This window comes from Tiliqua scincoides, chromosome 1 (genome assembly GCF_035046505.1).
Source record: "Tiliqua scincoides isolate rTilSci1 chromosome 1, rTilSci1.hap2, whole genome shotgun sequence".
NCBI classification, from domain to species: Eukaryota; Metazoa; Chordata; class Lepidosauria; order Squamata; family Scincidae; genus Tiliqua; species Tiliqua scincoides.
The window spans coordinates 14,542,833-14,597,971 of record NC_089821.1 but is presented as its reverse complement, the minus strand read 5'-3'; the positions used below and the strand labels follow the sequence as shown (position 1 = coordinate 14,597,971).

The 55,139-nt window shown below is 43.4% G+C and overlaps 2 protein-coding genes across 3 annotated transcripts; one reads left to right on the top strand and one right to left on the bottom strand.

Annotated features, from left to right (window-relative positions):
- Positions 1-1,691: 1,691 nt before the first annotated feature.
- On the bottom strand, positions 1,692-46,852 carry RTF1 (RTF1 homolog, Paf1/RNA polymerase II complex component). Its single transcript, XM_066630764.1, is given in 19 exon segments — positions 1,692-4,257; positions 6,608-6,719; positions 7,026-7,121; positions 7,542-7,619; positions 8,723-8,780; positions 9,359-9,480; positions 10,145-10,222; positions 11,039-11,146; positions 11,237-11,324; positions 12,289-12,371; positions 12,839-13,016; positions 13,526-13,661; positions 19,081-19,192; positions 20,380-20,494; positions 21,920-22,121; positions 23,854-24,001; positions 27,766-27,876; positions 46,664-46,752; positions 46,755-46,852. Coding segments are annotated over 19 exon segments (2,115 nt in total). The 5' UTR covers positions 46,849-46,852; the 3' UTR covers positions 1,692-4,150.
- A 25-nt stretch (positions 46,853-46,877) lies between these two features.
- NDUFAF1 (NADH:ubiquinone oxidoreductase complex assembly factor 1) lies at positions 46,878-54,186 on the top strand. Of its 2 annotated transcripts, none has more exons than XM_066630754.1 (5): positions 46,878-47,203; positions 48,459-49,076; positions 50,810-50,995; positions 52,302-52,376; positions 53,589-54,186. In XM_066630754.1, exons 2-5 carry the CDS (start codon positions 48,567-48,569, stop codon positions 53,739-53,741), a joined length of 924 nt encoding a protein of 307 aa, XP_066486851.1. In that variant the 5' UTR covers positions 46,878-47,203; positions 48,459-48,566; the 3' UTR covers positions 53,742-54,186. The 2 variants fall into 2 exon arrangements, with proteins under 2 accessions (XP_066486851.1, XP_066486844.1); XM_066630747.1 differs by having other exon boundaries at positions 46,878-47,207.
- The last annotated feature ends 953 nt before the right edge of the window (positions 54,187-55,139 follow it).

Here is a 55,139-nt window from a genome sequence, read left to right as displayed (position 1 = left end):
CAGCAAGGCCTGAAGATCCTTCTGTTTAAACAAGCCTTCTGAGTTCATGGCCTTTTTAAATGGCCTGATTCCTTACGATTTGCTGCTATATGCTCTTTTTTACCTGACTTTTTATCTGACTACTGTTTTTATTATATCTGTTAATGTGTTATTATGTTTTTATCTGTTTGCTAATTCATGTTTTAATCTGTTTTTAACTGTTGTAAGCCGCCCTGGGTCCCTTTGGGGGGAAGGGCGGGGTATAAATAAAGTTATTATTATTATTAAGTTTGGCCCAGGTGACAATCAGGAAGTCAGGGTCAGGTTTGTACACAATTGCTTCAGTTTATACAGGCCAAGCTAAGAATAGAACTTATTTTCTTCATTTATCATACCTTAGCCATTGGGTTACAACTTGGAGAGTCACTTTCATTACACTTTGGATTCTCGGAGCCTTTGAATTTATTCAATTTTTCGGAACAACCTCATTCAAGCAGGCAAACCATGCACATAAATGTTTGCTTTCTCATCTCAACAGAGGTTGTGCATTTGGATACATATAAGACAATGCTTTTAATGGGCATATGCATTGTAGAATGTTTATACTTTTTAAAAGTGAGTCTTTACATTTTTAATGTTTGAAGCGAATAGGGGATTTCTGATCAACTCCATGACATAACAAACATGGAATGGAAATAAGTAAAAGAACAAATATTGGCATAGCAATATCGTTCTTACCAGTCATATATTGCATTGTTCCTGGTACTTTGGTAATACAAAAAACTATCTCAGCTTGACTGAACGAAGCATCTACTTTTCATCTTCAAACTGAGGCAGAAGTTCCCCTTATGAAGAGCCAAACGATTGTAATTTTTTTGTCTTCATCTTATCTGTCTTCAAACTTTTCATAATATGTTTGCTACCTTGAAAGTTTTATACTGAAAGGCAGAATTTGATCATTTCCCATTGTGTTTTTGAAACATACCTGATCTCTAAAAGCAGGGACAGGCCATGACTCAGGTTCAAGTCCTGAAAACACTTTTTCCCACTTGTAACTGAAGCCAGAATTGAGTCAAAAACTAGGGCACTGTAAAAACTTGGGCGTGTCAAAAACTTGGCACTGACTTGGGAGGGTTTACCCTAAAAAAGAAATAATGGACTCGATTTAAGACTCACTTGTGGGTGCTTGCTTGTGTGTGCTTGTTTTTCTCCCCCACTGCTTCTGTGATTTGACTTGTTTCTCAAAAAGACTTGAACCTGAGTAAAAATGACTTGAAAAACAGCTCTGGATGAGTCGCAACAACTGCCTGTTATGACTCATGGGAGACTTGAGTCAAGGCTGGTGAAGACTCGGAACTCGATGTGAGCCTTGGTGCTATAACTTTGGCAACTCCCTGGCTCCAAACATACTTTGCCATCTAATCTTAACATGCTGAGAACTGCTGGGAACTTAGAAATACCACAATCCTTAATCCATTTTTGCCTGGTCCACAAGTATACACATTTGGTCCTTGTTGCATATTTGAAATGTTGGACAGAAATGGTTTAAAATGAATTTAAACTCAACTGAAGCCAAAATGGATTTTTACAACTTTGACGTAACCAGAAGTGTCCTAAATGTAGACTGTTGTATTGCTCAAGAGACAAATACCCATGGAAAGACTGTTGTTTCCAGAGCACCTTAAAAAAGAAAAGGAGTGAACAGGAGCAGCTTTATTAAAACCAACCAAAGTTTATTTATAGAAGTCTATACATTTGTAACGAATGCTGCCGAGACATCAATGAATTAAAGCAAATAAACCCATCCCTCCCAATGAGCCTGTGTTGTCGTCACTCACTGTCACATGCACTTAAAGAGGAGAAAACATAACACCTTCATACACAATTAGTTCCATAGTTATTTGAGAAAAGTTACGCCCTCAATGCATTATTCTGTGGGAAAAACAGACGGTGTACAAGAACTCGGCATCCAGTACTTCGGTAAAAAGCAGAATTTCGTAAAGGGACACGTGAGGACAATTGCCTCGTTCACTTTTGCATTCTTAATACAATCCTTCCTTCCCTGTTTGATGTGATCAACTCCTTTAACCCAATTGGAAAGGAAAAACCGATGCATTATTGACAACTTAGGGATGTCCTCAGTATTTTGATTACGAAGCCCCAATGTCAGGAGGTGTACCTCTGCTACAAGGGTCTGTTGTGGACTGCCATGATATATAATTAGGTGGAGTCATAAGAAAATAGTTCCACCTTTGCTTGCTCCTCTTGCTCCTATGTCATAGCTTTGTAGAAATTAGTGGGCAATCAAAACCTCGCAGTAGTTTTGCAGTTCTATTTTTCTACATCAGAAGTGTTGGTGCGGGGGAGACTGGCTACTACAGATGATGTTGCTGGCAAAATCAAGTGGTATAGATGCATATCTACATAGTGTATCATGATGGCTCCCAAACAGCTATACACTGGCAGATTCTAGAAAACCACTTAAAAAAAGTTAGAAGCAAATATGTAAATAAGAATCCACACAAGAGCTCAAGAAAAGTTGCTAGAAAAAAAAGGCAGAAATAAAACCAGAATGATTACATATTTACACAATAGCCCGCAAAGCTATGGACCATCTAGTAAATAAAGCCACAAAGTTTACATGACTTGACAAAAACTGCTTTGGGAGAGGATTGTGTTTCCCCCCCTCTTTTCATCAGGATTTACACAGTTACGTGTCTCCCTAGTCTTAAATAAAGAATTAAGAAGAAACAGATTAAAGCATCGATAAGGATCCCACAGATCACAGCGACAAGATTCAAATTTCTATTCAGATGTAGGTAAACATTCGCTGGACTTGCTTAAAAATATTTCACATGTTAGGATTTCTTTTATCCGAAAGTCAGGAAAACATCCTAATGTAAAGAGGACTTTCCAGCACTGATGCTTGTGTGACCTGTCAGATCACTGGCATGTAGCAAGGTACATAGTTCTCAGTTCAGGATAACTCACTGTAATTCATTTTGAAGAACTCTTTGATAAATCATTTATTTACACTTCGATCTTTACACCTGAGTGATTATCAAGCAGTCATCTTGTTCCTATTCAGACATTCCATACATACAATCTTTGTGCTAGAATTTCACTGCACATGTTGTACCAGTTACATATAGGTCAAACAACTGCCCTCTTGTTTTTTTCTAGTCTCATTTCTACTGTATCTTTCCCATTCTGCAAAACAAGATAAAAAATTTAACAAGAGGCAAATAAAGATATCTGGCTTGGAAAATGAGGCAAAATGAAGACTGAATGATTATATTGCTGGGGGGGGGGGGAAGGGACACACCCAAGTAGCAGCCAAGGATGGTGAAGTGCCTGCATCCACCTGCAACAGAGAATTCAAGGGACATGTACTACTGCATTAGAAAGCAAGACACTTAGAGAGAAGTGGGGAAGGGATTGTTGTAAGTCTGAAGAAAGATGGGAAGTTACACAACTATTGTCAGCCAGACTTTTTGTTTAGTTAAAAAAAAATCACATTTACTAAATTGCCTCTGCTGTTTCGGATGCTCAAACATAGCTGGTAGAAATTCAAGACAGCTGTAAAGAACTGTGACAGACAGATACAAATAGTACTGCAGATTAAAAATGATAAAAAAACTATCAGGAAAAAATTCACACAACCCACCCACCCCCACAAAAATGTACACTGTCAACCTAAGCCAGTTTGTAGAGATGCCCTTCTCCAAAGCTAGGAGCCAGGGGGAAGAAGAAGAAAAAAGTGCAAGTGACCTTCAAGCCTCAAGAGGTCTTGTGCCACCATTCAACTTTCCTTGCCTGTGGTGGTGAGACAGCCAAGTGCTAAACACTGCTTTCACCACCAAAGATTCCAGCAGAAATCCAGACTCCAGGTTAACACTGAATACTCACAGCCAAACCTGCTGTGTTTAAAAAAAACCTAAAATTACCATGGATCCATATTTGTGGGTGGCAGGAGAAAAGGGCAAGAAGGGAGGTCTATACAGTAAAGAGTCAATGATTTATATTACAGATGGCTGGCAATTTCAAGGAGTCTCTTCCCAGCTCTTGTGCTGCTCCAAACCCAGAAGGGCAAACTGAAGAGGGAGGGAAGAAAATAAAGGTGGGGGGCATCATGTAGCATGCAGGATCAGAAGCAGCAGAGTGGGTATGCTCAAATAAGCCCCCGCCTTTTCTTGTAGTCCTCCAGGTTCAGTGATCGCCGAGGGGCACCATCTTTTGCTGGGGGAGCCTTGGAGGTGATGGCCAGTGTTTTCGACTCTGTTGGAAAACAAACACATACAGAAGGAGACATATAAAGTTCACATGCTCTTGGCCCACGCCTAGTTTGTTCCTACACTGGCCTCACATAAAAGTGATCAAACCAATGTTTGCTTTGTTAAGGTTTTTCTTAACAAAGCACTCGATTCTTGATGACAACTTCAGCAGAGATTCAGTGCTGGGCATCCATCCCACATTATCAGTAGAGTGCATTATTGGCCCACAGCTATTTCTGAGAAAAGGTGTTCTAATTAAGTTTCAGTGCACAAGGTGATATGCCCATCTATGAAAAAAAAAACCACAGCAATTTCACCAGTGTTTCTTGTTAAGAAACACAGTATCATATGTAGCAGTATTAGGTGACTTGTGTCAGACTGTATCTGGAGGACAGAAGGGGGAATTTTACAAAGAAAAATTGCTGTTAATTTTCCAGAAGAGACAAGCCTCAGTTACTGCACCATCCTCTACTGTACCACACACTTTCAGCAATAAGTCACCTCTGCTAACAGACAAGCTTCTGTAGTTTTGCAGCAGATATGAAGAGGTCACTCCAATGCGTGGGGGCTGGGGGATAAGAATAGGCTGGAGGCTGGGGGAAAAGAACTCCTGGGGCTGGGGGATAAGAATAGGCCCTCTGTTTGGCTGTACTTGTCCTAAGAGCTGACTAAACAGCCACCAGGTAGATGGGACGCGTTAGCCTGGGAAGGCAGCTCATCTGAGAGAAGGAAAACTGATCCCAAACCTCCACTGCCTTGTGGCTACATCCAGTTATGGAAAAGGCTTCAGGAGTCAACCTTGAGGCAAAATGGCTGAACACAGTCACGTTCTGGCAACTCCTGTGACGCAGCTGGAACCAACCGTATTGGCTTCTGCCTTTCCATTGGACCATTTCAGCAACGTGGAGAGGGGGGATTTGCTGCATGGGAAACAGTCTATCCTCCATATCTACTTTACCCAGGCTTTGCACACTGGAGAGGACACTCTGTTCCAGAACCACCATTCAGAGCGCGATACCATAGTCTTCTGAGACTGAAGGATGCCAACAACTCCAATGCATATGTACTTAAGTGTAAGTTTCACTGAACTTATCAGTAGGACTTATATTCTCACTTAGTGAAGAGTGTTTGGTCAGTAAATCTGCTCCTGGTTTCTAGTACTGTCAGGTCAATGACTGCAAGGACACAGGAATGACTAAAAAATACTTCTCACTTATGTTGAAGTTGTATAGAACTACATTCTACAAGTAAACTTGTTAGGCCCTTTCCCACAAAACGTCTGGCTATGGACCCAGCTGCAATTCATCAGTTGCTCTGTCCTAGACATTGTTCATTGGCATCCTTCAGTCTCAGAAGACTATGGTATCACGCTCTGAATAGTGGTTCTGGAACAAAGTGTCCTCTTCAGTGCGCGAAGCTTGGGTAAGGTAGATATGGAAGATAGACTGTTACCCATGCAGCAAACCCCCCCTCTCCATGTCACTGAAATGGCCCAATGGAAAGGCAGAGGCCAATACTGCTGGTTCCAGCGGCGTCTCAGGAGTTGCCAGAACATGACAGTGTTCAGCCATGAACTGCCTCAGGGACTCCGGCTCTGGATTTTGCTTCGAGGTTGACTCCTGAAGCCTTTTCCATAACTGGATGTAGCCGAGGCAGTGGAGGTTTGGGATCAGAGTTTTCCTTCTCTCAGATGAGCTGCCTTCCCAGGCTAACGAGTCCCATCTACCTGGTGGCTGTTTAGTCGCCTCTTATGACAAGTACAGCCAAATGGAGGGCCTATTCTTAATCCCCTGCCCCCAGGGGTTGTCCTAGACAAATCACCAAGCTTTAAGGAACTCCCATTACTTCTTTCATCATCTTCATAATGATTACTACGGCACCATCAGCTATGGGTACTCTACAGAGTAACAAATAGTGACAGGTTCCTGCCCCATACAGGCTGAGGACACAAGCTCCTAGTACTGCTGACCCTTCCTCTGAAGCAGCTGCAAAAGCAGGCTATAAGACCCTTGAGCTGGCAGGCAGGAGCTGCAAAGGGCACTGGTAAAATCAGCACCACTTCAGGGAAAACCAACAGCACTTTTTCTCCATGAGGAAATAATTTCCATATCTGACCAGCCACTGTATTTATTGCATTTTGAGCTTTCTTAACCCACAGTAATAACCAAGAGCGCAGTCCTGTTAGCAGGAGCTCATTATTTCAAGTAGAACTAGAAGTTACAGCAGTGATAAAATCAATGTACATAAAATTAGTTCCATCTTCCATTCACAGACTTCGCATTTTGGTTAAATTTGTCAGTTAGTGCAGGAAGCTGATTATCGCCACCTTTCCGTCCTCCAGAAGCACTACTTACCTGAGCTTGGAACCTGGAGATCAATCTTCACATCAAAATCGTGCACTTTGAAAAGATCCTCTGAGAGGTCACTGGCTGATTTTGAATTCATATCTTTGTCTTTTCCCTGACTCTGAAATAAAGAAAAAAAAAGAAAACTTTCAACATCAAATAGCACACAAAAAGTAGGCCGCAGAGTCTAAACCAAGAGAGGACCAACTTATTAGTTGCCTGGATGGCTATGGAATGGACCTCCATTTAGGAAACTCCATTTAGTTTCCTTCACATACTAAACAGACTCCAATATTTTTGGGCAGATAAGCTCTACAGAGTGAGGTCTATGTTTAAAATGCAACTGGTTATATTTCTGCAGGTTGCAATGAGTTGTATGACAACAAGATAAACGCAAATAGAACAGCAAAAGGCCGAGGATACTTGCCTTGTTCATATCCTTTGGAGCATCAGGCAATACACCAGATCCATATTTTGCATTCAGTTGGGCAAGGATAGCAGCTTGGACAGCAGGATCTCTGGACTGTAACAAAGGGAAGAAATTCAACATCAACTCAATCACTGCAGATCTTCTAGCTTTAAAATTCTATCACAATGAAGATGTACACACAACTGTAACTACATGCTGATCTGTGGAGTACAACTATAGCTGTTGTCATTCCAAATGTAATTAAGATTTTTAGTGATGGTTAAAAGGCAATTAGTATTCTGCTTTATCTATGCACAGCTGGATGTGCTTATCAGTAAGTATGTCATTCTGCTGAAGCAAAACATGAATAAGGTTCTTGTGTGCAGTGAACTATAGACTACAGCATTCTGTGATCGTAGTTCATATCTAGAATTAGTGTCACATGCCTGGATAGCTCTATTCCTACTGGTCACACCTTCACCATCTCCACATGTGAACCATCTACCCTGCTCTCAATCTCTACATTTTACTTACGTTAGAGACTATTGTGGGTTTGCACTGTCGCCTAGTAAAGGGGTCCATCTGCTGGTTTTTCATATTGTGACTTTCAGCCTGCAAAAAGAAATAAGAACTCTGCAGTCATCTTCTTTCACCTTTTTCAGTTCAATCTTACAAAGCACTGTAGCAAGAAAGGTCATTCCACATGATACTGGAAGGCTCAATTGCCAATATCTTCGCAAGTCAAAGAGTAGGCTCATACACAATTCTAATGTACAATTAGTACTTCTTAAATTCCAAGGATATTCATTCATACTTTCTTTATCTCTCACACACACACTCTCCCCCAACACATGCATGCACTTCCTACACACACGCATGCACAGTTCCTTCTGGTCTAGAGGGTAGAGCCTCCGTCTGCCTGAAGATAACATCCACAAGGTCGCCAGTTCGAGGCCACCAGCACCGTGCGACCTTGAAGCAGCAGACAAGCTGAAGCCGAGCTATTCCATCTGCTCTGAGCGTGGGAGGATGGAGGCCAGAATGTGAAGCCAGATCGGAATGAAACACCTGAATGTAGTGGTTCTTGAAAGAAAGAACCTTCTTTCAAATTGTAAAAATCCCTATTTAATAAGGGATTTAAATAAAGCCTGCCTATGTAAACCGCCTTGAATAAAGTCTTGAATAAAGACCAAGAAAGGCGGCATATAAATACCTGTTATTATTATTATTATATTCTGCTGGTGGATTGAGTACAAAGAACTGTGAGTAGAAGCTAGATCACTGTTCTGAGTGCAAGAACAAATAGGTTCTCCAACAGTTTTCCTGCTTCCATTAGTGCAGGAGAAGAGAAGGCAGCCTCCAGCAATTCTCATTTTATTCTTATGTTCCTGCATTTGCAGGTTTGCTCCATAGCAGGTGGGCTTCAAGTGTACCACTATTGCAATTCTAAAGTAACAGAAATGCACACAAAAAAATATGCACACTAAAAAAAATTGCAACCAGTGCATACTCAATCATTAGAAAGGGATGCTACTTGACAAATCTGCAGTAATTGTTTGACACTGTGCAGTTGCCCAGAAGATGGAGTACAGTTGTAAAAAATTCCTTCTCACAAATACGAGGAAAAAATCCAAATATTTAGCTCAGAAAACCACCTTTTCAAGTGACAGTATATTCTGCATTCTTTGCCCTGCCCCATTATCATCACCACTCACCACTAAAGCCTTTTCAGACTCCACAATGTTCCATTCTCTATTCCTCTGATTGATATAACTGCAAACAGAAAAAGTCCCAGTTACCACTTATTGAAGCAAGAAATTTCCATTTTATTAAAAAGGTTGTTTAGGTTAAAAAAATGTCACTTCCTGACTAACACATTTCTTTTGGTGACGAATTAAATTAGGGATTATCTCTGAAAATTGGCAAAATGGCTATTTCTGTCCTGGTGAAGCAAACTAGCAGATCAGTCTACAATAAGATTCCAGAATTGATATCATAAACACACTGATGTTAAGAGGGCTACTGAAACTTCCTGATAACTCCAGTATGACAACATTCTGTTTCTGTTTCTTAACCCCTGCTAACTGGGTAAGAGTCACTCTTTCAAGTGGGTGCTCCTCTTTTTAGCAGGGGAAGAGTAACTGGCCCACCTCACCCCAGCAGTGTCTTTTCTAGTGGCTGCCTGCTGGTGTTCTTTTGCATCTTTTTAGATTGTGAGCCCTTTTGGGACAGGGAGCCATTAGTTATTTGATTTTTTTCTCTGTAAACCGCTTTGTGAACTTTAGTTGAAAAGCAGTATATAAATACTGTTGTTGTTGTTGTTGTTGTTGTTATTCAAAGTTTGAGCCTACCTGATGGCTGAAATATTTTTTGTCCTCTGACGATCCAAGGCTTCTGCTCTCTCCTCCAACTCATTAAGCTGATCTTGAATCTGTTTTGCCCTGTCCTGGTCTCCCATGTCTTCTGCCATGGCCTTCAACCAAAAAAAAAAAAAAAAGGAGAGATTTGCTTTGTCCTGGATCATCATAGCAGCACCCGTTATACAGATCAGAGTTTTATTAAAAAATCATACCAACATATTATATTAAAGAGGTAGCTTCTCATTTTCTTTCCTGCATATTTCAGGAACAACTACAATCGGACCCATAGGTCAGGAAAAACAATTATAAGTTCAGTGGTGTCATTTTATATAATTATTTTAGCTATTGCTTCATAGTGTAAGATCCGATCATAAGATGGATCTAGGGTGTCACCTACTGGCAGTGATAGGAGTTTAAGGTTTAGTCTATCAAAAATGAATAATCTGTCTTCACTTGGGACAAAACTGAACTTCATAAAGCTAACAACATGAACTGAATCCACCCTGGAAATTCACACACTGAAACTAGGGTATATAATTATAAGGTAGACAATTCAAATGATGCACAATCAAAACTGAAAGGTTCATGAACAAGACTGTCACTAACAAAAATTTTGGGAGAAAAATACTCGCAATTACAAGAAGCAAATCCCCCCTCCCCCCCAAAAAAATTGAGTGGTATTAAGGAAAGGCATTTAGACAGACAGGCATCTAGCAGATTTAGCCTTCCAGCAAGAGGTTATCTTCATGCACAATTCCCAGTTCTACCATCTTTTACCTTTTCTTTTAGTAACTGCGTTTTCTTCATGGCATAATTTGGTGGTGCTTTCCGGAACCTCTCTTTCTCTTTTACAATCTACAAATGGACGTCAGAAAAATTGGTTCTTAGAGGAATGCCTGGAACTTGCAAATAAGACAACTGACTCCATTAGCTAGTACAAGGTAGGTTTTGTTTTACACTGCTGTGGCTCACTTGCTTCAAGCCTTTACAAGCCATCTAGTTCCTGTTTCACTCACTTTGTAGCCTGCTTGAAATTCTGTTCCTGACCAATATTTATACACTGCTGGAAGGTGCACTTAATAATTTGTCTCATCATCAGCTGTTGCATGCTAGCTGCAATTCTAGTGGTAAGCCACAATCTATCAAGAGAAACTGCAGTCCACCTCCATTGTAAAGTGATTACAGACCATAACTGAAGCAGAGCAGAGCTAGTCTAGTTTATGGGTAGATGCTGTAAAAAATCTTATTATTATTAACAGTAATCTTAGGGCCCAATTCAATCCAACTCTCTCTAGTACTGATGCAGTCGTGCCCATGGAGCATGCGCTGCATCCTGCAGTGGGTAAGCAGTCACGGGGTCTTCTTCAAGGTAAGGGAAATTTGTTCCTTCACCACAGAGCTGCATTGTGGCTACATCGGCACTGGAAAGTGGAACAGGACTGGGCCCTTAATCCTTCATAACACCTTAAAGCAGGCAGAACAAAGATGATGGCAAGAGAACCAAAGCAGAGCCTTGAATCATTCAGTTATAAAGTCCCTACACCATCTTATCTTTATAGAACCAGAATTTGGCATCCGAGAACATCTCTGTTCTTTAAGACCTCACCTACCTTTCCATTACGAACCTTCAATTGCATGGTTCCAGCTCAAAAGTACATTTTCTTCATTTACCTCCTCAATATCCTGGTCATTAAATTTATAGTTGAGGGCTTCTTTGATGGACACTTCCTTCTTGTTTATCTCATCTAGTGTGGGTAACTGCATCCCAGCAGAAAACATCTAGTAAAAAGAGAGTAAGCCTCAAAAGACTTCATTCACTGAACTTGGCAAAAGCTATTTGGGAAAATTGAAACATTATAGCAAACTTACAGCTTCCTTCCATTTCATGAACTCACTCTCCGTGAATTCTTGATTGGAGACAAACTCTAAACGAAACACACGCTGATCACTACCATGCCTGTGAAGAGAAAAATTTCTTATGAACCAGTTTATGATAACCACTTCTGTTACCTCCCAATAAGAGAAGGGGCAGTGTTAGATACACACACCAAGGAGTGCGCATTCTAAACTTGGCTACAGAATTATCCATCATACTATATTACAGGGGTTAATGTAACAACTTGCTTAATGTAAGAGCCACATACGTTAAACTTCAGATGCTTGAAAGCTGAAATATTTAAGAAGCATTTAAATTCTTAAATATATACTCACTATGAACATTAAACTTCTGTTTTAACCCAGTGAACTCAGTTTATACCCGGTCAATAATTATAAAGCTTGAAAATTTCTTAATTAACTTTTATATTAATTGTGATACAAAAAGGAGCTCAGTCAACATACAGTATTTCCATGAGCTGCACATTAAATGTCAAATAGCCACATGTGGCTTGCAAGCTGCCGTTTGGCTTCCTCTGCTATATTATACCTGCCCCAATGCTACCTTAGACGCAGAAAGTTCTCATTCCAAATGAGATAGTAGAGGTAATATTTGTACTACACTCACCTTATCCCAGCCATTTTCAACCACTGTGCTGTGGCACACTGGTGTGCCGCGAGTGGTTCACAGGTGTGCCACAGGAATTTGGGGGAAGGTAATTTGTTAATAGAGCCAATGGGAGATGTGAGCCCCCACTGGCAGCACGGTGTGCCTTGTCAATTGTCAAAAGCCTGATGGTGTGCCTTGACCATTTAGTGCCTTGTCAGTGTGCCATGAGATGAAAATGGTTGAAAATCACTGCCTTATCCAATTTGTATGTTTGTTCAGGTACCTCATACTATTTACGTCTCAGAGAAAATACCAACAATTATTTGACTTTCTATTGCTTAAGGAGAGGAAAAATTCTGACATTTGATTACCACATTCCCTTTATGCAGGGGATAGTCACACCAAAGTGATTAAATATTAATTCCCGATATCTTACCTTAACTGCAGCCCTTTGTTTGTCCTGGTACCCCCAAGCTGATAAACTTTTGCAGTTTCTACAACACCAGTTATTTCTGCCACCTATGCATATGAAGAGAAAGAGACAAATAAGACAAGCTCTTAAACTCATACTTTTTCCAGCAACGAAAAAAAAAGATTTGAGACAGCAGAAGCAATAAAGAGCAATTACAAAAGAAGCTGGAGCAAATGTTCATGTCTACTGATAATCACTATGGATTTAACTATTCAATTTGAAACAGGAAGGCCTTATCTTTAAAACACACAATCTAAATGCATTAGTTTTAAAGTTAAAGGTTTTCTGTGAAGGACATTTGAAGAATATTTTTTGACGCTAATTAATAAAAACAGGGTAGTGGACAGAAAAATAAAAAAGAATTCATAGTCAATATTATGCATTAGTCATTTACACCATATTTTGGAAAGGCAAGTTCTTGCACCTCTAACAGCTCACAAAAGATGGGAAGGCTTTGCTGTTCATACAGCCAAGAAGAAGAAAGTCTGGTTGGGTCCCCCCCAAGAAAACTCACCCTATAGACTGGCTTGCTATTGTGGTTTCCTATGCCAATGCGCACAAAGCAGCCTGTGACAGTCTTGGCAAAGAAAGGCATGTGACACCAGCGCTCCAGTTTGTGCCGAGATAATCGAACTCGATTCAGTTCTTCAGGCAAGGACACTGGCTGTGATTTTGGAGGAATTTCTTCTTTTCTAATGTGACAAAGAGGAAAAACTATGCATATCTTCCAACAGGAAGAGAGTCAACAGTGCTTTATGTTCAAATGCCAGAATCCCACATTCACATACTCTTGGTAGCCAATTTCTGTATTTGATAACCAACCAGCTGAGTTCTCCAAAGTTCTTGTTATTTATGGAAGAGGTTCTTCTAGAAACCTAAGTAGCTTCTACAAGTTCAGTGGTAAGTTTAGAGTCAGCCAATGGTTTTTTGCTACTCAAACTGAACAGGTTCCAAACCACTAAAGACAACCATATTTTGAATGTACTTCTACCATTTGCATTTTAATACTTGGTGCTAGGTATAAGATAAAATGAGTACATTAGTACATTGCACACCAAGATTGCAGAAACCATTACATAACCCAAAGACAAGCAAGCACTCCTTGGCTGACACACAGAAGCTGGCAATGCAAACAGAAAACACATTTAAGTTTTAAACCTGATTCTCTTTCCCCAAACATCAAGATACATTCAGTACTCACTCTTCCTCCTCATCAGAAGAAGATGACCTTGATGAACGATCAGTTTTCTCACTAGATTTATCGTCTTCTTCTTCCTCTTCATCATCTGAATATACTTCACTGGTTTTTAAAGGCTGTTTCTTTGCAAGCAACTCAGCTACAAGGATAAAGGAAACAACTTCGTTTCTCTGCCTAGAGATTCCTTTAGTTTAATAAGTGCAAGCGAATGGAAAAGAGATCCTAACTGAAGCTGGAAATCAGAATGCATCTATAACTGAATTTACATCAAGTTTGCTTCATGAATGAAGTTTTAAGAGTAACTGTAATTTTCCTAACTGCTAGCAGTCAAGGCACACACCAGAATCTGTAGAGCTGTGCAAGTAGTTTCGTATGCACAAGAGGGCAGTGGCATCACTAGGGTTCATGTCACCTGATGCAGGATGCCAGCGCGTCACCCCCCATGCAGTGGGCGGGGCAACACCCTAGGTGGTGGGTGTGGTGCTGTACCATCACTCTGCCCAGTTTTTTGGCTGTACCTTTTGATAGAACAAAGATGACGCATTGATTGATATATAACACGAAGGTATTCTTCCAAATTATGATTTTAGTGATTTTGGTCACTAGTGGTGTCACACCCTCCCAGGGTGTCAACTTACTAACACCTTATTGCAGCAGTTCTCAATCTTCTAGCACTGGAACCTACTTTTTAGAATGACAATCTGTCCAAGACCCACCAGAAATGATGTCATGGTGGAAGTGACATCATCAGGCAAATTAAAATAAATAAGTATAAATATTAAAGTAAACAAATAATTAAATAAGCAGAAGCCAGTCCTGGTCTACCAAGTGAATTTCCTCTGTAGCCTGCCTGCAATAACACCCCCACTCCAAAATCAGTAAGGTTTTCAGCCTTACCCAGTGCCCAGTTCAATTTAAGAACTTCTGTTTAAACCAGATCACTGTCAGGATCCACCTGGCTTTGCAAGTCTCAAAAAGGTTTACCTTATCAGCTGAAGCCTCTTTTGATCTCTTTTGGGGGGGGCAGGGCAGGGCGAGGCTGCCTTAACAGAGCCCTTGTTTAGCTCCAGGTGCATAGGATCAGGACTATTCTGGTAGCCTTGCACTCTCCTTCACCTGATCCTCCACACCAGCCAAGGCATGTTTGCTTACTCACGAGTAAACTTGACCATGAGGCTTAGTTTCTCTTTCCGTAAGTCTCAATACATTCATCTGCCTGAAGCGAGGGACTTTCTTATCAGGTGTTTTTGGGGGCTACATTCTTTGGATTCCTCTCAGCCTGCCCTTTCCGACGGACTAAGGCAAGTTCACCTACTCGTGAGTAAATGCGCAATACATTTCACTTTCACTTTCCATAGAGATCCATGCATTTTTTGTTCTCGGTTTTTTTGGCCATAACTTTTGATAGGAAGGAGATATTTCACTCTGGTTTTCTGCATTGCCTTCTGCTCGAAATTCTGCATCCAACGGTATATAATATGATGGGGTTACTCCTAACCACCGCGATTTTAGCGCACTGCCCCAGTGCACATCACCCGGTGCAGACCACACCCCCCGCACCCCCTAGCGACGCCACTGCAAGGGGGCTTTGGGCTTGTGCGGCAAATTACTTTGAAAAGCTATTTATGATACTGCATAGTTGTTCACCACAAAAAGAAAGGAGTCCCCCACCACATTCACACCAAAAGCAGCTCTGACTGCAGGTTTTAGCAAAGAAACACAAAGTAAAAGAATGCCAGCTTAACTGCCATCTGTTGAAATCAGTTTAGTTCCACTGAGAATATCAAAGGAAAGAAAACAAGTTTCTTGGCTGTGACAATTAAAAGAACACTCAAGCAAAATAAACTTTCTCCACAATAACTTTTGTTACCTGACATGTTTAGGTATGTGCTGACATTCTGCCAGTTTTGTTTTGTTTAGGTCAATGGCAAAGAATGATCAGGTCCCACAAGCTATATTCCCTCTAAGGCAGTGGTTTTCAACTGCTCTGCCGTGACACACTTGTATGCCGCAAGGTAGCCTCAGGTGTGCCATGGGGCCAGAGGATGTAGGCAGCAGCCGCACGCGGGAGAAGTGGCTGCTTTGACCCTCACTCGGCAGCAGCGAAAAAGGAGCAGCCATGGCTGCTTTGCATCTCCTGCTGCTGAGCAAGAGGAAGGCTGCAACCCGATCCTCATTTACCTGGAAGTAAGCCCTGTTGACTATTATGGGGCTTATTTCTGAGTAGACATGCCTAGGATTAGGTATCAAGTCCCTTATCTGCCCTGCATGCTGATTGGGCAACCAGAAAAGCCTGGAGGAGGTCTGGGCGGAGTGAGAAGGAGGGAGCCAAGGGCAGGCAAGCAGGTAGGAAGCCAGCGAGTCTGCTGAGGCCACTAGCCTAAGAATGGGCTGGCTAAGGGTCCACGAGAGTCCCTTTTCCTAGCCACAGTTGCCTGCAGCTCTCCAAAGCGAACCTCCCTGCCTTGCTTTTGCCTTTCAGAGGAGGGGCATTGGGCCACAATCCTATCCACACTTTCCTGGGAGTAAGCCCCATTGACTATAATGGGACTTACTTCTGAGTAGACATGTCTAGGATTGGGCTTTTGGTCACACTTTTTTCTGAAATACAGGAGCAGCCAGTTGGGGGGAGAGAATGCGAGGCAAGGTGCTAACTGCAATTATGAGATGACAGGGTGGGTGGGGGAGAGGAGGAGAGAGAAGTGCCAATTGCCTGCTTGTGTATTTGAGAAAAAAGAGTGCAACCAAAAGCCCAATCCTAACCAGGTCTACTCAGAAGTAAGTCCCACAGGCACATTCCTCCCCCATGCCCCCCCCCAGTCTTTGGCTGCAATCCTAAGCACATTTTCCTGAGAGTAAGCCCCACTGAACAAAATAATACTTACTTCTGAGTAGACCTGGTTAGGATTGTGCCCTTTTTCATGTATTTAATTGTATTAATTATATTAATTAAAAATTAATTGTAATATAGTAATTTAATGTAAGCAAAAAACTGGGAGTGTGCCTTGACAATTTTAGTGCCTTGACAGTGTGTTGTGAGCTGAAAAGGTTGAAAATGGCTGCTCTAAGGGGTCTGTGCCAGCATGTGGACCCCTTCTTTTTCTGTGCAGTATTGCAACACTGTGCCCAGATGCTCGGTGATGATGTCATGCATTATCACCAAACTTCCAGGTTTTGAAGCTCCATGCTACAGAGAGCTCGACTCAGAGATGTGCAGCTGCACAGCTTACAGGGAACACTGCCTACAGGTCTTTAGGGAGAAGGTCAAGCTTTGGTTCTTTGGAGGGTGCCCCCATCTTAGTGGTTGTCTTTGGAGAAGCTATACCTTTGGAAAATTCCATGAGTAGTTGCACCGTGCTTGGCCACCAAATTCAAACCTGTTTACAAGTTTGCTACATCCAGAAAGACCATTATCTTCTTTCCTTACTCTTTCCCCTTTGTCTTTACACCCTACTTCCAGGTGCTACTGGAAGCACAACTTAAGAAGCCCCTGAGTCACTTTTCAAGAAGCCTCCCCCTGGGAAAGCTATCTCAGCTTCCTTGTCTTGCTTTCCTTCCTGGAATTAGCTTAGACTTCTGGTTGTGCCTTTTCCTCCACCTTTGAATCTGGAGATCACTATGTCTCAGCAATGATCCCTGTAATACCACTATCCTCATCTCAGCAGATAACCTTGCCCTTTGGTACCCAATCATCAGGCCCTCCAAACGTCCCTGTCTTCTGTGTCTCATGTGCAATCAAACTGACAACATACTTAATGTCCCCGTTTCCCCCCAGATGTCTTTGATTTCCCTAAGACACCATCATCTTGCTTACCCAAACTCTCTTCTGTGGCATAACACACCCCTTTTCTTTGTAAGGATAACCTTTTCTAACGCATAGAAGCTGCTAATATTTGGGGCCTAGCTGTTCAAGTTTGAGTGTGACCGTTGGATTGTATTTTGATTTCCCTTCCTAGTTATAATACCTTTATTCTCACAATATAACTATATATTGTTGATCTATATTTTGCCTTTTCCTATGTCCTCATTTCACGCCAGTCCACTGAGTTGTATCATAACCACTACACTCAGTTCTTGCACACATAGTTAATTTCCCCATGTGTGCATGTTACATGTTTTAATGTCCACCTGTGATCACAATTATTGAAAGCTACTTGAGGCAGCTGAATAGAATGAAATCAAGAAAGAGGAAAAAGATTTGGCGAGACTGAACTGTGTTCCCCTACACTGGTGATTTTCAACCTTTTTCATCTCATGGCACACTGTCAAGGCACTAAAATGGTCATAAGAACATAAGAACAGCCCCACTGGATCAGGCCATAGGCCCATCTAGTCCAGCTTCCTGTATCTCACAGCGGCCCACCAAATGCCCCAGGGAGCACACCAGATAACAAGAGACCTCATCCTGGTGCTTTCCCCTACATCTGGCATTTTGACTTAACCCATTCCTAAAATCAGGAGGTTGCGCATACACATCATGGCTTGTACCCCATAATGGATTTTTCCTCCAGAAACTCGTCCAATTCCCTTTTAAAGGTGTCTAGGCTAGACGCCAGCACCACATCCTGTGGCAAGGAGTTCCACAGACCGACCACACGCTGAGTAAAGAAATATTTTCTTTTGTCTGTCCTAACCCGCCCAACACTCAATTTTAGTGGATGTCCCCTGGTTCTGGTATTATGTGAGAGTGTAAAGAGCATCTCCCTATCCACTCTGTCCATCCCCTGCATAATTTTGTATGTCTCAATCATGTCCCCACTCAAGCGTCTCTTTTCTAGGCTGAAGGGGCCCAAACGCCGTAGCCTTTCCTCATAAGGAAGGTGCCCCAGCCCCGTAATCATCTTAGTCGCTCTCTTTTGCACCTTTTCCATTTCCACTATGTCTTTTTTGAGATGCGGCGACCAGAACTGGACACAATACTCCAGGTGTGGCCTTACCATCGATTTGTACAACGGCATTATAATACTAACCGTTTTGTTCTCAATACCCTTCCTAATGATCCCAAGCATAGAATTGGCCTTCTTCACTGCCACCGCACATTGGGTCAACACTTTCATCGACCTGTCCACCACCACCCCAAGATCTCTCTCCTGATCTGTCACAGACAGCTCAGAACCCATCAGCCTATATCTAAAGTTTTGATTTTTTGCCCCAATGTGCATGACTTTACACTTACTGACATTGAAGCGCATCTGCCATTTTGCTGCCCATTCTGCCAGTCTGGAGAGATCCTTCTGGAGCTCCTCACAATCACTTCTGGTCTTTAGCACACCATTAGTTTTTTAACAACTGACAAGGCATACCATGCTGTTTATGGTGGCTCACATCCCGCATTGGCCCTACTAATAAATGGCCCTCTCCCAAATTCTCGTGGCACACCTGGGGACCATTCTGTGTACCACGGCACAGTGGTTGAAAATGGTTGCCCTGCACAATTAGTAAGACAGTGAAGTGTCTTATAATGATATGTAAAGGTGAACGTTTGGACATCAAATGACAATCATATTACATGAACTGGAAATGCACTCCATTTCAGATAGTTTTCCGCTTGAACTTACCTGTTCTGTTCTTCCTTTTCTCTCTTTCTGCTTTCAGTTCTTCCATGGCTTGCGATTTCTTATCCAATTTTTCATCCCGCTTTGACCGCCGCTCTTTATTGTGCGACATTACCTGATAACATAACAAGCTCTTCAAGATCTAGTTGCATTTCAGGTCTAAAACAGTTACAGATACACATGCTTATAGCTACGTAGCCTTTAACATGATATCAAGATTATGCCAACACAGATTTGGGATGAGGAACAGAACTGCACTGAATAATCTCAGGGAGCAGCAACTATTTTGCCTTCATTAGCTTACAAAGCTGAGCACAGGATATCTTAACTGTAAATACATCTAGACATCATGCTATAGGGTTGTACCCAAAGCAATGTGAGAGGAAGAAAGTTTGTGTAAAGGTAGCTTTCGGCTCCATCCTGCTCAAGGAGGCCACTGAATTCCTTCCAAAAGGTGTTCCTAAGGGTTGGGGGACCTTTAGAAATGGGATGGCATTTGGTAGTATTGAAGAGGGGAATTTGCTGAAATTAAATTCCCCGCCCCCGCCCCCAAGGAACTGGAAAAGTTCCTTTCTATGAGCTCCCTTACACTCACCCTTGTTTGGATACAACCTATAACCACCAATACTTTGCAGTGCAGCATGACTGTTGCTTCATATAGCATCAATATGCATCCTAGGATGCATAATTTCAAGACCCTTCCTACCCTGTACGCATCTCCCCTGCATGTTAAACCACTGTTTCATAGAAGCCTAGAAATTCCCTTGAATTTTTTTTCTGAATATGAATAATCTTCTGGGACAAAGTATTTATATGCATGAGAACTGTCTTTGGCATTGGGTGAATTCTTTAGAAGTCTGCAAAGCTATGGTCACACCACATGCATCACTACCCCACCAAAAATGTTTTGTAAAAATTACACTGATAGGGAAATGACAGGCCATTTTCTTCAAAAGTCAATGATGCTCGCTTGCCGCCAATAGCCAAATGCAGATGCATCAATACAACCTATTCCTGCTCTACTGTCTGTGACTCAAAAACAAAATGTGGTCAACACAGTTTACCAGAGACTTCCTAGAAGATGGAAACAAAATACTTAGCTTTACAAAACAAACAAACAAACAAAACACCTCCTGTCAGAGGTGAAACTGTCAGAGTTTCACTGAGACAATTCTGTAATCTACTCAAAAATCCTTCAGTCTGAATTAAGGTTGAAACTTAAGTGATTTATCATTACCAAAACGAAGTACAGGGAATTTCTAGACAATGAGCTCTAGAAAATGAGCTTGTGCCATTTTCTACCTGGGATTCCTGGATCTGGGTGAGTTTTTTCTTCTCCTGTTCTTCTTCTTGCTTTTTCTTTTTCTCCTTCTTTTCTTTCTTTTTTGCCGTCTTTAATTTCTTTTTTATTTCAAACCTGATTCCAAAATAACATTAAAAGATTAAGAGACTGCAACAGTTTCAGAAAGCATTAGGACAGGACTGTTAAAATAGCATAGTGGATTAGAAATTTCAAAGCAAAGAAATTTGAAGTAGGAAGTGGAGTAACTTTGTAAGTTACATGGATGTTAGGAAACTGACCAGTTTTAAAGTGGAAGACCATGATCCAGAATTTGAGAGGTGAAAACAGTAGTTGATGGTTATCTTAAAAAATGCAGTCAGTTTTTGTAGCAAACAATTCAGATTATGATGAAAGAAACTGGAAAATATTCAGGTGCCAAATTAAGTTCAGCATCTACTGAGTTTGTATTTTATACACTAAAACCCCAGATTTGGCACTATCAGAATGAACAGCACACATGGTCAACTGGTTGTATGAGGAAACTGACAGCTTTATCTGGTCAATTCCTTTTTAGAAAGTTCCAAGTAAAAAAAAAAAAGTGGTTTAAATTCTACAATTCGCAGTGTATGCTTCAAACCAAACAATTCTACTTCAGACTAGAAGGGTTGTAAGAAGGGACCTATGCTATATAAATTGCAGATGAAAAGCAACTAACTAATCGTTATAGGAGATCCAGAGTCAGAAGATAGGACAATGGTAGAAGAATGCAAGTTCTACTTCTTTCAACAAAATCAGATACTACAGTATCTCTAAACCAGACATTTTCAACCACTGCGTTGTGGCACACTAGTGTGCCGTGAGCGGTCCACAGGAATGCCACAGAAATTTGGAGGAAAATCATTTATTAGTAGAGCCAATGGGGATGTGAGCCCCTACTGGAAGCATGGTGTGCTTTTGTCAATTGTCGAAAACCTGATGGTGTGCCTTGTCAATTTTAGTACCTTGTCAGTGTGCTATGAGATGAAAAAGACTGAAAATTGCTGCTTTAAACGTTTTTAAAGATATTTCAATAATTGACAGTTGGTAATTTAGCCACTGATGGAAAGAATGCAATTTCTTTGACCATTTCATTGTATTTACTTCTGGTTGGAGGAGTGCAGTATTTAATATGATTTATCCAAATCACAATAATCCCTTGAACAAACCCAGTTACAGAATATGCCAGGTTCAGCAAAGTGTGTTGCTTAGTAGTGCCAACTCTGGAGCAGTGAAAAGAAAATTAGTTAACATATGATAATTGTTTGTGTCCAGAAAAAGAGTCATTTGATATTCCTATGTACATCTACTCAACTTTAAGCTTGCCTTGAAACACACACACAAACCAACACTCTAAATGGTCAATAAGGACTGTTTTGAAGTACACTACACTTTCCTTGGAATACATAAACATAGAAAGGATGGTAACTGTATTAGAAGGGCTGAAACAGAGCAGGCGGTGTGTTCGTTCATACATGACACACTCTGAAATGGTTGTGTAAATTAAACTATTTACAATCTCACCTTCTCTTCAACACCTCTCTCTTCTCTATCCGATTAAACAACTCTTGTTCCCTCTCCTTCTCTGTCATCTGTTCAAGCCGAGCTCTATCCTCTTCATCACCCATGAGGTCTTCCCCATAGCCATCAGTGAACTCATCTTCAGAGGAGGAATCTGAGTCTGAGCTGGAACAGGAGCTGTTGCTTTCTGAGTCAGATACTTCACCTGAAACAGGTGAAACTTTTATGCCAACTGTACTGGCCCAGAATGCCAAGAAGTACGACAATATCAAAAAAGAATACAAAAACAAGAATGCCTAAATTTACATTTATCATTTAGTATATCCTGAGGGCTCAAGGCAGATTACAGCAAGCTATGATGATAAGATGCATCTTTGCTTCAGAAGATAAATGTCAACATATTGAAAATAAATGACTGAGAAATCTAACACACTCCAACTACTTTGATTCTTGTGTTAGCCGTGCTAACATGGCAGATGCATCTTCTGCAGAGGTCTTCTCTTATTACTGGAGGAGAGCAACAGTCCTTTACTGCAGAATGACATCTTTTTCACTGGCTGTTGCTGGCATGTTCTTCCTTTATGACTGCAAGCCCTTTGGGGGCATGGAAACATTTCTTCATTTAGCTATGTAAACTGCTTTGTGAACAACCTTGTTGAAAAGAGGTACATAAATATTCTTAATATCTTTCTTTATGAATTTCCATTTTCCAGTCAATATCCCTCAACCAATATTTTTCAATAGGATACAATGGGTTGTATCCTAACTTTAGTCATCACTAAACTTATCATACAACCCAATACCGAACTCCTTTCAGCTAGGCAGAGATTTCCACTCATATGTTACCATCTGAACAGTTCATACTTCAGGACACAGTCTCAGTTCTAATGGTTTTGGGTGAAGAAAATTGTTCTTAGAATGCAAAACTCTAATTCAAGGTGTTGTTTATGAGACCTTTCAAGTCCTACATGACTTGGGATGTGAAAACTTGAAAGCCCACTTTCTCACACATGAACCTGCCTGTACTTCCTGTTCTTCATCAGAGGCCGTGCTCCATGTCTCAACACTTGGGGAAGCTTGGTTGACTGGAACGTGAGATAGGGTCATCTTAGTTGTGAATACCCTTCCCTGGGAGGGCTTGCTTGCTCAGTCAATGGAGATTTTTTCAGGTGGGCAGTGAATGTTAGTTGACTCTGCCAATGCTACTGACTTTGAGTGTTTCCTGGTTATTGTTATACTTTGTCTCCTACTTTTATGTTTTTCATTGTGTTTCTGTTGTTGTATTTTAAAGTGTTATCAAATGCTTTGATGGTCCCTCTGTGGACGGAAGAGGGGGTATAAATAATAAGATACCGGAATTTATCACATACTTTTCAGTATCAGTTCTGAAGCCCTGAGCTAGAGTTGAACAATACAGACCACTGGTTATGACAGGCAGGATATCTTCTTAAATCCTTTTCAGTACCATGTTTATAGTAGACATGTTAGACACAAGCACAAGGGTAAGCCAACAGACTTTTTTCTTTTAGTTTCATTAGCAATTTGTGAAGAGAAGGCCTCTATTCTGTCAGCTGTATCAACAACATACATCTGAAATAGCAACAGGATGATGACTATTTACATATTGCCATGGCATAGTTCCAAGACAGTGGATGCACGAAGGAAGAGAAAAAGTACAGTGCAGACAAAAACAATATGATTGGCATTTCAATAAGTATTTAGCCCTTCTCCTTTTCTTGCCCATTTTTTCTAAACATATAGAGTGAAAAAGATTTTAAAATAGGGGGAAAAATAATGACATTACTAGTTGAGAAATGTGTCCAGTACACCAGCTTGGCCCATCACAAGTATCACAATAATCTGAACTGAGGAAGCATCCATGATCAAAACCCAACAGAAAACAGAGTACCCATTTCTACTACAGGGTATTTGCTTACCTTCTTCAGGTGCTGAGCTCTCTGCGGAGCTGTCTTTATCAGAGCTGCCTGATGAGGCTGCTTTGTTCATCTGTTTCTTCATGGCTCCTTTCTTCTCTACTTTCCCTGCTTTCCCTTTCTTTTTGTTTTTAGAACCACCGACCGTCCACTGTAGTATAAGAGGAATGAAGGGAATCATGTGGAAAAGCTGAAGCCTCTCTCCAAACATATCACACATTTAAACATCAAGACAAGTTAAATTTCCAGGAGAAGAGGGGCACACCACGGATCAAGAACTTAGCCCAGACTGCAACCCAGATTTCTGCTGCAGAGTCCATGCGTACAATTGCATCAGGTGGCTGAGACTACAGAGATAAAAGAATTCATGTTCAAATGCTAGGAAGAACTCCCAAGTTCTTGTTTCATATTTTAAAACACAAACAAAACAGCACATTTCAAAGTTAGTTTGGGTATTGAGGACTCTTTTCCTCAGAAATTAATCTTCTCCAGCAAGTACATTAAGGATCAGAAGAATGTTAAATTCTAGAAAGCCTAGCACATCAAACACAAGCTAAATTGTGTCTGTGTAATTTAGAAAAATAGTTAATGACAGCAACAGAAAGCAATGTTCTTAACTGAAATGCAACTTCAACCTTCTGCTAGCTGAACAAACAGGAAGAGTTAAGGACTGCTTTGTACAACACAGTGTGAAATAGTTTTTGGTTTGCTCAGCTTCCTAGCAGCTCTGTTCAAAGTTTCCTTCCACAATTTAAACCATGCTGTTCTAGGGCACTTTGGATTGCCAATACTCTACCAACTTTGGGATCTATCACCACTGACCCTTGATATAGTACTAAAGAAAGGGTGAGGAAGAAAACTGCAGAAGAGCACTGTCTAATCTGCTTTGTTAATAGCTAAAGGGTAACAATAACTGAAACACAAAGATAAGAAATACACTCATGCTGTAACATACAGTTGCTAAGTTTGAATCATGCTCAACATCCCGATTTTTCCCCCATATACTTTCCTTCTTATATCTTGTAATGCAAGCTGTTGCTTGCATTTGCTCAGCAGAGCCTCCTTTCAGTCACTGCTAGGGCTCTTGCATATTGCATTTTCTAATGCATCACTTCAAAGATTAGACATACCTTATCTTTGAAATATGACTGGCAAAATGGAAAACAGGTGCTTATTCATATACCTCCCCTAAAGAGGATTCTAACAAGCTTCACCAACTCAGACATTAACATGAAAATTTTCTGCCTGACTTCCTAAATATTTTACCTTCACAATATCTGATCTAATCCAATAACTAGACTAACAATACAATCCTTTGCAGGTGTACTCAGAGGTAAGCTCCACTGAGTTCAATAAGGCTTACTCCCAAAAAGATGCATACTGGACTGCAGCCTAAATAACTCCAATAAAACCTTTGTACAGTTTTTCTTGTCCCAGCTCAAGACAGAATATCACAGAGCAGGAAAAGGTACAGAAAAGGGCAATCAAGATGAATGGAGCAGGATCAGTTCTCTCTACAATGAAAGGCTACTATGTTTGGCACTTTTAGGAAAATGGGTGACTAAGCAGGGACATCAACATCTAAATAGGGACATCATCTAGGCCTCTTCAGCCTAGAAAAGAGACACTTGAGGGGGGACATGATTGAGACATACAAAATTATGCAGGGGATGGACAGAGTGGATAGGGAGATGCTCTTTACACTCTCACATAACACCAGAACCAGGGGACATCCACTAAAATTGAGTGTTGGGAGAGTTAGAACAGACAAAAGAAAATATTTCTTTACTCAGCATGTGGTTGGTCTGTGGAACTCTTTGCCACAGAATGTGGTGATGGCGACTGGCCTGGACGCCTTTAAAAGGGGATTGGACAAGTTTCTGGAGGAAAAATCCATTACGGGGTACAAGCCATGATGTGTATGTGCAACCTCCTGATTTTAGAAATGGGTTACGGCAGAATGCCAGATGCAAGGCAGGGCACCAGGATGCAGGTCTCTTGTTATCTGGTGTGGTCCTTGGGGCATTTGGTGGGCCGCTGTGAGATACAGGAAGCTGGACTAGATGGGCCTATGGCCTGATCCAGTGGGGCTGTTCTTATGTTCTTAACGTATACAAGTGTATAAAATTGCGCCTTGTGCAGAGAAAACAAATACAGAGTTTTTAAAAAGCTGTTCAGTGGGCAGGAGACTCAGGAAAGACAAGAGAAAGCACTTCACACAATGCATAATTAATGTATGGATTTCACAGCAACAGGATGTGGTATAGCTTTAGAATGGGATTAGACAGATTCATGGAAGACACATCTTTCAATGGCTATTAATCAGGACAGCCTACATAGAGAAGCAGTACACCAACTGCTTACCACTTTCAAGGAACCAACAGCAGGAGAAGACAACTGACTACACGTTCCATTTCTGGGCTTCTGGTTGCCTATTGCAGGAAACATAATGCCTAACTTGAAGGACCTTTGCTTTGATCCAGCAGGGATCTGCTGTTCTTTGGACAAGAAACTGGCAAGCAAAGTCTCTGTTCCCCCTGCTTTCTCAGTTTCTCTTTGTGGATATAAATGAAGTTTTCTGTATGCTGTGAAAATTGATCTCAACTATGGAAGGCAGGGGAATACAAGCAATTTTCCATATCAAGGTCTATTCCCAAGCAATTTTCCATATCAAGGCCTATTCCCAAGCTGCAACAAATCCAATATCCTACATGGTAGTTGTGGGGGCACCCTCCCACTGGCAAGTGCCCTTGGACTTCCAACAAAGTCCTGATCTGGAGAGGGGGGCAGAGACCTCTTTTTTTTCTTCTCCTGTTCTCTGGGGGAAAAAAAGAGTTTGCTTCTCTCCCATGAGTTGGGAGATGCACCATGCCTCTGACAGGGAGATAAACCCCAGTTTTTTTTTCTTCTCCATGAAGGATGGATCTTCTAGTTCCCTTCAAGTTCCATTTTTGCAGAAGATGTGAGGCAAGGCTGGAGCACTTTAAAAAGAAAGTCCATGCTGCATGAGAAAAACTGCCACCCTTTTCCTTCATGGAGAGTAGGGAAGAAAGAAGAGGCAGTCTCTTTCTTACAAATTAGGGTTTGCAGAAAGTACCAGCCATGCTTTGTAGTTACTTTCTGCAAAATGAATAAGAAATAATTTCCACAAAGAACAGAAAAAAGGGCAGGTCCTAGAAGCCATCATGTACTAGCTAGGGAGCAGAAGAGGCTATGTTATGCATCTGCATTTTGGAGTGAGGGGTGCAGCATGTCTTTCTAGGGCTGACTGGTACATGTTTCTGTTTTGAGACTGGTGGCCGTGAGTGTTGGAAGACACATCGATGCTTGGCCAGTACCCCAAATTGAAATTTGCGGACCCTTGCCTATTCACAAGAGCGATACCAAATGCACCAAGTTCTCCCTTCATGTGGAAGGAGAAGCAGTCCATAACATTCTCATTGCTAACGCTGTAATAGTTCACTCTAGTACAGTGGTTCCCAAACTTTTTAGCACAGGGACCCACTTTTTAAAATGACACTTTATTGGAACCCACATAGCTTTAGGAGAGTAAAAAAAAGTTTCACTTTACCAGCTACTCAAGACTCTATTTTTATTCTTTTTACTATGGTGGGGGGGGGGGGAGGACCACCTTCTGGAACATTACTGAGTTCCACATTCTTTGGAACAGGACCATTCTGGTTGCCTTGCATTCTTCTTTGCAGTGGGACTGAAGCATAGTCACCTACTCGTGAGCAAACACACACACGTGTGGATCAGTTTAGCTTTCCATATGGCTCAAGACATTTCCTTTGTCAGCTATCAGTTTGACAGTTTTGCAAAACCACCAAAAATCAGGTTATGACCTCCCAACCCTCAGTTTGGGAACCACTACTCTAGCATGTTACAGTTCATTTACCAGTGTGTCTAACTTACCTCATCATCACTATCTGAAGTCTCAGAGTCTGAAGATGCTGTTGGCTTACTAGCAGGTGCTTCCTTTTCTTCAGAGTCACCACGTTTCCGTTTGGCCAATGACAGGAGCTCCTGATACAAGAAGTACAGAGTTTACTCAGTGATGAAAAACTCCTCCAACTCTAACTAACAATTTTCATTACTGCATTTGTTCCTCTCACAAAAAAACCCTTCAGTTTTTAAACCGAGTTTTTCTTATAAATTAATGATATGGCATAGTATAGTATTCTGTACAAAATTTAAAAAAGAAATGCACTAGTCGCATACAAACAGGGCTTTTTCTGATTTCCCTGACCCTCTGGCCCTCTGGAATTCTTAAAAAATATTTACAGGATTGTGAGTTTATTAGTGAAAATGCTCCAAAACTTTTATTTCCAAATGTTTTAGCAACATCCTTTACTTCTTACATTATGTTTGATTTTTACATGGCTCAGGTTTTTAAAAACTAATTTAACTGTGTTTCTTTGCTGTTACTGTATTTTGTAATCTACTCAATTCAGGTACAAATATCAGTATAAAATGAACTGCAAACAGCTGAAATACAAAATAAGTATTAACAATGTTCTTATGTTCAATAAATATTACACATTACAAAATAAATATTACACATAAGTCAAAATCCGTAGATATTCTCTGTCTTGTTTACCCTATAATATTACTGAATGGGACTGGATGAAAGATGCAGGATACTCATCATATTAGAATTTATGCTCAAGGAGTATTCCCGCAAGTAATATCACTCCATGGAAGAGATTTATAGATGTGCCTTTTAAAAAGACAAAGACCACACAGATTTCTATGCATACCTGCAACTGTCATGCATTTATGGTTACAAACTACCACTGCACCCACATCTAGTATGTTTGCAGCTATGGAATGTCTTATGGGGCAACCCCCTAAAAAAAACCTTACCACAGGAAAGGATTTAAAGTTATTTCTACATGTCAATAAACACTCTAAAAAACAGAAATTGAACCTGCTATCCAAGAGGCAGCCCAAATTGTTTAAAGTGACAAAGATTATGATCATGTGAACTAAGTTCAGAAGTCATGCTGACTGATCACCAAGCTTGTATACTCCTCATGAATTCCTTCCGCCCCCTTCCTGATTAGCAAACTGTGGTTTATTGGGACATCTGAACTAGTATAACCACAGTTACTCCTAAACATAGGTAGCTCTCACACCAGAGTTTAAAACCAGGATATCATTCTGATTTGAGTGCAGTCAGCAACTATGATTACACTGGCTCAACCATCACGGTCAGCCATAGTTTAGTGTTCTTCAACCTTGGGGGCAGGACCCCCAAGGGGCTGCGAAGCCTCTGCTGTGGGGTCACGGAAACTTATGGGGATGAAAAAGGTTGAAGACCACTGGTCTACAGCACCACCTGGTCAAGGGAGAGGCATCTGGTGTACCCCTTAAGGTATCAGAAGACTATGTCCCAGTCCTGCTCAGGTTCTTAGCAAATGTGCTAAAATTGCTTGCACTAGTACCAGGCTTCATGGTAACTTTTTCCATTCTTTCTAATAATTATATTTTGAACAGTGCAGGAAGGGCAATATGAGGGCAGGGAGTGGATGGCAAGAGGGGCAAGGTGGCAGAGAGGGTCCTGGAAGGTGGTGCTGGACAGATAGCTCATGTTTTACTTTATATATATATATATATATACACACACACACACGGGCTGTGGCATGAAAAAGGTTGAAAACCATTGCCAAAGTTTATTACTAAATAGCAAATAGAAAGAGGAATTTGCATAAGTAGTAAGTAGGAAGAAGAGGACCCTACAAACCTGTGAGGTGCTCTCAATTGTCAAATGAGAGTTTGGCAAATCAGACAATATGTATTTTAACTGTCTGATAAAATACATCTAATTGCAAGTTCCTTCATCCTCCAATTTGCAAGAAGGGGGAAAATGTTGCAACTCTTAGCCAAGACTTAGTCTGAGTGATGCCAGCTGGGGTGATTTCTGGCTGGCGGAGCAGCCAGAGCTTTCAGGGCAGCCAGTAAGCAGCAGGAAAACCATTTCAGATGCATGTTGGCAGGGCAGTTTCAGAGCAATTTCAGGTGGGTTTTCAGAGCACTTTCAGATGCGCAAGCGGCAGGTCGGTTTTGGAGCACTCTCATAAGAGCATAAGAACAACCCCACTAAATCAGACCATAGGCTCATCTAGTCCAGCTTCCTGCACCTCACAGCGGCCCACCAAATGCCCCAGGGAGCACACTAGATAACAAGAGACCTCATCCTGGTGCCCTCCCTTGCATCTGGCATTCTGACATAGCCCATTTCTAAAATCAGGAGGTTGCACATACGCATCATGGCTTGTAACCCGCAATGGATTTTTCCTCCAGAAACTTGTCCAATTCCCTTTTAAAGGTATCCAGGCTAGATGCCGTCACCACATCCTGTGGTAAGGAGTTCCACAGACTGACCACACGCTGAGTAAAGAAATATTTTCTTTTGTCTGTCCTCTCTCCCAACACTCAATTTTAGTGGATGTCCCCTGGTTCTGGTGTTATGTGAGAGTGTAACCCCTGCTAATTGGGTAAGAGGCACTTTTTCAAGTGGGTGCTCCTTTTTGTTAGCAGGGGGAGTAACTGGCCCACCTCACCCCAGTACTGTCTGTTCTAGTGGCTGTCTTCTGGTATTCAATTGCATCTTTTTAGACTGCGAGCCCTTTTGGGACAGGGAGCCATTTAGTTATTTGATTTTTCTCTGTAAACCGCTCTGTGAACTTTTAGTTGAAAAGCGGTGTATAAATACTGTTGTTATTAATAATAATAATAATAATAATAATAATAATAATAATAATAAAGAGCATCTATCCACTTTATCCTTCCCATCCATAATTCTGTATGTCTCAATCATGTCCGCCTTCTTTTCTAGGCATCTCTTTTCTAGGCTGAAGAGGCCCAAATGCCATAGCCTTTCCTCATGAGGAAGGTGCCCCAGCCCCGTAATCATCTTAGTTGCTCTCTTTTGCACCTTTTCCATTTCCACTATATCCTTTTTGAGATGTGGCGACCAGAACTGGACACAATACTCCAGGTGTGGCCTCACCATCGATTTGTACAACGGCATTATAATATTAGCTGTTTTGTTCTCAATACCTTTTCTAATGATCCCAAGCATAGAACTGTCCTTCTTTACTGCCGCCGCACATTGGGTCGATACTTTCATCGACCTGTCCACCCCCCCCCCAAGATCTCTCTTCTGATCTGTCTCAGACAGCTCAGAACCCATTCGCCTATACGTGATGTTTTGATTTTTTGCCCCAATGTGCATGACTTTACACTTACTGACATTGAAACGCATCTGCCATTTTGCTGCCCATTCTGCCAGTTTGGAGAGATCCTTCTGGAGCTTCTCACAATCTCTTCTGGTCTTCATCACTCGGAAAAGTTTGGTGTCGTCTGGAAACTTAGCCATCTCATTGCTCAACCCTGTCTCCAGGTCATTTATGAAGAGGTTGAAAAGCACCGGTCCCAGGACAGATCCTTGGGGCACACCGCTTTTCACCTCTCTCCATTGTGAAAATTGCCCATTGACACCCACTCTCTGTTTCCTGGTCTTCAACCAGTTCTCAATCCATGAGAGGACCTGCCCTCTAATTTCTTGTCTGCGGAGTTTTCTCAGCAGCCTTTGGCGAGGGACTGTGTCGAACGCCTTCTGAAAGTCCAGATATATAATGTCCACAGGTTATTGTGGCTCAGTTGGCTTACTTGAGTGAACTCACTCTCGGGCAGACCACCATGGGACCATCACATGTGCAGTCTGCTGGTAGGTCAGAATGTTGCTAAGTGACGCACACCTGTACACCATACACAGTTTCTGCCACTAGAGAATAGAACAAATAAAATTACCAGGCATACATTAAGACTTGATCAGGAAGACTTGAGTTCAAGTCTCAGCCATGAAGTTTAGCTTACTGAGTGACCTCGAGTCAGTCATTATTTCAGCCTAACCTCCCATAAATTTTATTTTTTTATTATTTTATTTTATTAATTTGTACCCCGCCTTTTTGCCCAACGGGCACACAAGGCGGCTAACAAACAATTTAAAAATACAACATAAGAAACAGTTAAAAACAAAACAAACCCCGTGGATTTTCATATAAAAGCAAGAACGCCAGCCAGCCTGTCAACAATTAAAAGCTTTTTGAAATAAAAAGGTCTTCAGTCCACACTGAAACATTAGCAACGAGGGAGCAGTTCTCAGTTTTAAGGGGAGGGTATTCCACAGTTCGGGGGCCACCACCGAGAAGGCCCTCTTCCTGGCCACCACCCCTCTCACATCTCTTAGTGGCGGCACAGTCAAAAGGGCCCCCCCAGAAGATCTAAGAGCATGGGCCGGATTGTAGGGAAGGAGGCTGTCCCTCAAATACCCCGGACCCGAGCCGTAAAGGGCTTTAAAAGTCAAAACTAGCACCTTGAATTGGGCCCGGAACAGAACCGGCAACCAGTGTAGCCGCCGGAGCAACGGCTCGAGAGTCAAACCGACGTGCCCCGGCAACCACATGAGCAGCCGCGTTCTGTACTAGTTGTAATTTCTGGACCGTCTTCAAAGGCAGCCCCATGTAGAGCGCATTGCAATAATCTAATCTAGATGTCATTAGGGCATGGGTTACTGTGGCCAGGTCCGCGCAGCTCAGGTACGGTCGCAGCTGGCGAATCAGCCGAAGCTGAGCAAAGGCTCCCCTGGCCACCGCCACCACCTGGGACTCCAGGAGCAGCTGTGGATCCAGGAGAACCCCCAAGCTGCGGACCTGCTCCTTCAGAGGGAGTGCAACCCCATTCAGAACCCCATTCATAAAATAGGAGAAGAGTTCCATAGGTTGCCCTGAGCTCTTCAGAAGAAGGGTTAAAAATAAATTAGATATATCTATCTCCATGTGTGGTAGTAAAAACTAGATTCTTTTTACTTTTAAAATTCTGAACTTAAGCTAAGCAGCCCTCAAATGCAACAGTCACAAATATATTAGTTTAGCATTTGGAAGATTAATCTCAGTCATCAACATGAAGTACATACATATTGACAAATGCTGCAGAAAACAATTGTTTAGGCAGGTAGAAGAGAGCTTCCCACTGACAAAAAAGGATTTGCTTTCTTTCCTTGGAAATAGCTACATCCAGCAGTATGCGATAGTGCACACTGGTGTTTTGAGATAACAGATTCCAAGCTTCTTGCAGAGTAAGTCAGAGAGGTGAGGAGATAGGAGTAAACATATCTTAGGTTATAAATTAGAAAGCATCCTACTTTTGTTTTGTATTTTTGTCCCATTTTCCCTTTTATATCAAGTCTTATGAGGCTGCTGTATACCTGGTTAATCAGAAGAAGACAAGTTTCCATTGATGGCAAAATGGTGCACATGTTATGTGTCACTTCTAGTCTCTACGCAAGTCTGAGATTCTTTTTGTAGCTAACCATATTGGCACACAAATATGCTCTAGTAACAATTGTACAACATGTTCAGGCTCCTTTGCAGATGAGTGAATACTGAATTTCCTAGAACAGGGGTCGGCAACCTTAGACAGGCAAAGAGCCATTTGGACCCGTTTTCCGGAAAAAAAGCAAACCTTGGGAGCCACAAAACCCTTTTGACATCTAAAATGAAGATAACACTGCATATATAGTTTGCGCTCCCCTCTTATAGGTCCCAGTTATATAATATACTCCCCTCTTAGAGGTTCCACTAAAAATCAGGTCCAGACCCACAGTTGGAGAACAACTGTTTTAGATTGTGCACAGGTGAACTGCTTGTGAAGGATACTGTCATTCTTTACTGTCATTTACTTCTGTACTTCTGTAAATGCCTTTCCACACAATACTACCTCTGAACAAGACCACTTAGTACTACTTAACACTGTTCACAAAAGTGCTCCTGAACAAACAAGCTAAGAGTTCAAAACTGCATAAAATAAAAGGCATACTAACAGTGATTACTTCACAACCATGAAATATGCTTTGGTGCTACATATACAGTATGTTACACATACAGTATACAAACATATACAGAATACCATCTGGTGCAGGGGTCTCCAAACCCCTTTCAAGTTTCCAAGTGAAGGAAATGGAGCAGTGAGAGTGTGAGTGAGTGACGGGGGGGGGGTGCTGAGTGGGGAGTCTGAAGGCTGTAATCCTGTGTACACTTTCCTGGGAGCAAGCACAATGGGACTTACTTCTGAGGAGACATGCACAGGATTGTGCTCTGAGCTTGGAAGGAGAAGAGAGCAGCTGCATTCAATTGCTTGCTTTTGCCTTGGATCCCTGGGGTCAGGGCTGCTTGTGGGAAGGGGGGATCATCAGGGTGTTCAATGGGACTTACTTCTGAGGAGACACGCACAGGCTCGGACTGCGGCTCCGGCAGGAGGGAACGTGCGGCAGCGGGGTGGGGGCTCGCTCCGCCAGTCGTTTGCGCCCTCTCCAATGGGGCGCAGCTGCAGTCCGTGTGCTTGGGCTGTGGCTCGGAACCTGCGGGAGGGCTCGCTCTCGGCGGAGGAGCTGCTCCGCCAGCCATTCGCGCCCTCTCCTAAGGGGCGTAGCCGCAGCCCGTATGCTTGGGCTGGTGAGTGGCGGCTGTGTCACGGGAGGGGTGAGCCCCTCCCCCGGGACGGGTTGGCCCCGCACAGAGCCGCAGCCGAAGGCTCAAAGAGCCACTTGCGGCTCCAGAATGGCAGGTTGCCGACCCCAGTCCTAGAAGAAAGAAGGGCTGACAAACACTATACTACTGCAGTTGTTGACTGTGTAGCTCACACTTGCACAGACCCACTCAGTCAACTGGTGATACAGTTCACTGTTAGAGATGAAGTTGTGACAAAACAATAAAGTGTGCACTGAAAAGAAAATGATAAACTCTGAATAGGTACTATACATGGGTATGAAGATTTATAGCCTGCGCTATATACCAAATGGCCAAATAAAATATACAAAAACCAATTCTATTTATCACTGTCAGCCTTCCAAAGCAAGTATAAATAGAGTCTTGTGCTGCCTTTTAGAAATTTGGAAGCGAAAATAATGATGGGTTTTGCCTGGGGAGGGATTTCACAATATCAGGCCTATAGCAGTGCCATGCGGTGGGTTGGGAGGCAGGTGAGGGTAGAGCCTTCCCACTGGGTCCTTTGAAAAGCGCTGCCACCTTGTGTGGATTGTGCAAAGCGCGTGAGTAATGGGTGCTTGTGTGCCTCACATGGTGGTGGCGCTTTTCGAAGGACCTCGGTGGGGAGGCTCTGTCCTCACCTGCCTCCCCACCCACCACACATCCCTGGCCTATAATCAAGGTGGTTCTGTTGCAGAAATGGAAGAAGCTCAAAGGTCTCTAATGAAATTAAGAGAACAAGCATTCCCTATGAACGCATAATGATCTGGAAATGTATCAAAGAAATATGTAAATGGACTGCTACTCTATTATAACTGTGACTGCACACTTAGGCATTTAAATCTCTGGATTATGAATGCGAGGAGAGGCGTGTTAACAAGCTCTCTGAAGTGCAGAAAACTATTTTATACATGAACTAATACAGTACAAACCATTATGCAATGTCTATAAACATTATATATATAAAATAAATTCAACAGTTCTGAGCCTAAATACAAAGTATTGATAACTTGAGTACTATCAAATATGTTAGCCCTAGCTACAGCTTCTTGTGAATGTTCAAGTCAGCTGACACAAAAAATATTCTTTTCAGTCCATTAAGTTCTTCTTCCCTACATTCTGTCAACACTCCTCCTCTTTCTCCCCTCAGCACACAACTGTCGCTTTCTATACCTAAATAGGTGAAAGGATTTCACAAGATCATCATCTGGCCTTGAAATGAGTGTAGGACCCCAGAAGTATTTCCAAATTTACTCATTATAGCCAATACTGAATCACAGGTATTAATTTGGCACATCTATTTTTCACCTTCAGACTGCAAAACCTAGCACTATAATTCAAGATCGAAGCTTTACTCCCTTGTGTCAAGAATAGAGGTGCATCAAATTTTGCTCTTCCAGTTTCTTGTGCAAGCTACAAACCTAATATTAAAACAAACCACTTAGGTTTAAGATGAGACTCTCTAGCCCAGACCAAATGTGCAAAAACCAATGAGAAAGTTAGCATTTCCCAAGAATAACTGCACATTTGGATGTAAAACCCATGTGATTTTCCTTATCCACGAGTGTTTTCCCATAGAATAAGCCAAGTACCTATTTTATTTTTTTTCCAGCAAGTTGCAAGTCTTCCACATGGGTTTTGAACACAGAGGTGAAAACTCACATGGTTCTTGTGAATTCCAAATCCTTGGAGGAGGCAAGACGGTGCCCTAGACCAATGACCAGCAAAGCTTCACCACAGCTCATCATTTTCTTGATTTCTGGCTTTTAAAAGGCAGCTGTCTTCTTTCCCTAGTTTGTGGCGAGTAGGAGAAGAAAGGCACAAAAGTGGTGTGTCTGACAGTCGCTGATTCTTTGGATTGGTTCATAATGGAGGAAAGCGGTATTCCAGCTGCTCCTGTCAGCAGTGAGCGGCTTCCTTGCTGTTTGAGAAATCCATCATGGAGTGAGGAGGAGTCAAGAGTCTTCACTGACTTGTGGTGGGAGCCCAGGGAGCTCTTGCCAAAAATTACTATAACATGAGGCAGCTCTGCGGTGTTCCTGAGAAGCTCAAGGACATGAGCTACTGATGCAGGAGCAAAGCCAAGGAACTGAGGAGGAACTTCAAAATTGAGAAGGAGGGCAGTAGCTGTTCTGGCATTCTGGGTCATGCACACCCTTCGTTGATCAGTTCTTCTGTATGGATCGCGAGGCAGTCAAGTCCCCCATGAGCATCTCAGGCATGGTACAGCAAAGGAGGTGCTGCTGAGGTATGTGGAAGAAAACAATGACAGCAAGGAATAAACTATCTTGAAGATGCTTCCCACCAACAAAGATGAGTCTTCCGATAACAAGAACCTTTTGCACTGGACAAGCCATCCCAGGCTGCAGGTGTTGCAAACAACCCCCTGCTGTTTGAACCACTGCAACAGACATCTTCTGAAACAAGAAATTCCTCCCCATCTCTTGTGGAGAACACTTTGGAAAGTTGGAGAGATTGGTCAGCCAGCAAGTAAAGGGAGAACCCGACAGTTAGTGATGTCTTTCCTATCTTTGGCATTGATTGCAGTAAGGACAGGACAAGTTCTGAACTACAATGGTGCCTCGCAAGACGAAATTAATTTGTTCTGTGAGTCGTTTCGTATTGCGAAATTTTTGTCTTGCGAGGCATCACTGCAAACTGCAAACAAACAAAAAAAAAAAGCAAAAAAAATTCGTCTTGCGAAGCACGGCCATAGAAAAATTTGTCTTGCGAATCACCAAAAAAATCGCAAAACGCTTTCGTCTTGCGAGTTTTTCGTTGCGTGAGGCATTCGTCTTGCGAGGCACCACTGTATTTAAAACCAATGATTTAGAAACTTGGGGAGGAGGGTCAATCAACAGGAGTGGGGAGGGCAGAAATTGGTGGTTTCATCTGCCATGTCTTTAGCACTGACCACAGTAAGAATTGGAAAGGTACTGTACTAATTAAAAATGTGTTCTCCTTTACAGAAACTGTACAACGGAGACCTCAGATGACCAGGGAAAGAGGATGACCAGGGCAGCATCCCGCAGAAGCAGCACTGTCATGAGTTCTCTAGCGAGCTATTGCATGCAAATCAGGAGGTAAGAGCAAAGCATGGGATGAGTGTGTGGCGAGAGCAGCAGCCAGCCAGGGTGAGCCTTGGACAATATGACCAAAACTTCAGGTGTTGATGCAGCAATGGCTCCAGGACATTAGGAAGCTGGTTGGGGAACTCAGCACATAATGAGAGCTTTCATGGAGAGGTAGAATGCTGTGATGGAGGCTTACCTCTCCAAGTATTACCCTTCACAAGCTGAGGGGAGGAGAAGCACTAGGAGGTCACTGATGGAGCCAGCGACGCCCCCCCCCTTCTGTCAACCCATTTGCCAGCAGTTGTCTTGTGGACATTTGTAAATAGATTTTGTAATTACTTGATGTTACATAGAAATGCAACACCTATTTGGTGTGTACAGGTGGAGCCTATTTATGCATGTGAGTTCCATTCCCTGACACAGAGTGATTAAGAAAAAATGCATTGTGCTAAATTGCATAGATCTGCAGCCTGACACTTGGGGATGGAAGGAAACTAAGGCAGCTGTTCTCAATCTCTGCTCCTCCTAGCTGCCAATACTCAGTCCTCCCCTTTGCCAGCTGTCTCCGCTTCTTTCACAGGTGGGACGCTGAGCTTTTAAGAGTTCAGTCCTATGTGTTGCTACTCAGAAGTAAGCCCCATTGTAGTCAGTAGGGCTTACTCCCAGGAAAGTGTGGATTGGATTGTAGCCTGAAAGCCCAGTCCTATGCCTGCCTACTCAGAACTGTCCCATTCTAGTCAATGGGGCTTACTCCTACGAAAGTGTGGATTGGATTGTAGCCTCAATCTCATGCTTTGGCTTGCTGGGAAGACTTGCTTGCTGGGCTGTTTTGTTTGTGTAGGCTGGAGCACAGGGAACCTGCATCATCTCAGTCTAAAGGGGGGGGGGGAATTTGGTAAAGACTCCCTGGTTTTTTTTAAACCAATCCCCTCTGTTGCTACCGCACTTGCCACGCTGTGTGAGTGTGAGTTCCACCTTGATGCACATGCTCTGGCTACAGAGGTTTTCACCCCCCCTCCCCCTCTTCAGCCTCTGCTGGCTCAGGGCTCCAGGAGTGTTATTGTTCCTTGGCAAGGGGAACTTCTTCCATGGCTCCAGGGCTATTCCCTGCCTGGGTGAGGCAGAGCCTTTTTGCAGTCTTGGGTTGCCTTGAAAAGGAGCAAGATGCCAGTTCAGGGCAAAGGAGGCAAAGGTGTGTGCGACTTTTAGTTCCCACCACCCCATTCCTGTTGAGACAAATCCGCAGATAAAAAATCCGCGGATAAATAGGTTGCACCTGTATTTGTAAATAGTTGCCACTGAACAGGAATGCAGCACTTGTAATAACCTGCTGCTGAATTGGAAAGTGGTGACCAAGCTGTTCCAAATTTATTTCAGAATGTTTATGGACAAATGAAGCATTTTAAAAATAAACCTCCACTTGTTCAACAAAAACACCCATCTCTTTATTTGAAACACTAACGCAGTGCTTCCCAAACGTTTTAGTACCAGGACCCCCTTTTTAAAATGGCAATCAATCATGACCCACTACACGAAAAAGATATATTTTAATTTATCAATAATAAAAAAATTAATTAAAAATTGGGGTCCTGAGCTCCAAAGGCGCTAGAGGCCTTTCATACAGTACTTGTGTTTTGAGGTTTGCTAGACTTTCCCTAGAAATGGACTTCTAGGACTGTTCCCCCCACACCTTTACAGTACTCAGAAGGCTGAACTTGAGAGCAAGATGTCTAGCCTGGAAGTCCCTAACTGCACAAAAAGCTGAAATTGGGTTCACACGTGATCTACAGAGAAAATTGTAAATTATGACGTTTTAATTTGGGAGTACAATGATTACTTCATACTACAGGATAGCATTCCAACTAACCATTTTCTAATGCAAGAAGAACTGAACAAGGATGCTTACAAAGTTTTTTTGATGTTTTAAGAACTCCTCATTACTCACTGGGGGTTTCCGACCCACAGTTTGGGAATCACTGCACAAATGTATCCAGCCCCTCACCACTGAAGCAGCTGCAGAGAACATCTCTTGAGTTTTTCAGCTGAAATCATGGGGATCCACCAGTGCCACCCATCCTGCCTGTTAACCCACTGGCGCTCTTCCCTGATTCCACTTGGGCTGCTCTTCCTGTGTGACCCACAATCAACTGAGCTGGGGAGAACCACCACCTTCTTGGTCAGAAAATAGAATGCGAAAAGAACCTCCCTACTAATGCTGTACTAGCCAATTGTGCTCTACTCTCTGTAGTGCTGCATGTGACATCAGATTTGCCAAACTGAAGCCAGGAAATAATAGTTACTTTCTACCCACAGACGTACCAGTTACTCTGGGAAGAACATTACCCATTTGGAGGTTAAAGTATCTCATTGCCCAACTTCTTTTCTCTCCTCTCTCCTCTTTTCTCTCTCTTCTTTTCTCTCCTCTCTCACTTTTTTTTTTTGGGCAGGGCATCTTGGGGATATAGCTTTTTCTTTCAAAAGTTTATTTTTGAAAATCTCAAATTTATGGAGTGTGGGGCATTCCCCTCCACTTTCCTCCACTGGAAACAACAGGCAATGATGTCATCCAGATTGGGAGAATGCAACAGGAGCTTCCAAGGTCAGTAAGAGGCTCAGGGCAGGTGGGCAAGCTTTTTCTTGTGTTTGAAAACTGCACTAGTGCTCTGTCCATCGGTTCAAGGTTTCTACTGCCATTGGAAGCTCCCATTGCGATCTCACTGCCGAGCAGCAGGTGCTGCACAGACCCACCCAACATCGCCCAGCACACCACCGGTAGTACAAATACCACCTGTTGAGAACCCCTGATGTAGTATGATTAGTATGCCTGAACCAGGAAGTTTTCTGTCTTCAGAAGGACCAACTCCTTAGGGATGAATTCCTTAGGGATCCCTTTCAATAGGCAAGTGCTGCTGGGATACATGCAAACCCAGGAAGTTTGCCAAAGGATAACCAACAGCACTGGAGGGGGAACTAGAACTTTTTTGCCACAAAGAAACTCTGAACTGGAGCAAGTGTGTGGTTTTAAGTCCTATATGTATTGATGCTCATAAATGTGCAGTTGTCTTTTCAGCCACACTAGACGCTGTTCCAGAACCACCTTTCAGAGCGCGATACCATAGTCTTTCGAGACTGAAGGTTGCCAACTGTGACAAAATACATCTGGTGAGGACCTCAGTTTAGGGAAGAGTTCCACTGAAGTCAGTGAGACATTCAGGTATTTATGTTCTATCCAAAAATACTTTATGAAGCATCAACTGACTTCTTTCACATAACTCACCCCTTGAATTCCTGATTGGCCCCTCTTACACTGAAGCACCCCCCCTCATTCTACACTAAGAGACTACCAATCAGGGTCTATTTCAACCACAGATTTTCAAAAGGTGCTGATGACTGCAAAGCCCTTTGCATGAGGAGCACTCTTTGTGCTACTCTGTATATAGCCCTATACATACAACATAGTTTTAGTCCCAATTGCCTCTGTTGCACAATAGTGGCATATACTTTGAATCCATTTCTAGCAACAATATTGCTAAGCGCCTGTGTTCATTTTCCAGCTACAGCAATAAACTTATGTTGTACTATTCTTGTGAATGGGCAAGAAAACTAACACTGGCTCAGTTTCCCTTCTCAATCCATGCAACTTGCTGCACTGAGGTAACTGGAGAAGGTAAGGCAGGTGCCAGAGAACAGAGATGTAACTAAAAGACCCAGCACCTGGGGCAGTGGCATCGTGATGTCACTTCCGAGTTTTCCCTGGAGGAGACGGCTCTGGTGGCTTCATAGCCCTCATTCCTTATCCTGTGGAGGCTCCCAAAGGTGAATGGGAGAGTGTGAAGACACCAGCATCTCCTCCTACAGGGAGAACCCAAAAATGACAGCCTTACACATTGCACACCCTCCAGTGTAGCACTTGGGGCATGTGTTTCTCAGGATCCACCCTAGTTACACCTCTGGAGGTAACTGGAGAATATAATAAGGCATGTCCCAGAGAAGCCTCTGGAGAGAGACTGCGGACCTCAAAGTTGCACCTTGCAAGAAAAGGAAATGTGCAAGTTCTCCACTAGTAGAACTAAGAGATGCAAAAATATAAAGGTGTCACACAGTAAAATACAGCATAAACAAAGAGTGGGCCGACTCTTTATGAAGATTGGCTACTAGGAGCCTAAGCAGAAAGCTTAAAAGAATAACTAGAACTAACACGGCAGCACCTGGAACAGATGCAGCATAAGAGAATTGGGGGATCAAGCCAAAGGGGGTCCATCCAGTCCAGCTTCCTGCATCTCAAAGTGATGCATCAGATGCCTCAGGGAGTACCCAAAACAACAACCTGCATCCTGGCGCCCTCCCTTGCATCTGGCATTCTGTCAGAGCCTACATCTAAAACTACTTGCACAAACATAAGAACATAAGAACAGCCCCACTGGATCAGGCCAAAGGCCCATCTAGTCCAGCTTCCTGTATCTCACAGCGGCCCACCAAATGCCCCAGGGAGCACACCAGATAACAAGAGACATCATCCTGGTGCCCTCCCTTGCATCTGGCATTCTGACAAAGCCCATTTCTAAAATCAGGAGGTTGCACATACGTACACATCATGGCTTGTAACCCGTAATGGATATTTCCTCCAGAAACTTGTTCAATCCCCTTTTAAAGGCATCCAGGCCAGAGTGCCATCACCACATCCTGTGGCAAGGAGTTCCACAGACCGACCACACGCTGAGTAAAGAAATATTTTCTTTTGTCTGTCCTAACTCTCCCAACACTCAATTTTAGTGGATGTCCCCTGGTTCTGGTATTATGTGAGAGTGTAAAGAGCATCTCCCTATCCACTCTGTCCATCCCCTGCATAATTTTGTATGTCTCAATCATGTCCCCCCTGAGGCGTCTCTTTTCTAGGCTGAAGAGGCCCAAACGCCGTAGCCTTTCCTCATAAGGAAGGTGCCCCAGCCCCGTAATCATCTTAGTCGCTCTCTTTTGCACCTTTTCCATTTCCACTTTTTTTTTTTTTGAGATGCGGCGACCAGAACTGGACACAATACTCCAGGTGTGGCCTTACCATAGATTTGTACAACGGCATTATAATACTAACCGTTTTGTTCTCAATACCCTTCCTAATGATCCCAAGCATAGAATTGGCCTTCTTCACTGCCGCCGCACATTGGGTCAACACTTTCATCGACCTGTCCACCACCACCCCAAGATCTCTCTCCTGATCTGTCACAGACAGCTCAGAACCCATCAGCCTATATCTAAAGTTTTGATTTTTTGCCCCAATGTGCATGACTTTACACTTACTGACATTGAAGCGCATCTGCCATTTTGCTGCCCATTCTGCCAGTTTGGAGAGATCCTTCTGGAGCTCCTCACAATCACTTCTGGTCTTCACCACTCGGAAAAGTTTGGTGTTCTCTGCAAACTTAGCCACTTCACTGCTCAATGAATTTGAGCAAAAAGTATTTTGTATTGACATTTTGTATTTATTTCAATTTATGTTCTTATGACACTTCACTGTCTCCAGGTCATTTATGAAGAGGTTGAAAAGCACCGGTCCCAGGACAGATCCTTGGGGCACACCGCTTTTCACCTCTCTCCATTGTGAAAATTGCCCATTGACACCCACTCTGTTTCCTGGACTTCAACCAGTTCTCAATCCAGGAGAGGACCTGTCCTCTAATTCCCTGACTGTGGAGTTTTTTCAGTAGCCTTTGTCGAGGGACCGTGTCAAACGCCTTCTGAAAGTCCAGATATATAATGTCCATGGGTTCTCCCGCATCCACATGCCTGTTGACCTTTTCAAAGAATTCTATAAGGTTCGTGAGGCAAGACTTACCCTTACAGAAGCCATGCTGACTCTCCCTCAGCAAGGCCTTTTCATCTATATGTTTTGAGATCCTATCTTTGATGAGGCATTCCACCATCTTACCCGGTATGGATGTTAGGCTGACGAGCCTATAGTTTCCCGGGTCCCCCCTCTTTCCCTTTTTAAAAATAGGCGTGACATTTGCTATCCTCCCATCTTCTGGCACCGTGGCCGTTTTGAGGGACAAGTTGCATATCTTAGTCAAGAGATCTGCAACTTCATTCTTCAATTCCTTAATAACTCTTGGGTGGATGCCATCAGGGCCCAGTGACTTATTGATCTTTAATTTATCAATGAGGTCTGAAACATCTTCTCTTTTAACCTCTATCTGACTTAACTGCTCGGTGAGGAGGGGCCGTTCGGGCAGCGGTATCTGCCCGAGGTCTTCTGCCGTGAAGACAGATGCAAAGAACTCATTTAATTTCTCTGCCATCTCTAAGTCTCCTTTTATCTCCCTCCCTCACCATCCAGAGGGCCAACCGCTTCTCTGGCGGGTTTCCTGCTTCTAACATATTTGAAGAAGCTTTTATTATTCCCCTTAATGTTACTGGCCATGCGTTCCTCATAGTCTCGCTTGGCCTCCCGTATCACCTTCTTACATTTCTTTTGCCACAGTTTATGTTCCTTTTTATTCTCCTCATTAGGGCAAGACTTCCATTTACGGAAGGAAGCTTCCTTGCCCTTCACAGCCTCTCTAACTTGGCTGGTTAGCCATGCGGGCACCCTCCTGGATTTAGTGGAACCCTTCTTTCTTTGCGGTATACACCTCTGCTGGGCCTCTATTACTGTTGTTTTAAGCAGCCTCCATGCACTCTGGAGAGATTGGACTCTTTTTACCCTCCCTTTCAACCTCCTTCTAACCAGCCTCCTCATTTGGGGGAAGTCTGCCTGTCGGAAGTCAAGGGTTTTTGTTAGAGATTTGCCTGGTATTCTTCCCCCAACGTGCACGTCAAAACCCATCATGGCTTTTAACTTGTGATGGACTTTCCCTCCAGAAATCTGTCCGAGCCCCTTCTAGGCATCTAGACCAGACATCATCACCATATGCTGCAGCAATAAACTTCCTAGTGGGATCCTCTACACCAGTGGTTCCCAACCTTTAGGACACCATAGACCACTGAGGCAAAGACTGGAATTGTCGTGGACCACATGCAACCCCCCACCCTTGCACACAAAAAATACATTTAAATTTGTAATACAAGCAGCCCTCATTATCCATGGCAGGGGTGTCCAAAGTTTTTGGCAGAAGGACCACATCATCTCTGACACTGTGAATAAATTTACATAAGTTTACATAAATGAATATATTAAAGATGAACTTATATGAACGAATGAAGGTCTTGCAATAGCTCAAGGCCTATAAAAGGCCTGGTACAAAGCAAGGCTGGCCTTTCCTTTGCTGCTGCTACCGCATCACAGACGTGAAACAGCAAGCAGTGGAGGGAGCCCTCATCCCACAGCTCACACAAAGGGTCAAACAATTGCCCTCATGCTGAGAGCAGTTGCGCCGGGCCAGTGCAGGCTCCCGCAAGTGTCCGGAGGCCAGAGGCTCATTGGAGACTGGGGGCTCCCTGAGGGCCGCACTAAGAGTTCTCAAGGGCCGCAAGTGGCCCCAGGGCTGGGGTTTGGGCACCCCTGATCCATGGGGACTCAATTCCCAGAACCTCTGTGGATAAGGAAAACTGCGGGTATTCAAAACCTGCAGTTCCCCCCTCCCCGAACCCCACAGGATCTGAGCTCCAGTTGGTCCAGAGATTCTTCTGAAGCCCACAGATGTTGAAGGCACACATGCACAGCCTCCGTGGGCTTCAGAAAAGCTTCCCTCACCTCCAGAGGTTTGCGGTTGGCCTGCATCAGGACTTTGGGGACCCGCAGTTGAAGAAATCTGCAGGTACCAAACCTGCTGTCTGTAATTATAAAAGGTTTATTAGAGATTTATTATTTATAGAGAAGATTCGTGGTTTTCTGCTTTTGCTGCTAACTACAGGTGGGTCGTTCTCTGCCATCTCTGGTGGTCCATGGGGGACTGCTTGTGCAGAGAGACACAGGAAATGTTCAAAAGTGATTTTTTTTGCCTGAGACCTCACGGACCACTGCTCAGCGTCTCGTGGACTACCTGTGGTCCCTGGACCATGGGTTGGAAACCAGTGCTCTACACCCACCCAGACTGAAGAACCTGAGTCCTTGTCAAAGGGGGCCCATCTAGACCTGCTTCCTGAATCTCACAGTGGCCCACAGTGGCCCACCAGATGCCTCAGGAAGCACACAAGACACCTACATCCTGGTGCCTCCTTTGCAATTGGCATGTCATAAGAACCTAAGAGCCCTGCTGGATCAAGCCAAAGGCCCATCTAGTCCAGCTTCTTGTCTCTCAGTGGCCCACCAGCACATACAAATTCACTAGAGACCTGTAACTCTTGCATCTGGCATTCTGAGGGAGCCTATTTCTAGAACTAGGAGGTTGCACAGACCCATCATGGCTTGTAACTCATGAGGAACTTTTCCTCCAGAAATCTGTCCAATCCTCTTTTTAAAAGGCATCTAAGCCAAATGTCATCCTGCGGCAAGGAGTTCCACAATCTAGAATCCTAGTCTTCGATTCTATCACCACATCCTTGTCAAGCAGTTCCACAGACTAATGACATGCTGGGTAAATTTTCTTTTGTTGGAACACTTTCAACACTCAACGTTAGAGGATGTCCCCTGGTTCCGGTGTTGAGCGGGAAGGAAAAGAGCATCCCTCTATACATCACTGCATCCTGTGGCAAGGAATTCCACAGACTAACCACACGCTGGCGAAGAGACCTTTGTCCTAAGTCTCCCACACTTCATGTAAGGGGGTGCCCCCTGGTTCTGGGCTGCGGAGAGGAAAAAGAGTGCCCCTCTGCCCATCACCACATCCTGTGGCAGGGAGTTCCACAGAGTAACCACACGCTGGATGAAGAGACCTTTGTTCTAACTCCCCCACAGTCAGTGTTATGGGGTGCCCCCTGGTTCTGTGCCGTGTAGGAGGGAAACCATCGCCACCGCCACATCCTGTGGCAGGGAGTTCCACAGACCAACCACACTCAGTGGCTGCCCCCCAACAGGTTCTGGCGTGGGAGGGAAAGGAGCCTCCCCCGCCACGCGAGCCTCCGCCCGTGCCCCGGAGGCCCAGCCAGCCTCCTCCCTCCCGCCACCTGCTCCAGGAGGGCGCCCGGGAGCCGAGCCCCGCGCTCCCCGAGGCAGCCGCTCTGCGCCTCAGAGCCCGCCCGCAGCGCCTCAGGGGGGAGCCGGGCCCCTCGGGAGCCGGCGGGGGCGGGCCCGGGCCGGCGCGCGCAGCCCACCTGGTCGAGGTTCTCCTCGCTGCCGCTGTCCTCGGTGTCGGAGTCGATGAGGACGCGGCCTTTCCGCTTCTTCACCATGGCGGAGCTCGCCGCTCCTCACAGCGGGCCCGCGCGGTGCGGTACTCGGAGCGGCCGGGCCTGCGCCCGCCAGCCAGCCAGCCCGGGACACAAAGGGCACCGAGCATGCGCCATGAGCCGCCCCGCCTGCCGGGGGCGGGGCCCGCGCGGTGGGCGGGGTCGGCGCCTGTGGTCGGTTGGGCGAGGGAGCGGTCGCGAGGGGCTGCGGAGACGGCTGGCGGCGCTCCTCGGAGGCCCCGCGGCCAGGATAGAGGCAGCCGGCGCCGCCTCGGCCTTCGCTTCTCCCACCTCAGGAGCCTCCGTCGCGGAGAAGAGCGTCCCTCGGAGACGGCGGCCCTCGGAGAGCACGGAACCTCCGGCAGCGGCTCTTGTTTCCTGAGGGGGCGGAGCGTGAAAAGGGCGGACGCGGCGGCTGCCCGGACGGCTTTCAGGGCGGACGTGCTGCTGGAGGGCGCGAGGGAGGCAGGTGAGGGCGTGTGGAGGGAGGGCTGCAGCAGCGCCCCGGGTGGGTCGCGACCCTCCCTCAGTCGGGGGCCCCTCCCTTTCCCGGTTGGCACAGCTGAGGTCCGTGGCTGCTCCTGAACACACTTTCCTGGGAGCGGTGGCGTAGCCGGACGGGGGGGGGTGAGCGGCCCCTCCCTTCGGAGCCATTCCCGGGGGGGGGAAAACGGAGCGGCTCTGTTTTGCCCCCCCCCGCCGGGAATGGCTCCGAAGGGAGGGGCCGCTCACCCCCCCGCTCAGCGCTCCGCCCCCCTCCAGCTACGCCACCGCCTGGGAGGAAGCCCATTGACTGTGATGGGACTTGCCTCTGAGCAAACATGTATAGCAGTGGAGCCATTCCCTTCTTAGCCATTGGGGGGGGCAAAACGGAGCTGAGCGGTGGCTCAGAGTAAACAGAAGAAAAAAAATAGTCTGATCTTAACTCTTAAACGTGCCTGTTTTTTCAGAAATTCAGTGCCCTGAATTTGAGTTTGGGATATAAGAACCCTTTTATCACAGAACAGAGACCAGACTGCCAGTGTCACCTGAACCCTTGCTTTTTGCCATCCTTCCAGCTTGGATCACCTGCCCTGCCTGTAGTTTTTTTCTCAATTTGAATAGTCTGCCTCCAATTAAAACCCAATTCTTGTAGTGATAAATGAAGCACAGTTGAACATGTTGAGTTTAATGGCTTATATTCCTAATTTTTTACAATATTATGCAAGGGAACAGGTATGTTGTCCTAGCACAATATTGTTAAAAATAAAGAATATTTATTAGAGGTTTCTGACATGCTGTAATGCCAGTAAAGTTATGAAATTAGGTAATGAAATTAGGCAGATATGCACATCTTAGGCTTTAGGAAATAATTTAAACCAGGGGTCTCCAAACTTTTCAGCCGGAGGGCCCCATCAAATATTTGGTGTGGTGTGGAGGGCCAGAAAAAAAATTTAAATAAATAAATTAGAGATGGAACTTAGATGAGTGAATAAATGAATGAATGGGCTCATTCATTCAACCTCTCTGGCTCTCAGAACACCCTCCAGACACAATCAGAGCACAGTTCTGGTCATGTTCAGCTGAGTGGGCCAGAGGTTTTCAGGAGACATGAGGTTGGCTGCGAGCTGGAAAGAGTCCTTGCTGCAGGCCGCATCTGGCCCCTGAGCTGGGGTTTGGAGACCCCTGATTTATACCAACAGATATGCTTCATAATATGTCTGTTGTTCTGTGTTTACAGATACCATCAAGCAACACGAACCAGAAATAGACTTCAGTGTTGGTTTTTTTTGATACAAAGAGTTTCTTGAGAAAGAACGTTTTGGAAAAAAATTATGTGGATATTGTTATGGCTTTAACCCTCAAGGTCCTGGATAGTGTTGGTCGTCATAGTAAATGTCATCGGTATAGTGGCTTCTGTCCCTTGTTTAGACTGCATGTAGATGGTTGTAACCCAAGATGGCACGGTAGTTATAAGAGACCAGGAACACCCCCTGACAATACTCCACCATGGAAGAAAATTGATTTTAGCTTTCAGAAGGGACTAGATGGGATCAAGACACATTTTGGGCGCTTAGCAAAAGAAATAGCTGACCACGTGAAAGGACCTGAGGGACGTCCGTTAAAGCAATATGTGATGGAACAGACAAGAGTGACTTGGGAGTTTCGTAGTGAAGATGACTTGAATAAATGGGTGATTTCTTCTGATGCTGAAATTGGAGGGAAAAGCGAAGTATACCTAGAAATGGGCAAGAATAACCAATCTGCTGTGCTGTATGGAACCCTCAATACTTCAGTACCACATGATGGGGAGACAAGATATAGTGGATACTGCTCCATGAGATCAAAACCACAATTAGTGAGTACAATGAATTTTAGTAATATTTATTGAGTACAAAATTGGAAGTTCTACTAATTAAGCCAGGTCTAATTAAGCTAGGCTTAATTAAGACATCATTTTAGTGATGTCATCTCTTCTGATACTGCCTTTGTGCATCACATTTTTTTTCTTCTTTGGATGATTAGTTTTTTTTTTCAATCCATGCCATGAATCTCTGCATCTTGTGGCTGCCCAACCCAACTGCTGCCATGGGGATTTGACTGGGGTCAGTACTTCACAGACTTTTGCCTGGAGATATTAACACCAGATGACCCCAGATGCCAAAGTGCCAACAGCTTGACACCTAGAGGCTCTCCCAGCTGGGGAGAAGGGCTGTGGAGGTGGGAGGGTTTAAAACACAAGGGAGAAAGGACAGAGTGTAGAGAGGGCAAAAAGGAAGAGCAAAACACCAGATAGTGTGGAAAGAGAGGAAGTAAAGTGGGTGGAGACAACAGCGGGAGCAAAAAGCAGGATGATAGTGAGAGAGGTGGGAATATACACAAGAAAAAAGAAAAAGAGTAGAAGGGGAGAAAACGGTCACCACCAGGAAGGAGCAAAGACCAGGACTAAGAAAGACATATTATAGGTAAGATGCAGCATGAGGTGAAAGATGAAAATGGGGGGAGAGGGAGCTAGGCAGTAGATATGAAGGGGTGAAGACGGAGAAAGAAAAGGGATTGCAGCAGCTGAAGAAGTGTGGTGGGGGAGTTTGAAGAGAAGACAGGAGCTAGAGGAAAAATGGCAGGCTCTGGAACTAGCCCCCAAGGATAGAGACCCCACTCTGGATAGATTGAGGAGATGTGTTAAGACAAGTGGTCATCCCAAAATGGTGGGGAAGGAGGGCTTCCATATTAAATGTCCTTCAAGAACCTGGCATGAGATAACAACCAGGAAAGGCAAACCTGTTACTCCTTTTGTGTTATCTACTCACCCCTTTATTTAAAATAAAGTATGCTCTTGAGCATTCTGAATGGCACTTCAACCCATACTTTTAACCCCTACCTAAGAAAGTAGGCCTTATCCCTACGCCTATGATGTGGACTGCCCCCGGGAGGTGGGGGCAGTGTGTCCACAGACATTTTAAGACATATTATTTCTGAAAAGAGGAATATTGTTTGAATCCATACTGTATAGTGAAATAAACCACATAGATCATTTCAGGCTGTGGACTGCAGTCATAGTTCCCAAAACAACTTTTTCCTGTGGTTGCTGTAGTATTCTACACTCCCTCCCTGCAGCATAGACATCTGTTCCCCAGTGTTTCTGGAAACTGGAAGTTGCAGTCATAGAACTGTTCCTGCCAAGTTTTTGTATTGGTTGGACCAAATGTAAACTACTCCTAACTAAGAAATGGAGTTCCTGTTTTGGGGCCGAAGCTACTCTTTCCAACTGGAGCAGGGCTATCCAAGTAGAAGTATTTACGAGATAGTCATGGCAATAGGATTTATACAAAGGAGCTAGCGTGGATGAATATTTTTAACTATTTTGTCTAAAAGTATCTGCTTTTCAAAAGAAGTCCTATTGTTATGGAATGGAAATACCTCTTCTCAATAAAGTTCTCAAAATGGTTGTGAAATGTGCTGTGTACAGCATTTCCAAAGACCTTATTAAGTTCCTTAGAATTCAGTTTACAATGGAGATAAGAGTAAAGATGCATTTGATTGGCTATAATAATTGGTTAAATGTTTAGGCAATATCATGTATTTTGGTAGGTTGCTTTTGATCGAAAGAAGCCTTACGATTGGTCAAATTTCAATAGTCTGCACCTTCGTATTCGTGGGGATGGTAGACCCTGGATGATAAACATCTATACAGAACCATACTTCTCGCATCAGAAAGAAGACCTCTATAACTATTTCTTGTTCACCCGTGGAGGTCCATACTGGGAAGAAATCAAGGTAATGTAATTAGTATTTCTACAAGACTAGAAAACATGCAGCCCTTCAGTGTTGTAGAATTAAACTAACTCAGGTGTTCCTTGTTTGCCAGAACGAGTTATTTATGAGTATTGACTTTTTGACAGTGTAAGTTGCAATATTTTGTTTAAATGAAATCATATATAGTGTATGGCAAAGAGGATTCAAGCTTGATGTTTAGCTTCTGCCAAACTCTTCAGACTTTAATACCTAAAAGTATCTTGCTCACAAGGAACTAGATACTTCAGTAACTGCCCAGTCCTAACCAACTTTCCAGCATTGATGCAGCTGCAGTATAGCCCTGAGGTAAGGGAACAAATGTTCCCTAACCTTGAAGAGGCCTCCGTGACTTCCCCCCCAAAAAAGATGCAGCATGTACCCTATTGGCGAGGCTGCATTGGTGCTGGAAATTTGAATAGGATTGGGCTGTAGGACTATTTCATGGGTGTCTCCCCTCCCCCAAAGTTCTTATAAGCCTTAAAAATTTGATAATTAAAAGATCAGAGAAGTGGGAGGCTGCTGCTTTATGATAAGCTGAGAGCATGTACATCTGTTTACTGCATCTTCTTATTAGAGCCTTAAAAACAACTGACTGTGTAAACTGAGTTAGGAGAAGAGTACTTTGCTAAAGGAGTTATTTGCAGTTACTCAGAGCTGCTCTGACTGTATTTTCCAAACATCTCTTAATGTGGGGATGCAGCAACTCTCTCAGGATTTTTTGCTTTGACTGTGCACAAGAAACAGGATATTAACAGCTGTATGGTAGTGAATGGTAGTCACCCTGAAATGAATAAAATGTAAATGAAATTCATTCCATGGCTTCAGAATCTGTATTGAATACTAATGTGTGGCCCAGTCTTGCAGAATGTCATTTGTCCAGGGTTGGTAACAATTCCTTCTCAGCAAGCAGCATGCTAGAACTGCCATTTTTGCTGCTTCATGAGTTATGGACTTGTAAGTCGTTTGTTCTGCTAGAGAACAATCATGTCTTACCAAATGATAGTAGCTTCATTTGTAATCAGTGAGGGAATACTGCGCTGGCATAGTAATAATGGTAGAGAAACCAAGGCTGCACTTCTGTGTATTTATTTAAGAGCGTTGACTATAGTGGAAATGACTACTCAAAGGTATAGAATTGCATTGTAAGTTACATAGCCAACTTACTGATATGCATAAGTTTTGTATTCAAAACTGGTGCCACTCTGAAAACTAGAAGATAAAACTTTGAACCACGTGAAGATGTTCGCTATCTGTGCTTGCTTGTCTTTCATTTGTAACTCTTTGACAGATCCCATTTTCTAAGTTCTTTTTTTCAAGCCGGGGGAGAATCCAGGATAACCAACATGCGCTCTGGTTAGATAAGGTAAGTGTTGTCCTGTAATTCGGTCTGCTAGTTGAAAATGCAAGATTTAAATTACATGGTTGAAACTAAATGTGGAAATGAATTCACCATATATCAGTGGTTACTTTCTCGCCTCTACTGTGCATGTTCAGCCCCCAAAATCACCTCCTGTCTCCTGCGTTGTTTGAACTGCAGAGAACTCTGAGGAGAGTCTTCCACAGTGCAAGGCATAAGAAACAAGATACAAACTAGTCTTCTGCATGCACGTGTGACTTAAGCTAAAATCTGTCTGTTTCTGGTATAGTGGCAGCTAAGAGTGAGCTACAAATCAGGTAGTCCTGGGTTCTAACCTGCCTGCAGCTTTGGCAGGTGTTTTCTACATGCATGCAGGCCACTTATGGTTTAAGCCAGTAATTAAACTAAGGGTAGTGCCTTAAGCAGCACCTCTTCAATATGACAGGCCCCTGCAAATCTGCTTCATGGGGATTAGGTTATGCCTGGAAATAGGACCTGTTTAGAATGCAGAGGCTGCAGGGTTAAGAGTAGAGGAAGTCCACCCCCGCTTGCATAAATATTGTGTCCTATCTTTTTTTTGAACATAAGACAACTCTTTTGGCTAGTGCCTTCTATCCTAAATTAAGCTATAGCAATATCCCCGGTAGCAGTGGGGATATGCCCCTGAAAGTTGAGTGCTGTGTAAAACAGTGCTATGGATATTACTGATAATATTACTGATGATGTTGGAAACTGGTGCTGATTGGTCCTAGGCTACCTAGAGTGCAACACTAGCTACAATAACTGTCAATGTACCCAGGACAGAAGAGCACTATATGAAAACCATTGCTAAAGGAAGCCAGTATTATGGGAGGTATGACTGCATTTTGTAGTAATGTGCTCATAAGAACATAAGAACAGCCCCACTGGATCAGGCCATAGGCCCATCTAGTCCAGCTTCCTGTATCTCACAGCGGCCCACCAAATGCCCCAGGGAGCACACCAGATAACAAGAGACCTCATCCTGGTGCCCTCCCTTGCATCTGGCATTCTGACACAACGCATTTCTAAAATCAGGAGGTTGCGCACACACATCAAGAATTTAGTTAGTACAGAGCAATATTTACATTGCTCCAAGAATTTACAGTTAGTAGTCATAACTAATTACAGCTGCAGGGTTCATTGAAAAGTATTCTTTCAAAAGAGACTAAAACAAATTTTGCTGTTTTTTTTAAACAGATCAGTACTATAGGGCTCACACTGGGTGACAAAGTTGATGGTCCATTCCAGCTGGAGATTGACTACATTGGACTGATCCAAGACAGAGCACACACAGAGGAATGTGCCTATGAGCTGTATGAAAGAAATCCTAAGCAGCAGAAGAACATTTGAGCTGTTCATTTGGAGCAGAAATGTTCCAACTTGAGTCTCCTACTGGTGGCTGACATTATTACAATACATCTGTAATTACCATACCTGTGTTTCTCCTATGCAAGTCATCTTTTCAAAATGGAGATGAATCAGTTAGAAGCAAACAGCAGTAGTTGGGCAAAGAAAAAAAAAACACAAGAACCCAGCCCACTGGTATGATTTAGTATCACCAGTTCAGAGCACAGTCCAGCAGATGAAGACAAAGTTGGATCTCACCTGCTTCCTGTTCGCTGAAAGGAAATAATTGTATGAAAAGTTGACTATTGTAATAGATGGATTATGGTTTGAACTTGGTCAATTACATCACATTTTTTCTACTAAGACAGAATGTGGTTTTAACAGACTGGTTATCCGGCAATCAAAAGTAAAGAATAGTTGCATTAAAATATCAGTTTTCAAAACATAACTGTAGCTGTAAGTTCCTGGCTTGATCCTATCCTCCCGCTTGCTGGTGCAGCTGTGCTGAAAAGGTGCATACAGTATCCAGTGAGGAGGGTGGAGTAGGTGGCTTCAGAAAGGGGATTTAAATCCGTAAGCCTCCCACCCCACAATTGGTTGCCTTGGACCTGGACCAATGATTTTGCTAGTGCAAGTCTGAAAGGGGGCAGGGAGGCTTCTGCTGGAGAGGATAGAATCTGGTAGATACCATCATCACTGGACCCACCCCCTCCCGTTGATTTACCTGCTGCAGCAAGTGGCCACCACTCCTATGTAAATGGGAAGTCTCTGGCCTTCCTGAAGCATGTGCTGCCAGGCTCCAAGGATGCCTTTCAGTAGGCAGTGCTGGTGGGACACCAGATAGGATTGGGCTGCCTAGGAACTGAATCAACTCAGCTGTGAATGGTGTTGGTGCAGTAGGATACCAAATTAGATTGCAGTTGATAAAGTGAACACCTGTGCTTGCAGAGGTATGATGCTATTAAATGCAAACTGCATTGTGGCTGTTTAAAAGTGAATATGGAGAACTGACAACTAGCCATTTTGTTGTGGAACATAGGATCCAATTCAGGCTTGAAACCAGCAAAATGCTGGTTTACTCTGTTAATAAGATGCATTTTGTGTTCTGGTCACTAAATTTTTGGAAGAGGGTACTTGTTCTGACCTTCATTTACCTCCACCAGAAAACTCTGTAACTACATGTGCAATCCTTGAATTTGGTGTTGTCAGCAGGCCTCATAACTGAGTTCAAGGAGCACTGTTTAAAATGAAGGTATAATTTATGCATGTGGGAGCTTGCTCTTTGAGTTATAAGATGTACCACCAAGAGTTAGTAACATTAAAGGGGCAAACCTTCTCTCCAGCCCATCTTCCAGCTCTAAACCACAATAAAGTCTAGAAAAAGGACAAACTTGATACTTG

What these genes read in the sequence shown, in the direction of transcription:
- NDUFAF1 (XM_066630754.1), top strand. Translation starts at nt 48,567, where the DNA reads ATGGCTTTAACCCTCAAGGTCCTGGATAGTGTTGGTCGTCATAGTAAA. An exon ending in TGAGATCAAAACCACAATTA is followed by an intron (nt 49,077 to 50,809) that starts GTGAGTACAATG and finishes GTATTTTGGTAG; the next exon opens with GTTGCTTTTGATCGAAAGAA. An exon ending in ATGCGCTCTGGTTAGATAAG is followed by an intron (nt 52,377 to 53,588) that starts GTAAGTGTTGTC and finishes TTTTTTAAACAG; the next exon opens with ATCAGTACTATAGGGCTCAC.